Source organism: Mya arenaria, chromosome 10, assembly GCF_026914265.1.
Source record: "Mya arenaria isolate MELC-2E11 chromosome 10, ASM2691426v1".
NCBI classification, from domain to species: Eukaryota; Metazoa; Mollusca; class Bivalvia; order Myida; family Myidae; genus Mya; species Mya arenaria.
Window position 1 is genome coordinate 53,334,804 of NC_069131.1, and position 72,089 is coordinate 53,406,892.

General features: G+C 35.2%; 4 protein-coding genes across 4 annotated transcripts in view; 3 read left to right on the plus strand and 1 right to left on the minus strand.

The window, feature by feature from the left end:
• Positions 1-3,177: 3,177 nt before the first annotated feature.
• On the plus strand, positions 3,178-28,625 carry LOC128205097 (sodium- and chloride-dependent betaine transporter-like). Its single transcript, XM_052906523.1, has 14 exons — positions 3,178-3,541; positions 10,551-10,696; positions 11,868-12,020; positions 12,165-12,291; positions 13,408-13,540; positions 20,033-20,167; positions 22,590-22,693; positions 24,377-24,504; positions 24,705-24,817; positions 25,306-25,437; positions 26,015-26,114; positions 26,361-26,461; positions 27,195-27,365; positions 27,731-28,625. Exons 1-14 carry the CDS (start codon positions 3,267-3,269, stop codon positions 27,875-27,877), a joined length of 1,965 nt encoding a protein of 654 aa, XP_052762483.1. The 5' UTR covers positions 3,178-3,266; the 3' UTR covers positions 27,878-28,625.
• A 4,265-nt stretch (positions 28,626-32,890) lies between these two features.
• Positions 32,891-37,754, plus strand: LOC128204810 (uncharacterized protein DDB_G0271670-like). Its single transcript, XM_052906219.1, has 5 exons — positions 32,891-33,114; positions 34,068-34,213; positions 35,379-35,422; positions 36,813-37,472; positions 37,722-37,754. Exons 1-5 carry the CDS (start codon positions 32,936-32,938, stop codon positions 37,752-37,754), a joined length of 1,062 nt encoding a protein of 353 aa, XP_052762179.1. The 5' UTR covers positions 32,891-32,935.
• Positions 37,755-37,788: 34 nt separating this feature from the next.
• Positions 37,789-48,945, plus strand: LOC128205098 (sodium- and chloride-dependent betaine transporter-like). Its single transcript, XM_052906524.1, has 9 exons — positions 37,789-37,854; positions 43,064-43,194; positions 44,688-44,791; positions 45,396-45,523; positions 45,706-45,818; positions 46,144-46,275; positions 46,998-47,069; positions 47,369-47,469; positions 48,871-48,945. The coding sequence occupies exons 3-7, from the start codon at positions 44,754-44,756 to the stop codon at positions 47,025-47,027; spliced, it is 441 nt and encodes a 146-aa protein (XP_052762484.1). The 5' UTR covers positions 37,789-37,854; positions 43,064-43,194; positions 44,688-44,753; the 3' UTR covers positions 47,028-47,069; positions 47,369-47,469; positions 48,871-48,945.
• Positions 48,946-69,077: 20,132 nt separating this feature from the next.
• Positions 69,078-72,089, minus strand: part of LOC128204811 (sodium- and chloride-dependent betaine transporter-like) — a 12,190-nt gene continuing 9,178 nt past the window's right edge. Inside the window, exons 6-8 of the mRNA XM_052906220.1 lie at positions 71,417-71,551; positions 69,436-69,539; positions 69,078-69,102 (exon numbers count right to left, since the gene is read on the minus strand). Coding sequence (XP_052762180.1) covers positions 69,078-69,102; positions 69,436-69,539; positions 71,417-71,551 — 264 coding nt within the window. The remainder of the gene's footprint in view (positions 69,103-69,435; positions 69,540-71,416; positions 71,552-72,089) is intronic.

The following is a 72,089-nucleotide window of genomic DNA, read 5'->3' on the forward strand; positions in this document are numbered from 1 at the left end:
AACCAGTCAATCACGTGAATCTTCGAGATCGAGAGACCCTGGCCAATGCCAACAAACCATTACACAATTCGTACGTATGGGTAATGTAGATACCGCTTCGTGTACACCCAACAAAGGGAAACAGCCATGTGCACCGGAACGTTCTCCGCCAACTTCTGTCGAAGTTATCCACGAACAAGCTACGACGTCGAAGAAAAAGAAAAAATAGAAATCATAGCATCATATACATGCCATGACTGACATCCCGGACTCGAATTTTTTGAAAACATTGATGGACCATGAGATTGAAAAACGAGTGAAATACTTACGTAAAACTAATTCAAAATATATCAGAACATGACGTTCAATATAGTATCGTTTTGTATGACAGTTTACTTTTTAAACTGTTTATAGAATACTCTTAAATGTAAAAAGTGTATATGAAATAGAACGCATGTGTACGAAAACCATTGTATATGTTTTATTGGCCTTAATAATAACATTAGATGTTACGTCGTGCGTGGAATTTAATCACATAAATACTAGACTGTCATTCAATAAATATTTGTCTAGAAAACATGACGGATAAACAGATATATCAGATATATATCAAACAATTCTATGAAAAGCCATACATTCATGGTTATTGGGAAAGACGATTACAAGAACATATTTGCTGGAACTCTTGGTATTACATAGTTCATAAATCCATTGTTGACAATAAAGTCAAACAGTTTAAAATAAAGTTATTACATAATATTATAGCAACAAATTTAAATTTATATACCTGGAAAGTGAAAGATTGTCCTTTATGCATATTCTGCAATGAAGTAGAAGATTATGAGCACTTCTTTGTTACATGTAAGGCATTGTCAACCTTTGGAGCGATATTCAGACAGTCTTTAAAAGATGTGGAATACAGAAACATATTAAGAATATTAAGCACATTGTGCTGGGGTTGGGGTATAAAATTACCCAAAAATAATACAATATTGTTAACATTGTATTAAGTCAGGTTTCTTATTGTATTTACAAAACTTACTATATGTGTGAAAGAAGAACGAAACCGATTAATATTATGCACCATTTATATAATGATTTAATAACGCTTCAAACTCATTTTACAAATAAATGCATTTCCCTGCGCTTTCTAAATGAATTTATCAAATATACTGCTATATATTGAATATTCACCTCAAATACTATACCATTTACCACATTGCTTGTTGATGTTATATGTACCCTTTGTATGTTTTATGATAAAATAAACGGATTGTTATAGATTGACAATTCCAAAAAGAAAAAAAAGTTTCAGGGGCCATATTCAATAAACATCTAAGATTGATCTTAAAGATAAGAGTGAAATCTACCTGTTTTGACAGTGTCAGAAATCTATGAATCAGTTATGTACGCGTTTAAAATTTAAATTAGGTGAGACGTACTGTCTCACCTAATTTAAATTTTAATATCGAGGTCATTCTGACAATGTCAGTAAACCATGTAATCGCTAAGAATATATCATAAATGTTGGATTGGTTCTCCTATGTGTTTGCGAAATATTTGATTTACGTTTTAACAAAGCGGGAATCAATGAAATAGGATTACCAATTCTACTTTCATTTTTTTATGAATGCTTATTTTTAGAAGTTTTCTGCTGTAATCGTTTATATTCTACAGGTATAGTGAACGTTCTTTTGTGGATTTAGTATTATTAATACGACATATCGTGAGTTTCATGTGACGCCTCTCAGACTCGCAAAATAAATGGGTCTAATGCGCGAAAACAGATGACAAACATGAAAACCGCCCGGCCCCATGTATACTATGTCTGGGTATTGGTGAAAATAAATTGAAAATATAATCCCTGTATACCTTTGAATATTGTGCCTATTTCTGGGGCAATCTTCTCGCCCCATCCCACAATGTTCTCGATAGAAAAATTCGATAGGTCATCCATCATGCATGCGCTGTCTGCTACTAGAAAAACACGAATGAAAATATCGCCGTCGCCTTTCGACTTTTCGCGGTTACTCCCCTTTTTTATTTTGTGGCGTCGAAATTCCCGATTCCCGGGATGTAAAAACCGGCCAAAGTCTATTTCCCGGGACCCGGATTCAATAAGTTTGTCAAATTCCCGCCTTTCAGGAATGGTGTTCTGTCTAAAGCCCCGTGTATGCCCGCCCCCCCCCCCCCCCCCCAGGCGGGCAAAATATTGACAGGTGCATAAATTCAATGTGTTTTTCCGGTTTGGTTCGCAGTTTTCTCTTCATAGTCTTATTGGTTTGCGAATAAAACGGGAACCAATCAATTTAAAGTGTTTGTGTCCGGCTTGGTTCCTATTGTTTTCATCACCCTTGTTTGTTGCCGAATTAAAATGGCTTTTTGATTAGAAGACAACTATAAATGGTATATTTTGTTACTTGTTTGATAATTTCTGGCCTCGATCCTTGGGCGTTCAAATATTGATCTTCGTTAAATTTAAGGCCACTAATTGGCAAATATGAAAGGTTCATCAAAGTCAATGCCTCTGGCACAAGATTGAGCGGTATGTTATTGTCAAAAAACAACAACACCAAGACGTATTCAAAGACCCCTTAAGGACCAGCCGCGGGTATTTATAGTATCTCCCCACACACATCAAACACCTAAATACTCCCAGAAGAACCAATGGCAGTTTTTTTGTTGTTTTTTTTGTCAAAAAACATAAAGACATCTCCAAAGACCCAAAAGTATCATTGGGATTTTATTATCAAAAACCACCAAGTTATATTCAAAGCCTTTAAAGGACCAGAACATTTAATACACTGTAGACGATGTCCAGACAAGAACCCCCGTACCCTCCACCACATATCAAATCAATGCAAAAATGATCCAATTACAGATAGCGGTAATAGTTTGGTGGCATAACATGTAGTTATTGCATAATATCAAGAATTGAGGCAATTCCTCAGAAGGGAATACATCTGTGCTGTGTTTACATTGTGCAATATGTAATTTCACATCACTTAATTGCTCATTTGGTTGGTACTACATAAAACTCAAAGAAAGGGAAAATGAGATTTCATACTTTGAATGCCAACTTTTGCAGCGTTTCTTTTCAATATTTTAAAAGCAAGATCCTAGTAGTTACGTTTAAATAGAGTAACGCCTTAGTTTAGTTTACAAGCTTAATATCACTCCTCGTATAAAAACTATAAGCTATGCAATTTACTTCTTAATTCAGGACAAAGCTTTGTAGAGCGGACATGTTATAAACGAAGATAGATTGCTGTGCATTATACGTGAAAATGGAAGGGGAAAGTGAAGAACTAGCATTCTTGAATAACACCAAAGCGGATAAATGCTGTAAAGGAAGCAAGGACCAAACAACGCTTCTTCAACGGGACTCCAAAGCATCGTCGTCGGCGTCGACATCGGATACGGGTTCCCAAGAAGCTGATGTAAAGATAGAAGTTGGAAACATTGAGAGGGGGCTATGGGCGAACAAACTGGAGTTCTTTCTCGCTATTTGTGGTTACACTGTCGGAATAGGAAGTGTTTGGAGGTTCCCGATAATATGCAGGTATTTATGCATGTAGAATATAGAGATTATTTGTTCGTTTCAGTGTAAGATCGAAATATATTTCACCGATTAGGCACCAAAAGCGTTACTTTACGAGTAGCGTAGCCATGAGTTACTTTGAGGGTGAATTATTTTCCGATCTTACATTAAAAAAAATAAACAAGTTTCTTTTTTATTATATTTGAGGGTGAATTATTTTCCGATCTTACATTAAAAAAAATAAACAAGTTTCTTTTTTATTATATGTCTTAAAGGGATATAAAATGAAGTGAGAGCGGGCTTAATTGTCAAAACAGTGAAATATATCAAACTGATATTTTCACAGGTTGAAACAGTGAGATTGATAATACGCTACGAACCACCAGAAAACAACTTATCAACATTTTATACAATTGGCTTCTACATCACCTATTAACTTACAAAATGTAAACATAATTGTGAAACAAGGGTGAAACAAAGAGAATACAGCGAATCATTTGGAACACCTCGGCCATTTTCCAAATAAAAAACAAACCTCGGATGTATGCCGGTACATAAAAGAAGTAGAAATAGTTCGTACAAATCTGAATAAAATATGTCAATTAATTGCACTGTTTAAACCTGTATTTTGTAGTACTAAATTAGAATTGATTGACATTGAAGAATAGTATTGCATAACTTATTAAAATTCCTACGAGTAAAGTAATTCAGTTTAACTACTAATTTGAAATTACTACGCGATCTTCTTGCAGCATAGTTAATTTATGCAAATATTTTGACATTGTAAACAGTCTTATGTATACATCCGAGGTTGTTTTCGATGGAAAATGACCGAGGTGTTTCGAATGTCAGCGAATTCTTGCCTGGGTTTTTTCCAATGTGCACTTCCAACTTCAAGGTACGTGAGCACTCTTGTCATTTTTGATGAAACGGCTAGCCGAAATAAACGACACAACACTTAAGGCCATTAATATCAATATGTCATAATTAAAGGTGAAAGGCCGCAAAAGTAATAACGCTAATATATGTGACTAGTTACTCTAGGTGATATGTTAAAGCTGCACTCTCACAGACTGAACGTTTTGACAACTTTTTTTTATTTTATGACTTGGGACGAGCCAATTTTTGCGAAAATCCATGGAAACAAGTTAAATTAGACTGCTGACAAAAACTTAGATCGAAGATTTTTATATTCAAGTTCAAAAATTGATGTTTTATTTGACATTTGCTCTTTTTAAGTAAAAAAAAGTTGTAAAAATGATTCATTTGTGAGAGTGCAGCTTTAAGGACTTTCCTCAGTGCCAAAAGTTGGTGGGCAAGGCTGAAAAGTGAAATGTTTCGATATTCCTGTTTATTTAGTTTTTTGGAATGGTATTTTAAAAGAATAAACATACATCTTTTGCAAATGGATTTGGTATCAATAGAAGTTTAGCAAATGTATATACTTATGTGTGAATTCTTTTAAAAATCATATCGTATTTATTTTCATAACTCCTTATTACACCAAGACATGTTGCTAATGATGTACAGTCAAACTCCGTTTGCTTGAACATTAAGTTTGAAGCTATAGTTTCATTGTGGTGATATTGAACACTAAGATTGTATCTATAGTTTCACTGTGGTGATATTGAACACTAAGTTTGAAGCTATAGTTTCATTCTGGTGATATTGAACACTAATATTGTATCTATAGTTTCATTCTGGTGATATTGAACACTAAGATTGCATCTATAGTTTCATTCTGGTGATATTGAACACTAAGATTGCATCTATAGTTTCATTCTGGTGATATTGAACACCAAGATTGTATCTGTAGTTTCATTCTGGTGATATTGAACACTAAGATTGTATCTATAGTTTCATTCTGGTGATATTGAACACTAAGATGAAGCTATAGTTTCATTCTGGTGATATTGAACACTAAGATTGTATCGATGGTTTCATTCTGGTGATATTGAACACTAAGATTGTATCGATAGTTTCATTCTGATGATATTGTACACTAAGATTGAAGCTATAGTTTCATTTGGGTGATATTGATCACTTAGTTTGAAGCTATAGTTTCATTTGGGTGATATTGATCACTTAGATTGAAGCTATAGTTTCATTGTGGTGATAGTGAACACTTAGATTGAAGCTATAGTTTCATTGTGGTGATAGTGAACACTTAAGATTGAAGCTATAGTTTCATTGTGGTGATAGTGAACACTAAGATTGATGCTAGAGTTTCATTTGGGTGATAGTGAACACTTAGATTGAAGCTAGAGTTTCATTTGGGTGATATTGAACACTTAGATTGAAGCTAGAGTTTCATTTTGGTGATATTGAACACTTAGATTGAAGCTAGAGTTTCATTTTGGTGATATTGAACACTTAGATTGAAGCTATAGTTTCATTTTGGTGATAATGAACACTTAGATTGAAGCTATAGTTTCATTTTGGTGATAATGAACACTTAGATTGAAGCTATAGTTTAATTTTGGTGATAATGAACACTTAGATTGAAGCTATAGTTTCATTTGGGTGATAGTGAACACTTAGATTGAAGCTATAGGTTCATTTTGGTGATATTGAACACTTAGATTGAAGCTATAGTTTCATTTTGGTGATAGTGAAACCTATGATTTCATTGTAGTAATATTAAGCATTAAGATTGAAGCTATGTCGTCATTTAGTCTAATAATAAGTATCATAGTACAAACTAGGAGGAAAAACAAAATGAAATATGTTAAAACAATAATATTATATACTAATTGGTGCGGGCTATTATTCGAGATTCCAGAACTAAGATACTTAGGAGCACCACTTGTGGGACTTGGAGCACCACTTGTGGGACTTGAAACAAAAATGTCATAAGTGTTTATATAAATATCTGTCATATAGATATACTGTTGTTGCTTTTAAGTATGTAGAGCAAAATCGTATTTAAGAGATCTAATCATAAATACAGCATGTGTGAAGTTGCACCATACATTTAAATGTGACTGAAATTAATTGCATTGCAACCGTATTTGTATTTTATCAACAATTCGTCATATGCAATACCATGCTTCAAAAGTCGGGTAACAAAATATAATAGCAATAATTAATGCCCACTCAACACATTGAATTGAATATTTGAATTGCGGGATTGATGTCATTATCTGGGTATGAACGGGGTGGTCAAAGTGTGTTGAGTCCGGAGGACTCCACGCGTACTTTGACCAGCCAAATTGTGTTCATATCCCCGATAATGACATCAATCCCGCAATTCATTATTTATATTTACACCATTAGTGCATAATTAACTCAAAATCGATAAATTTTTTTATTTCATTTCATTTAAGAAAACCTTTTTTACCCATTCTGTAAATAGAACGACCCGACTGTAACCGGAAAGGTTTTATCAAATGACGTCACAATAACGCAGGAAAAGATCAACCACTTGAAATTACTTTTAAACGTAAAATTGGAATACTTATGGAAACAATACATTTAATATATCACAAATTAACACTTTCTAAAAAGTTTATTTATATTTTACGGGTCCTGCTGACACAAAACAAACAATAACAAGATAAAAAAATGTATATTGTTATGCGATGAATTGCGATCCGAACATATCCGAAGATGTTGCGTTCATCGGATGATAACCGCAATTGCCGAAAGGCAGCTCTTTTAAGGAATGGAAGTTGAGGTGTAAATATATAGCCATATCAAAAACGCCAAGCTTCATAGTACATGTAACATGTAGAAGGCGCTTGTCTACAGACTTTAAAGCTGCACTCTCACAGATTTACCGTTTTTACAACTTTTTTTATTTTTTGTCTTGAAAAGAGCAATTTTTTGCGTTAATATCTGCAAACAAATGATAAAAGATTGCGGACAAAAGATTAGATCGCAGATTTGCATATTTCCGTTCGAAAATTAATGTTTAACAGCTTAAACCGCTACTTTAAGAAAACTACATAAAACATTATTTTTTGAACTTCAATATAAAAATCTGCAATCAATTTGTTTCAGCAGTCTTATATCACTTGTTTCCATGGATTTTTGCAAAAATTGGCTCGTTCCAAGACAAAAAACAAAACAGTTGTTAAAACGTTCAATCAATGAGAGTGCAGCTTTAAGTTAGATGTGACTGAGTAATAGTTAGATGACATGAATTAAAATGTTTATGATAAAGAATGAGTGGAGTGAGCGCAGCGAGCGAGCCCCTCTTAAGCACTAAGATGTTACTTCAGGTCATCTTACTTACCCGGAATACAAGCTCATTAGATGACACATTGTTAACACAAAATCTGACGCAGATGAGTGGCAGTTGGCGCAAAACTTAAAATGAAAGTTGAACTTTTTGATGATTAAGCGTCGTACTAAATGATTGCAGTTTAATTGGCTGTAAATGTAGATTGTACTCTTAAATAAAGTACATCGCCACCGTATTTATGTTTTATCAACAACTGATTAATAACAGTTTCATGCATAAAATGTAGAATAATAGAACATTAGATGCAATAAAAAGATATGCTTACTAGACATATTCACTCAAACAATTTAACTATATAACATGCGCCACGTTTCTTAGTTAAATGATAAAGGTGCTTGTTTGCATATTTTTATTTTGGCAACCATTTAGTTTGTTTTGTTGAAATCGATTCTTCCCTAAAATTTGAACAAAGATCAAACTCTGTTTTGAGAAGAGTTTATTAAATCAACGCCTTAAATTGTTTAATGTTCAATAACGCGACTAAGCTTTCCGGCCAAATCTTATATCACGTGACTAAGCTTTTCGGCCAAATCTTATGTCACCTGACTAAGCTTTTCGGCCAAATCTTATGTCACCTGACTAAGCTTTTCGGCCAAATCTTATATCAAGTGACTAAGCTTTTCGGCCAAATCTTATATCACGTGACTAAGCTTTTCGGCCAAATCTTATATCACGTGACTAAGCTTTTCGGCCAAATCTTATGTTACATGACTAAGCTTTACCTAATGCCAAAGATACGATGCAGTTATTTTTTGAAAATAGGAACACCACACACCGTCCGCTGTAGTAAATAAAAGGTATAAAACTTTGTGATCATATAGTTTCATAATAAAAACATGGTTGCACTGAAACTTGGAACAAACAAAGAACACCTATTCAAAAATAAAAACACGACATATATTTGCTAAAATTTTCCGCCAAATGATTACTTAAGTAAACTTTTAAAAGAAAGAGACGTCACACGCTGGAACATTCCTAGCAAGCCAAAAACGGTTTTAAAGATAACACGAATCTGCATTTGTTTATAAAATCAAAGCACTGAAAGTTAATTTATATAAGGACGCTATATACAACCTTATATTGTCTATGAAGAATTCATCATCATAACAAGACTAATTTTATGCAAAGCACAAAAGACGCCGCGAATGTTTTTGAAACATGACTTAAAGGAAGTAGATGCAGTTCGCCAGCATACCAAGTGTGAGGAACCTGGATACACGCATTATTAAACGAATTAAGACTTTCAGCTGAAGGTCATCACGATCTTGACTCTTGTCCAACTGACGTCAGAATAATTTGGGTGCTGGTCATTTTAAAGGGACCTCTACCAAGTTCGAGGTCTCCAGGCCACGGCATAAGCGTTTTCAATTATTGACAGGAAACGTGTATTTTCAGCTTACGGTCATTCCGACCTAGACCTTTGACCCGTTGACTTCTAAAGCAATAGGGTTAATCTGCTAGTTATGACCAACTTGCCTTGGGCCATAGTGTTCTTCATATATTGAGCGGAAACCGATTAACAGTTGAAGGTTACCTTAAGGTCACCACGCGATGACCTTTGACCAAATGACCTCAAAATCAAAAGGATGTTTCTTAGCTTAGGCGTTCTTCAGATATTGGTTGGAAATCGTCGGGACGGACGAGTGGATCGGATACCTATATGTGATACTTGGGGCATAACAATCCCAGATGCTATGAACTTAAGGTTTTATGTTTTAGTTATGAGTAAAGTGTTACTTAAACTGTGGGTGAAAAAAGCGTAATTCTATACACTTCCAGTTTATAAGGGGTATGATAATAAAAACTGAGCTTGTATTCATTAAACATCTTAAACAATTTCTTAAGTTGATTTCTTAAATGTTTACTGTCAAGTTTTGAGCAAATCGACATTTTTAGCATAAAAGAATGTGTTTTACATTAAAATGAATTTAAATAAAGTAGTTCAGCTATTATCAATTATTATATCATATAATACCAGTGAAGTACTTAACCTAAGGAAATGACGTAAGATTTTAAGAATTCCAGCACAGGCGCATATAAGAGAAAATAAAATGAAAGTTATTATAACAAATTAGTTGGTAATTGTTATCAAAAATGAGCAATTATGATAAATAGAAATTAAAATAAAGTTCACATTTTATACAGTTGTATACTCGACAATAAGCAAGAATACAATGGTCTTGGTAAACAAGCTGTAATGCAGTTAGAGGAATGTTAGAAGTACAACAGGGCCCATACTACGGAAGCATCCTATGATTTCTTTTAATAGTTTCAATTAATTATAAAAAAAAATGATATGAATTCAAAATCATATTAGAACTTCAAGATGATTTGACTGCTTTAGCATAGAAATAACAGTAATATTCATCTTTATTTATCTAAATTTTAACCGCAAATATCCTGTGTATCCAAATGACATCTCTTAGCCTTTTTGATATTTTTCAAATGTTTGATAAAAATGCAATTATCGTAACAAACATGCCATTGTTCAAACAAATGAATCTGGGCAGTGCTCTCACAATGAACCCCAAGTCAGCCATCAGTCTAGGTTTCATTGCAAAATGAGGTATCGTACTGTTACTGTCGGCGAATAGAAGTGCGGGTTACAAATAAAAAGGAGCATTTTGATTTGTTCTTACAAAGTGTTTGTTGTTTAATCTTCATCATGGCGACGGATTGATTTTTTTGTTTTTAAATAAAGCATGCGCACTTTTAAGAACGATTGTTTTTTTTGCGTTTCAAGTCCATTTGCAAAATTCCATCCATTTACCAATTTCATTACAGTCGCAATGGTGGCGGGGCTTTCCTGATCCCATTTTTCTTCTTCCTGATCACAGCCGGTGGACCCCTTTACTACCTCGAAGTTTGCTTGGGACAATTCACAGGAAAGAGTGCAGGACTAGCATTCGAATGCTGTCCATTGCTTAAAGGTAAAACGAAAGCGGTATTCATAACGATTCTGGGGATTTTTTCGTAAGTTTAAATGAAGGACTGTTTTTTAGAACGTTTATTCTGCGTGAGAAGTATTCATGTTTTTTTTATATACCTTTTACTTGTTAAATTTCATAATTTGGACAGTGTGTTGTCACAGGGAATGGTTGCGGGGCCCTTTGATCGGAAAAATAGCTTCGTTTTGGCAAAAAGAGCAAATATTAGTCTGATTTTTGTTTTCAATATTTATATGATAAACTACAGAAACATGCGCAGTAGCCGTTATTTTAAACATAATTCCCGTTCAATGGCAAAGGGTAAAGGCCAAAGACATGGAACACAAAAGCAAACAACCAAAAACCAGAAACAAGACACACCTTTATTTCAACAAACCTATTGACATACATGAATTGATGATTGTGACTATTTTGCTAAATGATGAAGTTCTGCTCCTCTTTATATACATATATAAATAAATAAATTCAACTATGCCAATCATACGGGCAATTCATATGTTGCTTACTGATAAATTTGGAAACTATCAAACACAACTCCAAATGCCGGTTCCAACGTGTTTTTCGGCTTCCAATACTGATTAAGCTATCTTGCAGGGGGTCCAACGTGTTTGCCGAATCTTAAACGCAATTTTCTATTTTTACTTTGTAAACAAGCAATTGTTCAGCCTATACACTCAATGACATTTTGTTAAGGCCATTATAAACATTGGTTAAACATATGGGTAGGTGTATTTATATCGCGAGTGATATAACTTACTTACCAGGTAAAAATATCCTCCCCAAAACACCAAAATCCCTTCAAACTACGCCATTTATTCAGCATCACACATTTTCCTCACTTAAGTTTCCGCAAACACAAAACAAGTTGGACCTCCTGTATCTTGGAAATAGGTAAACTCGACAAGATTGCCCGTACTATCCTCGAAACATATGATTTGTCTTCCAGGGCAATGTGTAATGTGCAAGTAATGCTCTCATTGACGGCGTTGTTGTATGCCACTACAACCTTTTCGAAATACTTGTTTTGTCTTGAAGTGCTGCAAGCTTTGACCTTATTGACTGTGCTATGGTGTGTCATCATGAAACTAGCGTCGTTTCTAATTTGGGATATACGTATGCTAGACATATGTTAAAACACACTTTCGTTTTGCAGGGATAGGCGTATTGCAAGTAATGCTCTCCTTGACAGTTTTATGGTACGTCATTATGGTTCTAGCTTGGGTCTGCTACTTTCTCTACAGCTCTTTCTTCCCCGTGTTACCATGGACAACGTGCAATAACCAGTGGAACACTCCTCACTGCACACGTGAGTTGTAAACAGTTTAGCAATTCTTTCGAATATTGCAACATTTATTTATTAACAGAATAACAATACTCATAATAATAATATTTTTGCATTGAAACATTACTACCTGTAGCATTTTACTGATTATTATTTGCTTATTAACAGCTTTATCGGATATGTGGGTCGATGACATAGCGAATGTACATGTAAACGGAAGTGACATCACATCCAACATGACGTCAATTGCAGTATCTTCAACCATGAACAGCTCGTCGGCTTTTGAATTCTGGGAGTATGTCAATATCGTTTATATTTAAGTACATCCTCCTCAAAGCTGCACTCTCACAGATTGATCGTTTTTACAAGTTTTTATTATTATTTGTCTTTGAAAGAGCAATTGTTTGCGTAAATATCTGTAAACCAATGATAAAAGATTGCTGACAAAAGATCAGATCGCAGAATTCCGTTCGAAAATTAATGCTTTATGGCTTAAAGCGTTACAAACGGTTTAAGGAAAATGCATAAAACATCAGTTTTTAAAATTAGATAAGAAAATCTGCGATCTATTTTTTGTCCTATATAACTTAAAAATTGGCTCGTTCCAAGACTAAAAACAAAAAAAAAGTTGTCAAGACGTTCAATCTGTGACAGTGGAGCTTGATGGTTGCAAAAGTTCTAAGCAGACAGTTCTATTTTTTCGGAGTGTACTAGGCGTTCATTAGGAACACATCGAAAACAACCTCGGATGTATACCAGTATATAAGGACATGTATTGACATTTAAACAATGGAATTGTTTTATTGTGGTGTTTTAACGTGCATTTCGTGTTACTAAATAATTATTGGATGCTAGTTAAGTGTACGATTGCATAAATAATCACAATAGTTAAGTCATTTGGTTAAATTGCTTAATTTAATTTGTTACGCAATCTACTCTCAGTTTAATCAATTGCTTAGATTTAGAACCATCCATATTCATCCGAGGTTGTTTTCGTTGGAAAACGGCCGAGGTGAACCGAATGCAAAGTTTTGACACAAAAGGAGAAAAGCGACAAAAAGAAGAAAGATTAAAGTTTATCATCAAGAACGCAAAATGTCTGGCTTCATTTTCTCAAAAATCATGTAGCGTTACAAGCTTATGTCATTTAGCCATTCTGCCCCGCACTTGAACACGCTATGACGTCACAAATGGAAACATGTTTAAAGTACTATAAAATAAAATTAGCGCATATTGCATGATGAAAATGTATTCATATAGTTAAGTACGCTGTAACGTCATGAACAATTTAACTACATCTGTTGTTAAAACATTATTCAAAGCAATGCTAAGTGTTTATTCATGGATCCGCCCCTTGAACTAGTATCTGTGAAAGCACAAGTAACAGTTCTACTACACAACTTTTTTCCAGATTCAATGCCATTGGTCGGTCTTCTGGATTTGAAGAGATGGGAAGCATGCAGCCTCATTTGGTCATTTGTCTGCTGATAGCCTGGGTTTTCACTGTTCTTGCTGTGATCAAGGGTGTCAAAACGCTTGGAAAGGTATACATTTATTTTGTATGTTTTCGGTTGCCCGATCTTTCCGTAGTCTTTGCATCGGACTTATTTTTTTCTATTGCCAACAGACTTTTCCCTGACCGTTATCTATTTTCGCCTTTGAGATTAGTGTTTGGAAGTTTCTTGCACGGGAAAGACGGGTTAATTCATTCAGACAAAATGGCGACTGTTTTAAGCGGGAAAATGATATAAAAATCCTTGGAAAGGTATAAGGCGTAACACAAAAAAGTGTTTGTTTTCTTTTTCCCGACCACCCCGTTGTCTCTACACCGGCCGTATTGTTTTATTGGTCATCTCCTCCTAAGAGGCAAGAACAAAGAGAGGAAAAAAACCCATCAATGTCGAGTAGAATACAATAAATGTATCCTTTACGTATTCCAGCCATCAATAGGATGCAAATATGTGTCTGCGCATTTGGATAAGCCATCCATCATTAAGATACAAATATGTGTTTAAAGCACTTTAGATATTAACATAGCAATTATTTTTTATGTTTAATTTATATTGATTAACAATTATATTATTTTTGCATGGATCACATTTTGAATAACAACATAATGATGCTAATATTGCGCTTATATGTGCAATAGGTTGTGTCATACTAGAAGCGTCACTATAACCAATTTATGTTTATTTTCTGGATATTGTTGTTTCTGTTCCTCTTTTTTTTGCCTCGTAAGAGAACAGGACCATAAACGAAGTATCACTTCTATATGACCTTATTTAAGACGTATGTATACAAAGTATCACTTCTATTTGACCTTATTTAGACGTATGTATAATTAATTATTGTATCTTTAAATGTTAACCTCAAATGACAGAAATGATTAATATCATGTACAAAAAACATTATCCTTTTAGGAGTCCTATTTACTTAAATATGAATACGTGAAACATCCACTGTGAATAAATTAGGGATAATTCATTCATTGTATTCACTTCGCGGTATACCGAGGTTTAATATCTGACGTTCAAGGTGTATCATTTTAAACCTTCACATTTAACCTTTTGTTAGATGTTTTATTCCGTATCAAGGGCGATTCACAAGTACTGATTACCATACATTTCTTCATGACTTTAATAAAATACCGGTTCATTTATCATGTTGCTTTGAGGTCCATGTTAGACTACGCTATCTGCAACGTTGACCCTATTTGTAAGCAAACAGGTCCAGTGAGTGTATAAAGTGGTAAATTGCGTCATAAATGCTACGTCTTCTAATGAAGACTTTAAACCAAGATAACTTCATTATTTCTTCACCATTTTTAATGAATCATAGCGCAGTCTACGCCACTTACGGAGCCCCGCATTCGGTCTATAACCAGAGTTTGATTGAGAGTTTAGTTTATTAAAACACTTCGACAAACCTTTCATAATACGGCCATCTGACGGAGCACTGTCAAAACATTTTTGGCAACAGGTTTGTTGAAGTGTTTGATGAAACTAATCATCTTATCAAACTCCGGTAATAAAACGAAGGCGGGGCTTTTTAAGCGGCATAGACTGCCCTTTGTTTCATTTAAAATGGTGTAAAAAGAGAAAAGTTATCTTTGATTTAAGTCTTCATTTTAGGCAAAATGTTGCCTTCCGACGTAGCGTAAATGACGTAATTTATTACGTGGTATACACACACTGAGGTCTACGACATAGAAATGGGAAAATGCGTAAAAAGAACAGAAGTGTGTGTTAAGCGACGGAAAATTATGTCGTAGACCTTTGTCCCATTCGGAACTCCTCGGCTATTATTATCGAAAACTAACCTCGGATGTATTTGGACCGTTTACATACTCAGAAATCGGTATGTTTAAGTCCGCTGCAAGTAGATCGCGTAGTAATTTAATTTAGCAATTAAATTTAATGACTTAACTCTTGGGAATCTAAATATGTTTGCAATAAAACACTTCACTGGCAATCAATTCAAACATAGATCAATAAATACAAGCTAAAACACTTCATTTAATAAATTATATAATTACAAATTTACGAACTACTTAAACTGATGTACCGGCAAACATCCGAGGTTGTGTTCGATAAAAATGGCCGAGGAGTTACGAATGCCTTTGTCCTAAACCTTCATATATGTTCAAACAAAGTCTGGTTAATTTTCAATGTCAGACCAGTTATGTAATGCCCTTCGATGCTCCATGACTGATTTACAAAAAGCGTATGAATTTTGTATAAGTTTGGGGTCATCTGATTTTACGACTATACTGCTTTCTTACGATTTGACTGTAACAGCCTTGACATATTTACCAGCAACAGTCGTACAATACCTACCACGCAACTATGCATCTTAAGTATCCACTTGAAGTCGTTCTAATATCGCACGGCATAGAAACGTAGAGTGAGTGTGTGTATGACAGAGACTTAACTTCACTCTAATTTCAATGACATACGTACATTTGTATATCAAAAACAAAAAAGAAGATAAAAATGGTGGATTGGGCAATGGAAAATGAAACGTAGTTCACACAATAAATTTATCATAATAATAAAGTATCATAATTAATTATAAAACTTTCCCACATAATTCAAATGATGTCCTACTTCTTATAATACCAACGCATTTAATTTGAAATAATGATACAAGTAAACCCAACATGGTTTTCACTTATAGAAAGTAACAATGCATATAGTTAATTGACCTCGTTGAAGGTCCAAAGATTAGATAGATACACAACGAAACGTATTCATTTTAATGAATTAATTGACTTCAATGATCAAAACAAAATCAAAACATGGTTTGTGGACATTAAATATTGGCTTTTAAAAATGGGCCACACATATTACTCAGAAAAAACACACACCAAAATACCGCTTATATTTCTACTGTTTTAATGCATTTAAACAAATACGTTTCTTAAATGCATCTGTCTAGATGGTGTACCTTTAAGGCTTATTCCGTATTAAAACTAAGCAGTGATGTCTTAATTACACAGAGCGTCACAATTCCATCGTCGATTCTGTTTCTCATTAAAATCTCCACAATACTATCGCCTATTCTGGTTCTCATTAAAAGCGCCACATGTCATCGCCTATTCTGTTTCTGATTAAAACGGTCACAATGCCACCGCCTTTTCTGTTTCTCATTAAAATCGCTACAATACCATCGCCTATTCTGGTTCTCATTAAAAGCGCCACATGTCATCGCCTATTCTGTTTCTGATTAAAAGCGCCACAATGCCATCGCCTATTCTGTTTCTCATTAAAAGCACCACAATGCCATCGCTCGTTCTGTTTCTCATTAAAAGCGCCACAATGCAATCGCCTATTCTGTTTCCCATTAAAAGCATCACAATGACATCGCTCGTTCTGTTTCTCATTAAAAGCACCACAATGCCATCGATCGTTCTGTGTCTCATTAAAAGCACCACAATGCCATCGCTCGTTCTGTTTCTAATTAAAAGCGTCACAATGCCATCGCCTATTCTGTTTCTCATTAAAAGCACCACAATGCCATCGCTCGTTCTGTTCTCATTAAAAGCGCCACAATGCCATCGCCTATTCTGTTTCCCATTAAAAACACCACAATGCCATCGCTCGTTCTGTTTCTCATTAAAAGCACCACAATGCCATCGCTCGTTCTGTTTCTAATTAAAAGTGTCACAATGCCATCGCCTTTTCTGTTTCTCAATAAAATCGCAACAATACCATCGCCTATTCTGGTTCTCATTAAAAGCGCCACATGTCATCGCCTATTCTATTTTTGATTAAAGCACCACAATGCCATCGCTCATTCTGTTTCCCATCAAAGGCGCCACAATGCCATCGCACATTCTGTTCTCCATCAAAGTCGCCACAATGCCATCGCCCATTCTTTTTCTCATTAAAAGCATCACATTGCCATCGCTCATTCTGTTTCTCATTAAAATCACCACAATGCCATCGCTCGTTCTGTTTCCCATCAAAGGCGCCACACAGCCATCGCCTATTCTGTTTCTCAATAAAAGCGCCACAATGCCATCGCTCAATCTGTTTCTCATCAAGGGCGCCACAATGCCATCGCCCATTCTGTTTCTTAATGAAAGTGCCACAATGCCATCGCCCATTCTGTTTCTCGTTAAAGACGCAACAATACCATTGCCCATTCTGTTTCTTAATGAAAGTGCCACAATGCCATCGCCAATTCTGTTTCTCTTTAAAGACGCAACAATACCATTGCCCATTCTGTTTCTCTCTTCTAGAGCGCCACAATGTTATCACCTTTTCTGTTCCTCATTAAAGACGCAACAATGCCATCGCCTATTCTGTTTCTCATTTAAAACGCAACTTTGCAATCACCCATTATGTTTCTCATTAAAAGCGTGACAATGCAATCATTAATACTGTTTCTCATTTAAAGCGCCACAATGCAATCACCCATTCTGTTTCTCATAAAAAGCGTGACAATGCAATCATTAATTCTGTTTCTCATTTAAAGCGCCACAATGCAACGCCCATTCTGTTTCCCATCAAAGGCGCCACAATGCCATCGCCTATTCTGTTTCTCATTAAAAGCGCCACAATTCCATCGCTCGTTCTGTTTCCCATCAAAGGCGCCACAATGCCATCGCCCATTCTGTTTCTTAATGAAAGCGCCACAATGCCATCGCCCATTCTGTTTCTCTTTAAAGACGCAACAATACCATCGCCCATTCTGTTTCTCTTTTAGAGCGCCACAATGTCATCACCTTTTCTGTTTCTCATTAAAGAAGCAACAATGCCATCGCCCATTCTGTTTCTCTTTTAAAGCGCCACAATGCTATCGCCTTTTCTGTTTCTTATTAAAAGCGCCACAATGCCAACGCCTATTCTGTTTCTCATTAAAAACGCAACTATGCAATCACCCATTCTGTTTCTCATTAAAAGCGTGACAATGCAATCATTAAGTCTGTTTCTCATTTAAAGCGCCACAATGCAATCACCCATTCTGTTTCTCATAAAAAGCGTGACAATGCAATCATTAATTCTGTTTCTTATTTAAAGCGCCACAATGCAACGCCCATTCTGTTTCTCATTATAATCGCCACAATGCCATCGCTCATTCTGTTTCCCATTAAAGGCGCCACAATGCCATCGCCTATTCTGTTTCTCATTAAAAGCGCCACAATTCCATCGCTCATTCTGTTTCCCATCAAAGGCGCCACAATGCCATCGCCCATTCTGTTTTTTATGAAAGCGCCACAATGCCATCGCCCATTCTGTTTCTCTTTAAAGACGCAACAATGCCATCTCATGTAAAAAAAAAAAATTTCTCGTTAAAACTGTAGGCAATACCAATAATTCACTTGTTTTGGGAACTTAAACGGAAAACGATGTTAAGCTAATAGTAGCCTCCCTTATTTCACATAAACTTAATACTAGCCTCCACCTTTTCACGTAATCTTATAGTAGCCTCCCCTATTTCACGTAAAGCTAATAATAGCCTCTCCTTTTTCACATTAAGCAAATAGTAGCCTCCCCTATTTCATGAAAATCTTTCGCCACAAACAAGAATATGAACACTTTCTTTTCATTGTAATTATTAAATGATTTAACACTATAGTCCTATACTTATTTGATTTGAAACAATCATCAAAAGTCTGATTTGAAAAAAAAACAGCACAACTTACATTGTTATTCAATAACAATGAGAATATCCAGTCAAGCGAAATCGGCTTTTGACGTTCTTTTTTTGAATCTGTGGAATTAAACTTTGGCTTCTTGGCGTCGACAGTTTTTCATTATTAATTTACTAAATTGTCTTAATAAACCGGGAATACTATGATCATTCTTTTCATGTTTAAGTCTTGACAGATCACCAGAAGAAACGCATTAACTTTATTGCACATATGTTAAACTATTTTGACTGATAATCAAAACGAACATTTGTTTGTGTATTGATGAAAAAATAGCCATATAAATTGGGGAATTTGTGGTCACGTAGGTAATAATTGAACAACCCGTTTATAAAGGCTTATAAACATTTAATCTGTACATATATCATATACTTTTTCTGTTTTGATAATTTAAGTCAAGTGAATTAAACTAGACTTCCTACCTTCAAAATTGTCTGTGTTTCGAAGACAGAGTCGAAGTATTGTCATAGCGTTGGTATGTGTCGTCGGCCTTGTCGTCGATGTGCAAACACTTGAACATTGCCCATTACTCTTAAACCTTTCAATATATTAATTAAAAAAGGAGTACACGCATGTACAGCAGGGCCCAGAACGCTGTCTCTAATAATAGCTGAGTAATGTCACTTTACATTAAAAATAAATCACAAAGATCAGAAACTTGACTGACAAAATCTAGTTTTAATGAATATGCATGAGGCAGGGGAGACAACTCTTCTTCAAATGAAATCAAATGTTACAATTAAATACCCTTTTATAATCCATTGTAAGTTGTCTCCACGCGCCAGTGGTTTACGTCGTTTTTTTAAATGATAACGAGATATCCCTTGCCAATACACCCATGATGATCTACATTATAAAAAAAAAATGTTAATTTCTCCAGGTCGTGTATATAACAGCAACCGCCCCATACCTCTTCCTGACGATCATCTTTATCAAAGGGTTAACGATGGAAGGGGCCGCGGACGGGATTAAAACTTACGTCACTCCGGATTTTTCAAAACTTCTGACGTTTAAGGTATTTTCTGTAATATCCAAACTTTTATTGATAAGTGTTTGAGAAAAGCTACTTGGTGATTACGACACCCAAACGTTAAAGTAGTCAGTAGGAAGATTGAACTATGACTTAATATGATATTTATATTCATTTTGATCTGAGTCGAGTTCGAACTTTTTTGCACACAGGATAGGCATTTCCCTTGAATATTTTCCCATGGATGTTCTGGAAAAATCCGTAAGAAATTCCAAATACCAGACAAGTCACGCTTAACAATGCGCAACTTCTTATTTCTGCCATAATGTAGTATAGGAAAACTTAATTTTGACATTAAATTATATCAATAGAATGCAGGGTGTTTTCTTTACAAAACTATAATACACCACCAATAATATCGTACTAAAAGTGCTGTTTTACAGGTACTAACGTCAACGTAATGTATCTATATAATAACATGACACATATCGAAATATATTGAATTTGTCAACTACTCTGCCAAACTACTGCCGTACACAAAATGGACAAAATAGATTAAATACATTACATTTGCATTTTTACTTGTATACATAAATGTTTATACATACGTGTATATGTTTGTTTTAAACGTTGTATACAGCGAAAACATGTGTTTGAACATCTGAGATTTATAGTGTATGATAAAAATTAAAACAGTTTCATGTACTGTCCCAGCTGAAAAGTAGCTCAGTGGTAAAATTGATGTCCCTAGCTAGGATCTAATCAGCTCATATAAAAATATAATGACAAACACTATTTCGAAAATATTTGTACAATATTTCTTCATTTTTTTTATATAAAGAATATATTTTTTCACAGCTTACAATTATGTTTACAAAGCAATGATTACTGATCTGTCTGAAATATGAACATTGTACGGAAACATCATGTTCTACAAATACTCATTCATGTGCGTACATTCTTAGAATGTTGTTTAACTTCCAAAATCAATGGATATGTGCTGCAACAAACCTTTTAAGATGTCTTGTCGGTGAAGTCGCAGGTGCAAACGAAGGAAAGTCAAGCCAGTAAATTAGAATCGATACAAACTCACATTTAAACTGATTAATAAAGAAAACAAATATCAATGGCAAAATCAGCAAAAAGGGAAATAACTATGAACCTGATCACAGGTTATGTTACACCAATTAACTTATCAAAATAACTGGCGTTACTGTAAAGTCTCAAACCATGTTTTACAGGCACACGCTGGGAATTGAAAAAAAAAGCAACATCTAAAACTTCTCTTTAAAGATGATATTTATTGAATTATCTCCGTACTTAACTGCATATAACATAAAATACAAGAACGATGTATGAATTTTCATAAGCGAAACTTAAAGGTCGATTTTCTTAATAATTACTTTGAAGTCTTTGTATCCCTTTCCACAGGTGAGACCAAAAGTACTATTAAACAGTATTGCGTAATTTGTCGTATCAGGTTTGTAAATAGTTGGTAACGAGATATTTGTTCTTGACGTAATGGCATATCCGGCATGTCTTTTTAGATAAGTGTATCCTACAATGTTTTCATGAATTGAATTTTTCTAATTTAAAATGTGACGTTGACGTCATTTTTGTTTCATGACGTCAATTCCTGTATTGCATTCGACCTGTTTTAAGGCCAAACTGGCCGTAACCCTGTTATATTTACACCTCAATTTCCATTCCTTAAATGAACTGCCTTTTGGCAATTGCGTTTATCAGTCGATGAACGCAACATCTTCAGATATGTTTGGATCGCATTTCATCGCATAACAATATACATGAAAACTATTGATCTTGTTATTGTTTGTATTGTGTCAGCAGGTCCCGTAAAATATAAATCAACATTTTAGAAAGTGTTAATTTATTATATTTTAAATGTATTGTTGCCATAAGTGTTTAAATTTTACGTTTAAAAGTGATTTCAAGTGGTTGATCTTTTCCCGCGTTATTGTGACGTCATTTCTAAAAAATGTTTACGGTTACATTCGCGTTGTTCTATTTACAGAATGGGTAAGAAAGGATTACTGGAAAGTTTTCCTAAATGAAATGAAGTCTTTTTTTTAACAATTCTTGAATTAAATAATGAACTATTGGTGTAAATATAAGGAATGAATTGCGGGGTTGATGTCATTATCGCGGATATGAACGCAATTGAGCTGCAACCCCGCAATTCATTCCTTAAATAACAAATGATTTAATGTCGATATTGGACTTCTGTTATATATATTGATAAACTATTTTTGCAAAGATGCAATTTTATAGTACCATGATAATAGCGTATTAATAAGTAGAAGAAAGTGGCAAATGTGTCCATCATGATTTTGGCTGCTCAAACGCCACACAGTCGCAAACAAAACTTACCTTAAATACAAGGTTGTACTAATACAATCTAAGCAAACAGTTTGAAGTAAACTAGGAGGATAAATGAATCCCATTTCAGGTTTGGCTTGAGGCTGCCCTACAGGTCTTCTATTCGTTAGGACCATCATGGGGAGGTGTCATAACCATGGCTAGCTATAACCGCTTCCATCAAAAATCGTTTTGGTATGGATCGCGTTATTTTAACTTGTTTTCAAGTATTACGACTGTGCTGATTTGTTATTTCGTATATTTCTGTATTCATTTGTGTTTTGCGGATCATTTTACATCCGTTCTTGATTTTCTGAACGATTAAAATTGAGTTCTTTTTGCATGAACCGGTCGACCTTTCTTGACCTTTGTAGGCGGAGTTTCGCAACAAAGCAACGCTCTGATTGGGCGCTGGTGAATCACTGCGCGTAGTGATCTTACTATGATCTACTTTATTGCTAAATATAGCAGGGCACATGTTCTGTTGAATGCCGGCTTGTTTACATGTTTCTTTTGATGTTTTACGAAGAAATATAATTTGGAAAATGCTTTATTTTGCATTTGATAACAAAAAAACACTCATTGAACAAATAATAAAAACAAATTAAAATTGACACGTTTTTTTACTACGGTTCGTCTGCAACAACTTCTAAACAAGCATGGCTGATGATTCTAAGTTCGGCGGTTTCTTTCTAGGACAAATGTATGATACATTATCGGATTCAGACAATGATTATCTTTCTTCGTTAGAATTAGGCGATATCTTCGTCTACATTTAAATACATGAAATGAGACTGCCCAAGTGTCATGTATTTTCGTGAGTTCGAACAAACGTCTTAATATTGACAATTCGAGAAGACTAGCACGACACAACACTTAAATATCTTTGCGAAAGTTAAAAGACAACAAAAAAATGAAATTATGACGCTATAATTACCTTGAACTTGAAGTTATCCATTAAATCACCATAACCACATTTTTATGCCCTCTCACATGGGTCATGCATATGTAAAACATGAGTTAAAATGTATCGAAAGTTCTCTTGATTAAAATGAACATATTACAACAATTATAACTACCTCCACGTATTTAACAAAAACTATTAAATGATTAAAAAATCGTTGATTCTTAATTCTTTCTGCAAATTACTTATGGACTTTTTATTATGCAGAGGATACAAAGATCGCCCAGCTAAAACACCAAGGGCGACAAGTGCTCTTACTATTTACATTCGCTCTTCAAGTTTTGTTCCCCTTTGTTGTAATTAAAGGCTTATTCTCAAACATTATTAGGTCTAAAAAATTGCCAAGTAAAATGGGAAAATGTAAATATAAGTATTGATTCTTATTTTTTTGTGCGTTCATGCAGTATGGACGCTCGGCCGCGATTTTGCATATTTCCAAAAACCGCTAACGCGGTTTATGCATATGCAAAATCGCGGCCGAGCGTTCATACTGCATAAACGCACAAAAAATAGAATCAATCCTTAAATGTTTAAATAAAGCCAACATAAGAATAAAAATTTATTAAGGAATGTGTTACGTGAGTGATATCAATATGATATTGTTAAATTGTTCTTGGGTGAATTCCCAAAAGGTGAAATATTGGATGATATGCGCATACATTTAAACAAAGAACGTACAACTGGAGATGTTTTTTTCCAGTCCTGTTAAAAATACTGCAGATCACAAATTCTCTAGAGAAATAAAGAAATAAAAGATATAAACGATGGCGCTAACAACGTTGTTAATTTAACAAAGTTCAGAACAAATATGGCAAAATATTTGGGAAGAAAATATAATTTTGTCATAACCGAATCACGGCCGTACACTTTGCCGAATTTAAAACGTGTACACGATCTACCTTCTTGTGTTTTAGGTCATCGACACTTTGTGTAATAGCAGCTGGATTTACGTCTTTTTATAATGGTCTAGTTGTTTTCACCATGCTTGGGGTTATGGCTAAGCAGTCCGGAATGACAGTTCAGAAGACTGCATCGCAATCAGGTAGGAATTTAAAGATTTTGTCTCGTCCTCTTGTACGCTCTATTCCAAATTTTCGACGGTATATATGCCTAATCTGCGTGTTTCACTGTCACTTATTAATTGGCGTAAACCAAGTAGAATGCAGGACTTCATCAAGTGCGTTAGTGTATTGTTGTTTGCTAAACCATTCCGATTAGCCGTGTATTTGATTTCTGTCCTAGGTCCTGGTATAGCCTTTGTTGCCTTCCCGACCATCCTCAGCACGATGCCATTGCCCCAGTTGTGGTCTGTTCTATTCTTCCTCATGCTGGTCACAGTCGTGTTTGACAGCCTGGTAGGTCTCTGCTTGTACAAATTGTATGCAATTATAGTTTCCAAAGTGAAAGCGAAAAGGTTGTATCTGCGTCTTTATGAACATCATTTAGAACCTTTTACATTTACCTATCGATGAACTCCTTAGCAAAAAGAACATTTGACACTGTTTCTTGTGTTTTAGGTCATCGACACTGTGTAGTAGCAGTTTTATAAAAAAAATGTTGCCTGTTACAGAATAATCTTTTTTTTAATTTTACAGATGTGTCAAGTGTACCTCTTATAAAGGTTTTTGGGTTTAAGATTGCTTGATTTTTATAGGCGCTATTTGAATTTAACACAATTAACACGTGTAATAGGATTAAGTGGACTATACTTGTAAATTTAGAAAAATAGCATTTTGCCGACGTATAAGTACATTATCAATGATTAATTTGTGTGTTTGTTCCACCTGATATAAACAAGTATTATACTTACTATCCTATTAATAATGTTCCTTGTCGTTTACAGTTTGGCATGTTCGAAACGATAACCAGTTTCCTTATTGACACCTTCCCACGGCAACTGGTCAAACGACGAGTTCTAGTAAACATAGTGACTGGCTTATTGTACTTCCTGTCTGGATTGCCATTGACCATGAACGTAAGTTGAAGCAAAGATCATATTGAACGTTAAAAATGAGGAACTATTCTGAATTACAATATCCAACGCAGTGATCTCCCCTGGCAAGCAAAACAGATTTCTACCCCCATGAGCGAGACTAGCTAGATTACAACTATATACATTGTTTTTAAATGTGTCTTTTTTCTCTCTTTATTGATAATGAATAGCTTTTAATAAATTTCAATTATTTAACGTGATTTGAGATCAATACAAACAAATATTTCAAATTAAATATAACAGGAAAACTTTACCTTTATGATTTATCTTTAGTATCTATGGTCATGTGATTTGCATGGTAGCAGTAATTACAGTACTGTAAGGGAAGTAACACTGCATATGGTTTGTCTGTATTGATGCACAAGATAAGGTGCTTCGTTTAATCATGATTTTAAAAACTGTTAACAATTGAATGATACCGGTTTGAAACACGTACTTGAAAGTCCAACATATAATAGAGCTTAAAAAAGGGAAAACTAGGACAAAAACAACAACAACCACCACAACAACAACAACAGCAAAAACAACGACACTCACTTTTCTTATTCTTATTCTTTAGGGTGGAATTTACGCATTCCATCTTGCTGACTGGTATTTTGCGGCGTTTGCATTGTTTGTGGGATCAATTCTTGAAATCGTAGCTGTTTGTTGGGTATATGGTAAGTTTTCTGTTTAACTACACTGCCGTAAGGGTATTTCATTCAAAATGATATAAAGTATTTCATTTAACTTGTCATACGCTTATTATTAGTAATACCACATTTTACGCATATTAAGCATTTGTGACGCGAAACTATGTAGTCAATTTGAAAAGCAATTTGCTATTACAATGTATTAGGTCTTTTCACATATAAATACATTAGACCGAAAATCGTTTGGAATCACATTTACAAATTTCCTTTCAGGTACGGACCGGTTTGCCAACGATATAATGTTGATGACAGGTCGAGAGGTCTCTGTTGCGCTTCGTGTGATGTGGACAATCGTTATACCGTTCTTTGTAATTGTAAGTATTTTCAACAGCAAATCACGCTTGATTATAGCTTATCCAAATTCCTTATGCTACCTAAACAACAACAAAAGTAAATGCTTTATGTTAGAGTATTTGTACCGAAAACTGGCACACATGCTAGCTATGTTTCTTACATTGCTTAACGTTAAAGCTATTTTTATACCTTCCCATGACTCTAAATGATAAGAGGAATGAACCATCTGATTTATGAATGTCAACCACGTTGTTAATAAAATTGAAGTAATATATGTCATATTTCAATTCAAATAAAATTTAGATTTCCATTTACTCAAGTTCACCAGTAACAGTCGGTTCTTAGTCTACTTGTTGCACAACACATTCAATTTAATTATATTTACTGCTTGAAAACTATCAATGTAAAGTTAAACACAATATTTCGAACCAACATAATTAAATCAAACATGCAATGGGATAGTGCCACATTCGATGAATTTTCATTTGTACTTGTTTTTCAGTACGATCAATTTGCGTTCAGGCATAAACCAGTCTACTTTCGGTGGAGTTTCGCAAGAAAGCCCTAGTTAATGCATATGTGAAACACAAATTAAAATCAAATCTGCACAATTTCCTGGATAAACGCGAAAATTATTACAACCCAAAGCATGTAAATATAAGGATTGGTTGCATAATTGAACGATAAAAAAGAATGCATGTTTGTTTAGTTGTTACCGAAACAATTTGTTCACCAATGACCTTCACATTGCAGGTTGCGTTCATAATTTTGCTTGTCCAGTATTCTACTCCGACATACGGTGGCTGGTATGTGTACAGTTCGGGTTCTGTAACTGCGTTCATGTTTGTTGCGATGGTACCTATTATTGCAATGGTTTTTTCCTGTATCCATACACTCTGGAACCTAGAAGGCACCATCTTCGAGGTAGGCATACACACATTCGTAACAACTATTTAAATAATGAAAAATATGCTGTTTGTATCTACTAATTGTAAAGCTAAATGTTTAATGACAGTTTACACCAGTTCATGGGTAGTCAAAGGCACATTTGTAATAAATATCTTACAATGAAATAAAAGTAATGTTGTTTAAAATTAAATTGTTATGCTTAATATCATGACAGTTTATATTGTAATTGTGTGTCATTTATGTCTTTTGGGTATTCAATTTTAATGACAGGAGACCAATACTCTTACTCGTTTTGCTTGTTTGGTCGGCCCTATTCTTTCTATGGTGATAGATAGTTTTTATCCATTTAAACATGTTTATGATTAATACATCAATTTCAGCGATTACGGAAAAGTCTCCAACCGAGTGAGTATTGGGGCCCGAATGACGTCAGAGAGAGCGAGATGTATCACAAAGCCTACACACTCCCCTCCTCACTGAGAAGTGCGACGTGGCTAAATATCAGGGGAAATAAACAAAACTTATAACATTGAATCTTCAATAGATGTTTTCCATGTATGTTAATTGTGTGAAATGTTTTTTTTACTATGTGTTTTACAATACGGAGGCTTTTAAAGCCAAAAATATCTTCTTATTTTTAGCTTCAAATATTATTCAAATGTCATATCATATCATACTTTTCAGTACTTTCATAATTGTCCTTTTTAAATAAAGGTCTGGCGTAAAGGGCATATTGTCCTGTATATTACACGTTTAAGTGTTATTAGATCAATTGTAATTATGTAGAAACCAATTTAATCACATTGGTATCATTATCATTATATGTTAATTAGAAAAAAAACAAACGTTATTTATCAATAGTTCAAACATATAACGTATGTTCTATAATCTGTTCCATATTAATGTCATGTGTTTATGCAAAAATCATATATCTCATTTCAACACTTACGTTGGTTACAATCCGCGATATTTTATATATGTTAAATGCACTTTAAGCTGAAATATTGTAAACTTTTTTAAATGGTAACCTCTAGGCCCATAAGGACGTTAGTTATCTGTCCGCTTATTTGTATTTTTTATCTTTGTATACACATTTTACAATAAAAAAACAATTACTTGTTTACTTATATTCTCATTTATGAATATTTACGATAGGAAATTGACGCCTGTATCAAGCCTGTACATGTACATGTATAAGTATTCTTGGCCGGTACTACAGAAGCATTTTAGTTTTTTTTATGTATTTTAACATAAAAGTAAAATTAGGAATTGTTATTTTTCTTGATTTTTTTTAAAATAGTATTTTCCTTTTTTAAGACCGACCGATGTTCCCATATTGAAGAATATATACTGAACAAAACACTTTCTACTCTTGAATTAAAAAATATAAGAAAATTTGAGTAAACGGTACAATTTAAACGTATATGTAAAAAGCCTATGTAATACGGTCGTGAACTATGGAAGGGAAAATCCGCCGGTTAATGCATGCTGCTTTTTGACATATCTCTATTGAAATTGCTAGTGCATTCGTTTAAGTCGTAAGTGCCTTCATGCACTTGCTTCGTTCGTGTTTGTAATGGACTACCGCATGTGTCTATGTGTACAACTTTCAGTTTACTTCACTTTGTTGTTTAGTGTCTACGTGTAAACGATAAATTACAGATATTAGTTTTTACTTTCATTTTATTGTGTACTATAATAATTATATTAAAATACAAGAGTACAATTACACTTCAAATGTTATTACTAATAATAGTTATAAAATGTAATAAGACCATTCAAAGCTAACTTAATTATACATCAACAAACAGCAGTGTGCATTTACCAATAAGCATATAGACAATGCATCTTGACGATCGCAACTAAACGAATGGGTTTAAAATGGAAACAGCAAATATTGGTATCCTGCGACAGCAATATTAAACGGGAATGGAAACCAAACGCTGGTACTCTTCTTATCCACGGGAGAGCACTCTCGCGACTTTTGCTACAGAAGCAGTCAACAGTTTTCTTGCAGGAGCAGCCAAAATTTAATACTGCTAGAATCTAGATGCTATTTTCTGCTGATTATTTTTTTCCTAGATGTTTTTATTCGGTACTGAGTTAGACACATATCCAATTCTAATCTGCGTCTCGGCTTGAATTTGAAATGTGTTGTCTGCTAGGCGGTAAGATTTTGGCTAATTTTCGATGGATAACATGCATGTTTTGAAATTTCTAAGGCCATCAAACAAAATCCAAGTATGAGCATAGTGCTATCATTCGTAAGAAAATATGTACGCCTGGCTGTCATGTATAGAAATCTATGCATGTGGGAGGTTCCCCCACCCCACCCCGCCAACACCTTAAACCAGACAGAAATTGGTTCTGAGGGAGTCAGAAGTCACACTTTAAATTTTCACCGGGCTGATGAATCAGGCAATATCATCGGGGGTGGATCCAGATTCTGTCTTTAGAGGGGGCATAACTTATGGGCGCAACTTTTTTGACATGTGCCCCTCCCTCAGAACCAATTTGTTTTTGGTTTAAGGTGTTGAAAGGGGTGTTTGGGGGTACTCCCCAAGATAATTTTAACAATTTCTAGTCCGAAATGGTGCATTTTTGGCGCATTTTGTTACTTTTTGTCTCCGATATTGAAATAAAAAGTTAACTTGGACGAGTTATAGGATCTTAGAACCCCTTACGTCGTTAAGCATTTCACATACCTATGAACGAATAAGAAGCAATTACAAGAATACATTCGCCACACATTACAATTGTACAATGGCGAATTGAGTACAATGGCGAATATGAAACATGGACAAGCTCAGTTGTCAAAATTCTGAAGTTTATTATGAGGCACAATGCGAGGGTCCAGGCGACTCTGGACAAGAGATACAAGCTACAAACCCGCAAACAAACACCAAAACTCAAGTTCACTGTAGCACGGGTCTACTGGGAGCTTAACCTAATTTTAAGGGTCATAACCACATCCTTGTCTAAAACGTAAGACACTACACATAGGTAAAGAGCATATATACACAAACATATGCACGGATAAAATATATACACGCGCACACACACGCACACGCACACGCACACGCACACGCACACACACACACACACGCACACACACACACACGCACACACACACAAACACACATCTTTAGACACACACGCACACATACACATACGCACACGTATACAGACACACACGCACACGTACACATACACACGCACATGTACACGCACGCACGCACGCACGCACGCACGCACGCATACACGCACAAGCACACGTACACATACACACGCACACAGACAAACACACACACGTACACATACACACACACACACACATACACACACACACACACGTACACATACACACACGCACATGTACGCATACACACGCACACAGACAAACACGCACACAGACATACACATACACGTACCTTACACACGCACACAGACACACACGTACACGTACACAGCCTAACAAAGCCAACAAAACAGTTAAAAATCATTGTCCTCAATAATATTTAGTATTATAATTTTGACGTAGGTTTGTTCAGTTGCGTTGTTCATATAGACAAGTTAGCCATTGTTTTGGTTACAGTAACTCTGAAATGGCACAAACATAGTGGCTTTTTTATGATTGCCTCCCCAAAAATACACTTCTTGTATGTGTGTGTGTGTTAGTTTTTGAATTCAAACTTCTTATACAGATATATCTCACAGAGTAGAAGTGCAGTGCAGAGGAGCCATAACTCTTGGTGCAGTATCTTTTTTTAGTTATGCCCATTGTTAATCTTCATACTTTTTTTCGTCTGGAGCATAACTTGAATTAGTATTGAATTCAAACTTCATATACCGAAAGATCCCAATCAGGAGAGGTGCAGTACACAAGAGCCATAACTATTGGTGCAGTATTTTGTAATTATTTCCTTTTATAAAACCTAAGACTTATCTTTTGACTTAAGTATTACTTGAAGAGTTTTTTAGGTATTTACTTCAAACTTCATGTACAGGTATATATCATTGAGGAGAAGTGCAGTACACAGGGACCATATCTCTAAGTGAAATATCTATTTAAGTATCACCCTTTGTTAGTATTCAAACTTATTCGTTGTCCTCAGCATAACTTGAAAAGTCTTTTAGGTATTGATATCAAACTTCATATACATATAGATATATCATTTAGGAGAAATGCAGTGCACAGGACCATAACTCTGGATGCAGTATTTGTTTAGTTATTGCCCTGTGTTAATTTTCTATGTTATCCTTTGTCGTAAGGCGACGTTGATACTTTTCTTATTTCTGTGGGGAATTTAACAGAATGTGACTGCTCTTGTTCACTTTGTAACGCTATATATTCGTACCTTAATAGCTGTTTAATAGTGAAACTGAATACCTGAATTAGCGTCATTAGCTCTGTCGGATGCATGATTTTAAATGGAGTGGTATACAAAAATAACTGTCATTTGCATTTGCAAAGCATTCATAGACGAGATGATATAATAGGACATTCAAGTTTATTAGGTAATCCGTCCATAAATAATTTGGATGCAAAGTCTTTACCCATTTCATTAAGTTTATTTAAAATATGCAGGTTTAATCTTGGCCCACTGCACCCATGATTGATAATAATGATGATGAAGATGATGATGATAATGATCCTGCTGATGAAGATACTGCTGCTGCTGATTACGATGATGTCCATGATGATGATGACCTTATATTGCTGCTGTCGCTGCTGCTGATAATAAAATTTTAATATTGTGGTAGTGGTGGCGTTGGTTGTAGAAGAACCAAATAACAACTTTGACGTGGATTACAGGATACAAACACGGCAGTTGGAACGTTCTGGTACATTTCCTCAAAATATCCAACTATCACAATAGAACACCTCTGACGTTCATAAAAGGCTGTTTTGAAATACTGATATAAAATTTCTTAGACACACGACTCTTTTTCTTATTTGAATGAATTTAAACATATTTTCACGCCCATATCATAATAAATCAAATAAAAAAAGCATTTGTTGAGAAGCTTGGTTTGTAATTTGAGATTGCGCTGTTAAATTTCTCTATTCATTGTACAGGGACATTCTGGTAGTGGGTAATTATAAAATGTTGATATTCATTTCGTTTTCATCAGTTGAATACCCGCAAGAAATGCATTTAAAACCATGTTTTACAAGAGCCAATATAAAATTGCAAAAGTATTAAGGCCCAAAGCTGCAGTATTGAGGAAATGAATGATAAGACACACGTGTTAACTTTCAAACAATATATCTTTCATACTTTTAATGCAAACGTTTGTAACGTTTTTTTCATTAGTTTAAAAGCAAGATTTTAGAAATTACATTTAACTTGTTTTATATTAGTTACGGCTTAGTTGACGAGGTTAATATCACTCCTCCAATACTAACTACAACATATTCAATTCACGTCTAAGTTCAGGACATAGCAATATAGAGCGGGCATGTTTGAACCGAGATAGTTTGCTGTGCACTATACGTGAAAATGGAAGGGGATACTGAAGAGCTTGCGTTTTTGAATAACACCAAAGCAGACAAATGTTTTGAAGCAAACAGGGACTAAACAATGATTCTACATCGAGACTCCAAATGCTCGTCGCCGGCGTTGACACCGGAAGCTGATGTTGATATAGAAGTTGGAAACCTTGAGAGGGGCCTATGGGCGAACAAACTGCAGTTCTTTCTCGCAATTTGTGGCTACAGTATCGGAATTGGAAGTGTTTGGAGGTTTCCGATTACATGCAGGTATTTTTGCATTCGTATAATATAGTTGATAAGGTTTTTTTTAAAGTAAGACCGGAATATATTTCACCGAGTTAGCACAAAAAAGCTACGAGTATTTTACGAGTAGCAAAGCAACAGGAAGTGTTTACCTTTGGTGTTCAAAATGTCACTTAACAACCACAGACTCTCAACTGTTCAACTCAACCCAACTGAACTAGAACAAACGACACTGTTTTAGCATTCCGATAGTTTATTCAGTTACTACTCCATACATAGTTCGAACAAGACTCTCTCAAAACTCGACTTCCTTACACAGAGAAACTTTTCAAATATGTACTTTAATTGGGGGTCAAATCGTGACAATAAAGATTGAACAACACATAATTTTGACAAGACATTGTAGCTTGTATAGCAAAATCAAGCATTTAATAATGTATTTTATGAATAACTATACTATCATCATAGCTGGTCATCATACCATGTTTAACATTCTCACGAAGTGTTTGGAATGGCCATGTACTTGTTAAACATATATCATTTTGAAAGTTAAATGTCAACTATGTGTATTTCAACCAATTATTCCCGGTTAACATCTCCCCCTTCACATGACCATTTCAGTTATACATTATTATACGTATGGCATAAACCAGCTAATTTTTAAATATTTGCTATTTTAGTGTATGTATCAATAAAATAAAACTTGACCCAGATTCTGTTGTTTTATTTATAGTATTATAATGCGGATGACCAAATTTTATATAAATATCACTACGACTATAATATCAGACGGCAAGGACTATGTTAAGACAAACTGATCTGGACTGTGCTCTTACAATAAACACCAAAGCAGCCATCGGTCTATCTGTCATAGTTAACGAGGTATGGCAATAATACTATCGGCGAAAATCACTGACAGTTGACATTATAAAATTAAAAAGCAGCATTTTACCAAACATTTCACTATTATATTACAGTCGCAATGGTGGCGGGGCTTTCCTGATCCCATTTTTCTTCTTCCTGATCACAGCCGGTGGACCCCTTTACTACCTCGAAGTTTGCTTGGGGCAATTCACAGGAAAGAGTGCAGGACTAGCATTCGAATGTTGTCCATTGCTAAAAGGTAACATTGAACTGCAAAAACACTGGAGTTCCTCTGTTTACTGTGAAAATGAAGTGTAATACCATAAATATTTTGTGGAATTTGACAAAGAATCATTTCAGATTTGTTTTGATAATACGATTAAATCATGCTGAAATAAATTGATAGGACGTGCAAAGTCATATGCTTCATACTGATGAAATTTGATATTATCAAGTACAATTCAAAAAGTGAGTAGCAACATATTTCTTCTTACAGGACTGGGCGTGCTACTTGGACAATAGTATTATTCGTCAAAAGTATACTTACAATCGTTAAAACACATGTTTTTGTCTTACAGGGTGAGGTGTATTGCAAGTAATGGCGTCATTGATGGCGTTGTGGTAAATCATCATGAAACTAGCATGGGTCTTAGAAACACATTTTTTTGTTTTGAAGGGTGAGGTGTGTTGCAAATAATGGCCTCATTGATTGCGTTGTGGTATATCATCATGAAACTAGCATGGGTCTTAGAAACAAATGTTTTGTATTGCAAGTGAGGTGTGTTGCAAGTAATGGCCTTATTAATGGCGTTGTGGTATGTCGTCATGAAACTAGCATTGGTCTTAGAAACACATTTTTTTGTTTTGAAGGGTGAGGTGTGTTGCAAATAATGGCCTCATTGATTGCGTTGTGGTATATCATCATGAAACTAGCATGGGTCTTAGAAACAAATGTTTTGTATTGCGAGTGAGGTGTGTTGCAAGTAATGGCCTTATTAATGGCGTTGTGGTATGTCGTCATGAAACTAGCATGGGTCTTAGAAACACATTTTTTTGTTTTGAAGGGTGAGGTGTGTTGCAAATAATGGCCTCATTGATTGAGTTGTGGTATATCATCATGAAACTAGCATGGGTCTGAGAAACAAATGTTTTGTATTGCAGGGTGAGGTGTGTTGCAAGTAATGGCGTCATTGATGACGTTGTGGTATGTCTTCATGAAACTAGCATGGTTCTGAGAAACCCATGTAACAGGGATAGGAGTGATGCAAGTAATGCTCTTTTTGACAGTGTTTTGGTATGCCATCATGAACCTAGTGTGGGTCTGATTTATACATGTTTTGTCTTGCAGCGTTGGACGTGTTGCGAGTTCTGCCCGAATTGACGGTGTTATTGTATGTCATAAAGTAACTTTTTTCTTTTTGCAGATCTGGGAGTGTTGCAAGTAATGCCCCTCGTTGACGGTGTGGTGGTATGTCATCATGAAAATAAAGCGGGTCTAACAGACACATATTTGTCTGGGAATACGTCATTAAGATTCTAAACTAGGAATGCTAAAAGTATTCTATGAACCCATCTCTGCTTTGCAGTTCATGGTGTGTTGTTGAAAGTAATGCTCTAACAGACGGTATTATGGTACTTCATCATGATACTAACCTAAGTATACTAAACATATCTTAGAAACATGTTTTGTCTTACAGGGTTGATCGTGTTGGAAGTAATAGTCTCATTGACAGTGCTATAGTACATGACCATGCTTCTAAGCTGGGTTTGCTAAACACACCTAGGAAAACCCATGTTATGTCTTGCATGGCTGGGTGTTGTTGTGTTGCAAGGAATAATTCCATTGACGCTGTTATGGTACCTCATCATAAAATTATCATGGGTCTTTGAAACTTTTGTTTGTCTTGATTTGCTGGGAACGTTGCACGTTTTTCCCTTATTGACGGTGCTATTATATGTCAACATCAAAACAAGCGTTGCTTTTAACCTGGGATATGTGCTAGATGTATCTTAGAAACACACTTTCGTTTTGCAGGGATAGGCGTGTTGCAAGTAATGCTCTCCTTGACGGTTTTATGGTACGTCATTATGGTTCTAGCTTGGGTCTGCTACTTTCTCTACAGCTCTTTCTTCCCCGTGTTACCATGGACAACGTGCAATAACCATTGGAACACTCCTCACTGCACACGTGAGTTCTTAACAGTTTAGCAGTTTTGTCAATTATTACCATATTTATTTATTAACATAATAATAACAATACTCATAATCATCATTTCTCATTCAAACGTAATTACCTGTTCCATTAAACTGTTTATGATTCGCTTATATATAGCTTTATCGGATATGTGGGTTGATGACATTGTACATGAAAACGGAAGTGACATCACATCCAATATAACGTCAAATGCAGTGCCTTCTAGCATAAACAGCTCGTCGGCATTTGAGTTCTGGGAGTGAGTCAACATAATATGTTTGTATATAAGTACATTTTCTTTATGGTATGATTTTTTTTGTTGCGTAAGTTATAATCAGACAGTTCCCTTATCTCGGAGTGTACTAGGCTTTTATTCGGAATATCTCGGCCAGTATCCATCGTAAAAAATTGAAATGTCATTAAACTGAACGAAGCTCATATTGGATAATGAAAATGTATTGGTATAATAAAGTATGCTGTTAAGTGATGAATACTTTAAGTGAATCAATTGTAAGTACGCTATTCAAAGCAAAGCTTAGTGTTACACTGAATAATTACATTAATTAAGGAATAACACATTCCCTTTTACATGAATTGAGAATAGTTACTGACTCTTCATGTTTCAACTTGTCTATACTCTGTTTTGGTTAATGTTGTCATTAAGATAGTAAACCAAACCAAAAGTAGAAGTTGTAATGGTAGTGGTAGTAGTAGTAGTAGTAGTAGTAGAAGTAGTAGTAGTAGTAGTAGTAGTAGTAGTAGTAGTAGTAGTAGTAGTAGTAGTAGTAGTAGTAGTAGTAGTAGTAGTAGTAGTAGTAGTGGTAGTGGTAGTGGTAGAAATAGTTGTAGTAGTAGTGCTAGTGGTAGTGGTGGTGGTAGTAGTAGTAGTAGTAGAAGTAGTAGTAGTAGTAGTATTAGTAGTAGTAGTAGTAGTAGTAGTAGTAGTAGTAGTAGTAGTAGTAGTAGTAGTAGTAGTAGTAGTAGTGGTAGTGGTAGTGGTAGTGGTAGAAATAGTTGTAGTAGTAGTGCTAGTGGTAGTGGTGGTGGTAGTAGTAGTAGTAGTAGTAGTAGTGGTAGTGGTGGTGGTAGTGGTAGTAGTAGTAGTATTTGTAGTGGTAGTGGTAGTGGTAGTGGTTGTAGTAGTAGTAGTAGTAGTAGTAGTAGTAGTAGTAGTAGTAGTAGTAGTAGTATTTGTAGTGGTAGTGGTAGTGGTAGTGGTTGTAGTAGTAGTAGTAGTAGTAGTAGTAGTAGTAGTAGTAGTAGTAGTAGTAGTAGTAGTAGTAGAAGTAGTAGTGGTATTAGTAGAGCTAGTGGTAGTGGTAGTGTTAGTAGTAGTTGTAGTGGTAGTGGTAGTGGTAGAAGTAGTAGCGTCAGAAGCACCCGCAGCAGCAATAGAAGCAGAAGCACAAGCAGCAGTAGCAGCTGAGACAGCAGTTGCAGTAGTAATGTAGTAATACCTGTAGTAGAACTAGTAGAATTGTGTTTTTAAGTAAGTATAAGTACGAGTACGACTATCTTTAAAAGCACAAATAGTAGGTTCTACTACATATTTACTATACAACCTTCTTTCCAGATTCAATGCAATTGGTCGGTCATCTGGATTTGAAGAGATGGGAAGCATGCAGCCACATTTGGTCATTTGTCTGCTGATAGCCTGGGTATTCACCGTTCTGGCTGTGATCAAGGGTGTCAAAACGCTTGGAAAGGTATAAGGCGTAACAAAGATATGTGTGAGTGCCCGCTTTCCCGGCCTTACCTTAGTCTTTGCGCCGGCCTTTTATTGTCAACAAACATCTGACCGTTATCTTAACGCACTTACACATACTTGCATCCTATAGATAGATGGTGTATCTTAACGCACTAACACATACTTGCATCCTATAGAAGATGGCTTATCTTAACCCACTAACACATATTTGCATCCTATTGATTGATGGCTTAACTTAACGCACTAACATATACTTGCATCCTATTGATGGATGGCTTACCTTAACGCAATAACACATACTTGCATCCTATAGATAGATGGTTAATTTAAACGCACTAACACATACTTGCATCCTATAGATAGATGGCTTACCTTAATGCACTTACACATACTTGCATCCTATAGATAGATGGTTTATCTTAATGCACTAACACATACTTGCATCCTATAGATAGATGGTTTATCTTAACGCACTAACACATACTTGCATCCTATAGATAGAAAGTTTATCTTAACACACTAACACATAATTTTATCTTATAGATATATGGCTTATCTTAACGCACTAACACATACTTGCATCCCATAGATAGATGGTTAATTTTAACGCACTTACACATACTTGCATCCTTTTGATAGATGTTTTATCTTAACGCACTAACACAAACTTGCATCCTATTGATGGATGGTTTATCTTAACGCACTAACACATACTTGCATCCTATTGATGGATGGTTTATCTTAACACACTAACACATACTGGCATCCTATAGATAGATGGCTTATCTTAACGCACTGACACATACTTGCATCCTATTGATAGATGGTTTATCTTAAAGCACTTACACATACTTGCATCCTATTGATAGATGTTTTATCTTAACACACTAACACATACTGGCATCCTATAGATAGATGGCTTATCTTAACGCACTAACACATACTTACATACTATAGATAGATGGTTTATTTTAACGCACTAACATATACTTGCATCCTATTGATGGATTCTTTATCTCAACGCACTAACACATACTTGCATCCTATAGATAGATGGTTATCTTAACGCACTTACACATACTTGCATCCTATTGATAGATGGTTTATCTTAACGCATTAACACATACTTGCATCCTATAGATAGATGGCTTATCTTAACTCACTAACACATACTTGCATCCAATTGATGGATGGCTTTACTCAATGCACATTATTGAATACTATTAATGGAATGCTTACCTAAATGCACTAACACATACTTGCATCCTATTGATTGATGCCTTACCTCAATGAACAAACACATAATTGCACCCTGATGATGGATGGCTTACTTAAATGCACTAACACATACTTGCACCCTAATGATGGATGGCTTACATACCTTAACCCAATAACACATACTTGCATCCTAATGATGGATGGCTTACCTAAACGCACGAACACATACTTGCATCCTATGGATAGATGGTTTATCTTAACGCACTAACACATACTTGTATCCTATAGATAGATGTTTATCTTAACGCACTAACACATACTTGCATCCTATAGATTGAAAGTTTATCTTAACACACTAACACATACTTGCATCCTATAGAAATATGGCTTATCTAAACGCACTAACACATACTTGCATCCTATAGATAGATGGTTAATTTTAACGCACTTACACATACTTGCATCCTTTTGATAAATGTTTTATCTTAACGCACTAACACAAAATTGCATCCTATTGATAAATTGTTAATCTCAACGCACTAACACATACTTGCATCCTATAGATAGATGGTTTATCTTAACGCACTTACACATACTTGCATCCTATTGATAAATGTTTTATCTTAACGCACTAACACATTATTGCATCCTATTTATGGATGGTTTATCTTAACGCTCTAACACATACTTGAATCCTATAGATAGATGGTTTATATTAACGCACTAACACATACTTGCATCCTATTGATGGATGGCTTAATTCAATGCACAAACACATTGTTGGATACTATTAATGGATCACTTACCTAAATGCACTAACACATACTTGCATATTATTGATGGATGGTTGATCTAAATACACTTACGCATACTTGCATCCTATTGATGGATGCTCTACCTCAATGCACAAACACATAATTGCACCCTGATGATGGATGGCTTACGTAAATGCACTAACACATACTTGCATCCTATTGATGGATGGTTGATCTAAATACACTTACGCATACTTGCATCCTATTGATGGATGCTCTACCTCAATGCACAAACACATAATTGCACCCTGATGATGGATGGCTTACGTAAATGCACTAACACATACTTGCACCCTAATGATGGATGGCTTACCTACCTTAACGCAATAACACATACTTACATCCTAATGATGGATGGCTTACCTACCTTAACGCAATAACACATACTTGCACCCTAATGATGGATGGCTTACCTACCTTAACGCAATAACACATACTTACACCCTAATGATGGATGGCTTACCTACCTTAACGCAATAACACATACTTACACCCTAATGATGGATGGCTTACCTACCTTAACGCAATAACACATACTTACATCCTAATGATGGATGGCTTACCTACCTTAACGCAATAAAACATACTTACATCCTAATGATGGATGGCTTACCTACCTTAACGCAATAAAACATACTTACATCCTAATGATGGATGGCTTACCTACCTTAACGCAATAACACATACTTGCACCCTAATAATGGATGGCTTACCTACCTTAACGCAATAACACATACTTACATCCTAATGATGGATGGCTTACCTACCTTAACGCAATAACACATACTTGCATCCTAATGATGGATGGCTTACCTTAACGCACGTTTGAGGGCCAATGGTGCAGGCATTGTCGAGTTTTCCAACAGACAAGCTTTTTGCGGTCAAGGTCATTGTGACCTTGACTTTTAACCCCATTACCCCTATAATAAAAAGGGGTCATCTACTGGTCAGGCCCAACTCCCAGATCAAATTCGAGGGCCATGGGTGAAGACATTGTCGAGTTATCACTTGGACAACCTTTTTAATTTCAAGGTAACTGTGACGTTGACCTTTGACGTGATGACCCCTAAAATTCATCAAGAGTCATCAACTAGTCAGGCCCTGTCTCCTTGTCAAGTTTGATGACCATAGGTCTAGATAGGGTTGCGTTATCACTCGGACAATCTTTGACAACCTTTCCATTAAAGGCACTGTGGCCTTGACCTTTGACCTGATGACCCCTAAAATCAATAAGGGTCATCTACTGGTCAGGTCCAATCTTCATGTCAACTTTGATGACCATAGGTCTAGGTATTGTCAAGTTTGTGTTCAAGGTCACTGTGACCTTGATCTTTGACCCGATTTTAGCCCTAAAATCTTTAGTGGTCATTTACTGGTCTGGTCAGGCCCAATCTCCAAGTCAAGTTTGAGGGTCATCGTTGCAGGCATTGTTGAGTTATCACTCGGACAACCTTTTATCATTCAAGGTCACTGTGATCTTTGCCCTTAATCCCGATTACCCCTAAATACAACAGGTGTCATCTACTGGTCAGGCCTAGACTCTATGTCCAGTTTGATGACCATATATCCAGGCATTGTTGAGTTATCACTCGGACAAGCTTTGACAACCATTTCCAGTGAAAGGTCACTGAGACCTTGACCTTTGACCCGATGACCCCTAAAATCAATAGGGTTCATCTACATGTCCTGTCTAACATTCATGTATAGTTTGATAACCAAACGCCCAGGACTTGTCGAGTTATCACGCGGACAATCTATGATTTACCGATGGACCGACAAGTGCAAAGCAGTATACCCCCTCTACTTAAAGGGGGGGGGGGGCATAATAACTTATGATATGGCGTCTGTAAATAGGGTTTTCAATAAAAAATGCTAACATGTCCATACGTTTCTCAGTTTAAAGGCACAAAGATATCGCTAATATTTGTATCGCATCAATGCATTTAAACACATACGTTTCTTTTGCATTTAAACAGACATCTAAGACTAATTCGGTGTTGAGTAAGCAGTAATGTATGTATTTAACAGAACGTCACGACGACATCGCCTTTTCTATTTCTCATTAAAATCTCAAGAATGCCATCGCCCCTATCGTGTCTCATTAAAAACGCCACAATGCATCTGCTATATTCTTTTTTTCAATAATTTAAAGGGCGCCAATGCCATCGACTATTCTGGTTCTCATTTTAAGTGCATAATGCCATCGCCCAATATGGTTCCAATTAAATGCGCCAAAATAACATCGCACATTCTGTTTCTTATTTAAAGAAAATATATCATATGTTCTTAGTGTTTGTCAAAACTGTAGGTATTACCACTTATTGCACTTATTCAAGGAACGAAATGGAATATAACGTAATAGTAGCCTCCCTTTTTCATGTAAAGCTTATCGTAGCCTCCCCTTTTATACGTAAAGCTTATAGTAGCCACTCCTTATGTTCACGTAAAGCTTATAGTAGCCTCCCCTTTTAACATAGAGCTCATAGAGGCCTCCCCTATTCCACGTCAGGCTTATAGTAGCCTCCCCTAGTTTACATGCAACAAAAAGTAATCTCCCCTTTTTACGTGAAGCTCATGATAGCCTCCTCTATTTTACGTAAAGCTATTAGTAGCCTCCCCTATTTCACGTAAAGCTAATAGTAACCTCCCCTGGTTCACGTAAGGCTAATATTAGCCGCCATTATTTCACGTTAAGCTTTTTTCATAAGATATAACAACCTTATGAACGCTGTCTTTTCATTTAAAATATATTTTTATACAATTTGTGGTTTGAATATAGTGCCCTATACTGACTGGGAAAGGAAACAATCAGAGAAAGTCTGATATGAAAGAGCAACTTACATTGTTATTCAATTGCAATGAGGATATCAAGTCAAGCGATATCTAGCCAACGGGTTTTGACTGTCTTTTTGACTCACGTAAATCTTTATGTGTCTTTGGTGTGGTTTTCATCGGCTTTGTCGTCGTTGTACAAACATTTTAACTTGTCCATAACTCTTAAATCGGTCAACCTATCTATTAAAAAGAAACTTGGTACAGATGATCCAAGAGACAAAACACGCATGCGTGGCCAAGAACTATGACTCTAATGCTATCTGAGTTATGTCTCTTTTAAAATGAAAATATATCGGGGCTATCCGACGATGATCTAAAAAATGTTGTTCATTTCTCCAGGTCGTGTATGTAACAGCAACCGCCCCATATATCTTCCTGGCGATCATCTTCATCAAAGTATTAACGATGGGGCCGCGGACGGGATTAAAACTTACGTTACTCCGGATTTCTCGAAACTTCTCACGTTTCAGGTATTTTCTGTATTTAATATCCAAACGTTATCGATAACTGTTTGAGAAATGCAACTTGCTGTTTCAATCGTAAAAGTAGCAACCAGTAAGTTTGTACTATGACATAATATGTTAATGATATTCAATTTAATCTGAGTCAAGTTACAATCTCACAAGACAGGCATTTTCAATGAATATTTTCCGATGGCTCTTTTGAAAGAAAGTCTGAAATTCTCCATACCAGATGAATCACGCTTAACAATGTGCCACTTATTATTTCTTTTAGTGTGAAGAATAGAAAAACTAAATTTTGACATTAAAACAAGTCAATAGAGTGCTGTTTTACTGGAACTATTTGACGTCATCATATAAGTAAAATTACTACTCATAATGACGTACGTAAACACAAATAACAGATCAGATCGCAGCTTTACATATTTCCGTCCAAACTTGATATTTTATGCATTTTTCTTAAACCGTTAGTAACGGTTTGAGTCATAAAACATTTAATTTTGAATGGAAATATGAAGATCTGCTATCTGATCTTTTGTCAGCAGTCTTTTATCATTGGTCAGCAGATATTTACGCAAAACTTTTCTAATTCCAAGACAAAAAATAAAAAAGTTGGAAAAACGGTAAATCTGTGAGAGTGCAGCTTTAAAGTTGCATTTGTTTACTTGTATTTTTTTATGTAATCGATACTTTGTATAAAACATTGTATATAGCGAAAGCATGTTTTAATATGCGAGCTTTAAAGTGCATTACAAAACTATAACAGGTTCATGTCCGGCCCCTACTGTAAAGTAGCTGAGTGGTGAAATTGATGACCATATAGCTAGCTATTATCAAATCATGTAATATTAAAATAAAGTGATAACATCCCTCCGAAAATACCTGTACAATATTTCTTTATGTTTTACGTATACATGTATAACAATTAGTTCTTTGTAAATCTGGTATGTCTGAGACATGAAAATTGTACAGAAATTACATGTCCTATAAACACTCGTTCATGTCGGTGCTTCTTAGAATGATGCTAAACTAAACATGTGGTGAAACATAACTTTTAAGTTGTATTGCCATTGGAACAAAAACGCGTTATCAATGTCAAAATGCACAGGTGTAAACAAAAGGAAGTTACGCAAATAATCAGAATCGATCAAGATTAAGTTCTATGAAGAAAACTAACAACAATGGCAAAATTAACAAGAATGGAGAGAACTATGAACCTGGTGTTAAAATGCTTAGGTTATGTTAAACCAATACACTGATCACAGTGTTGAAATATGACTTTTGTATTAAATATTGATACAATATTATTGCAAAGATACAATTTTACAGTAACATGACAATAGCATAATAAATTCAAGAAAGTGGCAAGGGTGGCAATCATGGCTTGAGTACTCAAACGCAACCCATCTCAAACAAAAATTACCTTAAATACAAGGATGTTCTAATACAAACTTAGTGATTTTTTTGTAATAAATAAGGATGACAAATGACTTTTATTTCAGGTATGGATAGAGGCTGCTCTTCAGGTCTTCTATTCGTTAGGGCCATCATGGGGAGGTGTCATAACCATGGCTAGCTATAACCGTTTCCATCAAAAATTGTTTTGGTATGGATCGTGTTATTTCAATTTGTTAAAGCATTATGACTATGACTTTTTGATATTTGTATATTTCTAAAATCAAAAGCGTTTTTTTGCGGATCATTTTAAAAATGTTTAAATAAGGTCACTAGCATATAAGAAAATAGTTTGATTAAGGAGTTATTGCTTGAATGATGTCAATATCGTGGTATGAGCGCACTTGCAAAGGACGCGTAGTTTAGGCAGCCCAACTACATTCATATCCCCGATAATGACATCAATCACGCAATGCATTACTTGTATTCACACCAAACTTTAACTTCTTTGAAGAGAAAATATACCACTTGTGGATTTACAACAAGCGGTACCACCACCTTTAGTACAAGCTTTCTTTGAATGTCAGAATCGGACACAAACAAAGTAATAACAAAACGCTCCAAATGTACAAAACATATTATATAGTTAAAACAGATGGCGCTTACAACTTTGTTGATTTTATCCGAGTTCAGAACAATTGGCAAAATATTTGGGAAGAAAATGTATTATTTGGCATAACCGAATCTCGGCTGTACATTTTGCCGAAAGTAAAACGTATAAGCGAGATACTTTTTAACAGTAACTTGTGTTTTAGGTCATCGACACTTTGTGTTATAGCAGCTGGATTTACGTCTTTTTTTAATGGTCTTGTTGTGTTTGCCTTGCTTGGGGTTATGGCCAAGCAGTCCGGAATGACAGTCCATGAGTCTGCATCTCAATCAGGTTCGAAATTATGTCTATATCCATTGTTTCCAAATTTGCGCCGGTACATTCGCCTTATCTGAGTTTTTTTACCGTCTCCAATAAATTGACGTGAACCAATTAGATTGCAGGAATTCATTAAGTGCTTTAGCGTAGTTTAATTAAACTATTCCGATACGCCGTGTACATGATTGCTATCCTAGGTCCTGGTATAGCCTTTGTGGCCTTCCCGACCATCCTCAGCACCATGCCATTGCCCCAGTTGTGGTCTGTTCTATTCTTCATCATGCTGATCACAGTTGTGTTTGACAGCCTGGTAGGTCTTTATGCAAAATAGTATTTTGATGACGTCAATTATCGATTAATGTTAAGCCCTTAAATGAAGATAAATTTGTGGACGGAAATAAATTCGAATTAATTCTGAGTTTTGATTCACTTGAACTCCTGATTTGGTGTTTGTCCTCCCACTCTCCCCCTGAAATAAACTAGTTTAATGATAAGTATCCAGTAAATACTGATTATGGTATTTCTCCACATGGGACATGGCCTTCAGGGTTTTACCCAATTATAACTTTGAAAACTCTGAAACTTTTAAACTTTATTAACTAGTGTTATAATATAATGTTCCTTGTCGTTGACAGTTTGGAATGTTCGAAACGATTACCAGTTTTCTTATTGAGACGTTTCCACGGCAACTGGTCAAACGACGAGTTCTGGTAAACATAGTGACTGGCCTTTTGTTCTTCCTGTCTGGATTGCCATTGACTATGAACGTAAGTTTGAAGTAAAGTGCATACTGAACGTTGATAATGGGGGTACATTCTGAAATACAATCTCCTACGCAGTGATCTCCCCTTACAAGCATTTCTACCACCATGAGCGAGTACAGCTAGATTTATATTTAGAGTTATATAAACTTGTTTCTAAATGGGGTTTTTCTCTGTGTTTTTTTAACTTTTATTTATTCAAGGTGATTTGAAATTTGGATACAAAAAATAATCTTTACCTATATGATTAATATATATATAATTATGCGTATCTATAGCCATGTGATTTGCATGGTGGCAGTAATCACTGTACTTTAAGGGAAGTAACACTGCGTGGAGTTTGTCTGTATGAAAGCTAGGACTAGGTGCTATATATGGTTTTATTTCTCAACACGATATTCAACTGTAAACAATTGAATGCAAACGGACTCGCAGTAACCGGTTTGAAACTCATACTGTAGTAAGGTAAACATATAATACCGTTAAACAAGAATAATACGAACAAAAAGAACAACAAAAACAAAAACAACAACAACAACAACAATACATTTTCTTTTTCTTTAGGGTGGAATATACTTGTAACAAAACAACAAGGGCAGGAACAAAAAAACAACAACAATAACAACAACAACATATTAATGTATACATAAAAATATAAACAACTCATACAACAACAACAGCAATATTTATTATTCTTTAGGGTGGAATCTACGTGTTTCATCTTGCAGACTGGTATTTCCCTGCGTTTGCATTGTTAATGGGATCATTTCTTGAAATCGTAGCTGTTTGTTGGGTATATGGTAAGTTTTCGCTTCTGTTAAACTACACTGTCGTAAGGGCAAATCATTCATTTCTTGAAATCGTTGCTGTTTGTTGGTATATAATAAGTTTTCTCTACTGTTAAACTTGACTGCCGTAGGGGCATGTCAATTAAAATAGCATAAACTATTTCTTTTACGCATATTAGGCATTGGTGAAGCGAAATAATTAAGTCAATTTTAGAAGCAATTTGCAATTATTGCTAGTATTAGGTGTTTTCACAGTCTGTTACATTTAACCGAATATCGTATGGAATCACGTATGCAAATTTTTTTTTCAGGTACGGACCGGTTTGCAAACGATATAAAGTTGATGACAGGTCGAGAGGTCTCTGTGGCCCTCCGTGTGATGTGGACACTCGTTATACCGTTCTTTGTAATTGTAAGTATTTTCAACAGCAAATCAAACTTGATTAGAGCTTATCCCAATTCATTATGATACCTTAACAACAACGAGAGTAAATGCTTTATGTCAGAGTATGTGTATCGAAAACTGGTACATATGCTGATTATGCTTTTTGTATCGCTTTCCGTTTAAGCTATTTGTAAACTCAAAATGGTAATACAATGTTCACATGCATAAACCAATCGATTAATAAATATCGAACACGCTGTAAATATCATAGATGGCATTGAAATAGTACATATCCTATTGTAATATAAATATAATTTGAGTTTCCATAATCTCAAGTTCACCGGTAACAGTTGGTTCTTAGTCTACGTGTTGAACAACACATTACATATAATAACAAATATTACAATGATATTATCAATGCAAAGTTTAACAAGGTATTTCAAGCCAATATTATTAAATCAAACATGAATAGGGATTGGGTCACATTCGATGTATTAACAGTTGCACTTGATTTTCTGTGCGATGAAATTTGCATTCATTTTGTATAAACCGGTCGACTGTCGGCGGAGTTACGCAAACAAACCCTGGTTCATGCATATGTAAAACATAAATTAAAAAATCTGGATAATTGTCTTTACACTTATTACAGTTATAATAACCAAATCATTTTTACGTCACAAAAAAGAAAATGAAAAGATTGTGACGTAACCGCCACAACCACTTAACTTAAACACAACGAAACCGTTTCCCAGGTCCAGGTTTTATTCAATTACTACAACATACATGATTTATTCAGTTACTACAACATAAATAGTTTGATCAAGACTGTCAGACGCGATCTGGCTGAACTCCAGTCCGTCCCAAATCTTCAAACTTGTCCAGCTCAAACCATCTCCAAAAATCAACTTACTACTACTCCATCGCCCAAACCCGACTTACTAATACACAAAATGAATGAGTATGTATATTGTAAATGTTGGCAAAATCGTGACATCTTTACAACCCACAGTCACTTGTAATTAGCATGACAGCTTATCAATATATGTGAGTTTGTACACAATCCGCTCTCAACCACATACTCTTAAGCATGAACTTACTTCAAAATATAGACTGGTTATGTGACCAAACATTAACGAAATATGCATAGGTGGACAATAAGATATTAATCAAATATGCCATTTAATCGAGTGCTGAGTCGGAGACAAATGATACAATCTTTGATCATTCATGTATGAGGAAATAGAAACAAACTAAGTTTAAAATGATGTTTGGGTATTGTTTTTAATAAATGCAATTTAATACAAAGCTAACTATTTATAAAGGTAACGACAACGTTGCCGTTACTTCACAAAGAGGAAATGTAAATACATGTATAAGGATTGGTTGCAGAAATATAAGAATCAATCCTTAAATGAATGCGTATTGCAGGTTGCGTTCATATTTATGCTTGTCCAGTATTCTACTCCGACTTACGGTGGCTGGTATGTGTACAGTTCGGGTGCTCATTACGAATATTTTAATAATGAAACAATAAGCTGTTTGGATCTACTAACTTGGTAGTTTAATATTAGATGACACTTTACACAATTTTAGAAGTATGCACAGACACATTCGTATCAAATATCTTCATAATGGAACAAAACAGTAATTTGAAGCTAAATTGGTATGCTTAATGTTATTGTTTAATGACAGTTTATTTTGTCTTTTGGGTTTTTAATTTTGATGACATGGACCAATGCGATTACAGGGTTTCATGTACATGATTTCAAAATCAATTTTAGCGACTTCGGAAAAGTCTCCAGCCGAGTGAGAATTGGGGCCCGAATGACGTCAGACAGAGAGAGATGTATCACAAAGCCTACACACTCCCCTCCTCATTGAGAGGTGCGATGTGGCTGGATATCAGGGGAAATAGATGAAATATTGTAATGTTGAAACATCAATAGACGTTTTCCATGTATGCTTATTTGACAAAGTTTCTTTTATATTCCTATGTGCTCCACGGTACCAAGGGGTTTTACAGCCAATAGTATTATATTCATCTTTATTTGATTAGCTATATATTCAAAACATATCAACTTTAAGCTTTATTATTGTAAACTTTCCTAATTGATGTTATGGTTTATCCGTTTGATTCTTTATATTTTTAGATTGTATGTTCTGTATATACTTACTTTCTTGAACAATTTATGAATATTACAATGGATACTGACGCCTGTATTGAACTTCGTTCGGTGTAAAGACATAGATCCGTGAAGTTTTAACACAGAAAATGACGGCATACAGGTTGTTTAGAAACTTTTTAACATTACATCCTATTATAAATAAAACCTAAATGTACATGTATAAGTATTCTGGGCCGCTATTACAGAAGCATCTTCAAGATAATTTTACATATTCAAACTGTAAATTGGAATTGCTTATTTCTTGGGAAAATATAATTCTATAAAATAGTGCTTCTTTATTTAGGATTGTTGGGATAAGAGTAAGGTTTGTGCACTTAAACTGGTTTAAACCCCCAGTAAATTTATATTTAACTGACCGTTCCAAGGCGGTACCTAACAATCATTGATAAACATATCTAGTTTTTTATATATAGTATGTATGCACTGTGCTGTTTGTGGAGTTTTGTGCTGTTCTTTCATGTTTCTAGTTTGTGAATTTTTGTTTTTGTGTTCTATGTCTTTGACGTTTACCCAGTGTTACTACACCGGGTTTATGTTTAAACCTTTTGCTACTGAGCTTGTTTCTGTAGTTTTTCACAAAAGTATTAAGTTGCAATTTTGTATTTTAAGAATACATTGACGTTTACCCAGTGTCATTACACCGGGTTTATGTTTAAACCCTTTGCTACTGAGCTTGTTTCTGTAGTTTTTCACAAAAGTATTAAGTTGCAATTTTGTATTTTAAGAATATACAATAAATGTAACGCGTTCTATCCGTTGAATAAAACGGTTAATAACATTTAGGCGAAAGTAAAATTTTAACTTAAAATGCTTCTGTAATATGGCCTCATAATGGTTTTTGTTTGATTGTTTATTGCGATTACATTTATTTCGGATTGGGAGTATTCATATTCTTTCTAAGTATACAAGCTTCTTACACATGGGTTTAAAGCTGCACTCTCACTGACTCATCGTTTTGACATAAACTACTTTTCAGTGTTTGTCTTTGAATGGGTCAATTTTAAAAAGGTGCAATTTTGACGGAGTAAGTGTTGATTTTAGAAATTCCACCAATTTCCTCGTGCAATTTTGATTTTTGATGCAAACGTCATGACGCGCAGTAGTTTGAAGCAAACATCAAATATTTCCCAATTGACATGGCTGTTTTGAGGTTTTCATTCAATTTCGTATTGATAGTTTGATTTATATACATTATTATGACTCTGCTCTTCATTTTCTTCCATTTTTAATTTAGCATCATTATCCAATAAATTCTAAACTGGCGCGTAGTTGCACGTGATTCGTCTTACCCTTAGACAGAAAGGTAATACAGAAACTACCAGGGCCGGTAAAAACTCAGAAACGCATGTCCGTTATGCAAGAAATTCATACATATACAAATAATGAAGCCTGGTACATACCAAGCGGACAAGGAAAGAGCTTAATTGAAATGAAAACTTGCGTGAACTTGTGACACTTGAACAACTGTCTCCGTCCCAGGCCTGCAACATAATTTGAAAATGGTTGAAATTACCGATATCTCTCTGAAGTCGTGTCGCAGCGAGAGCCAAAGACTTAGTGCAATAGTGAGTGTTGAGCCCATGTCCCGAGGTCCTCATGCTTGGTCTGTATACATATTGTGATGGGATGTAACGTCTTTGAAAAAATAAATCATATAGCTATTGAGGACAAAATCTTAACCCCAGAGAATGATGCTGTGACATTTCAATAAAGCAAAATGATAGTTACCATTTATTTGAACATTCGCTAAAATTGTTCTTGAATCATTGCATCTACACAGTGTTTATTTTTGTATCATCGTCTACTGGACTTGTTCGAAGTTTTATGAAATCATCAGATATAACACTACTAGTTACATATTTCAGCTCGAAATTAATCTGCAGTAGTGTAAACCATTGGACAGGAGCTTTTCAATGATTATTAGGGTTAGGGTTAGGGTTAACGTTGGCAGTAAGGTGGGAGTCAGACCTGAGTTTAGTTAACGCTGCCAGTCGCTCACGATAGCTGTTGTGTGCGACTTGGTTCCCCGCTTTTAGTATACGATAGAACAGGGATGTAAATCAGTTTGCTAACGTTAACGACTGTTCGGCTTAACTAACCGTAGGACGGTGCAAAAACTTAAGTTAGGAATCATACGTAACTTATGACCCAGTCATAGTGTAAGGATTTGGCTGCTACGTTTAGCTACGTTGGGAAAGTGGCAACAGCGTAAGCAATCGTAGAAAACGTGGCTAAAATGTGATAAAATGTGACACATCTTTTCACTGCCGAAGTGAAGCAGAATCCTTCAACACCAGGTAACAGTTTACACATGATGTCGACGAACTGGAAGGGAAGCACGTGGCCATAGAAAACTCAACGAAAGGCAAATTCATGTACTACAGGGAATACAACTCCATCGTCCTCATGGCTGTTGTAGACGCTAACTATATGTTCCAGTGGGTCAACGTTTTCTTGCATACCGGACGTGTGTTTCCGGTCATGTTACCAGTGCTGGAAAAACCCATCTTACACCCCATGTTAGATGAGTAACGCGCAACAACGCGCCACTTCCTATTTCTCTTATTTCATGGTTTATGAAAATAATATTATGCTATTTCAATAAAGCGCAATAAAATATATGTATATGCCAGACTTTTTATTAAAATTGAAATAAATAATCGTAAAAAACGCGATTTCTAGTTATTCAAAATTACTGCGCTTTATGACGTCAGTAAACAACGTCGCACGCGCTTTTTGGTGAAATGTACAAAGGTTCGTTTTGGACGTCATTTTTTCCACAAATTGATTATTTTATATATGCAAGAAAAAATATCAATCATGTGTTTCCGGTACGGATCGAAAAATCCTACCCTCGGGCACGCTGCGTTGCCGGTAACTCGGCAAGCCTCGTTACCGGTCGTGCGTGCCCTCGTGTCGGATTTTTCTATCCGTACCGGAAACACATGATAGATACTTATAAGCTCCCCTGACTAATGTTTAGATGCCTTGACTGACTGTGACCTCAGATTCCACATTGTCACCGACCGCAAGAAACAACAGGGCGGCCAAGTTGCGACGACTCTACCTGAAGCACTATAACTCCTCACCTGCAGGCAGTGTGGCATGGCATGACCCTGTGCTCTGACCCTTACTTAGTTAAACCTTTGTTAAAATGCATACGACTGAAAAGCTATATGTTTTATTCAAGCCATTCCAAACTGTTATCTTGGTCATCCAATATTTGTTTTGTTATTATTGAGGATTTCGGAACGAGCAAAGAAGCGATGACAATCAAAATGACTATTTATCATTGAAATACCATAATTCTATATTCAAATTTTCTCTTACGAAGAAATGTAAAACGTTTTAACGGCTTATGCAAGTATATGCTTTAAAAGATCGGTATTAAAAAACATTTAGAACGGTACTGGAGCTCTGAACTTGATTTACTGCATAAAGCAAAGCGGGCTTAATGGGGTGTATAGCTGGTAGACAGCGCTTATCTTTAAACGTGACTGTCTATGAATATAAACAGGAAGTAATGATTTTATTAAACCGCACAGACATATTGTTTTCTGATATATGCCGGATATGGACCTCGTAATTGACAATACTGAGGAGGTAGTAACAGACGGGCTTTTGAAGAAAATTAAAACACGTCGCAGTAAATATTGTAATCAGGTTTCTTCTAGCATACACTTCAACGGCTTTATGTACAGGAACTACTCGCAAATTACTGAACAGTGGGGAGAATACTTTGGAAGTCTTTATACACTGGCTGATAATATTGACTATGACAGGTTTTGTATCGTGAAGTGACTGAAAAGGTGAGCAGCTAACGAGAGATATCGCTCCCGAACCATCAGTGTTTGTTCTTGCAGATTAGGTTCATGAATTAATCATAAGGTGTTCTAGTGGTAAATTCCCGGGTGTAGATGGGCTGTGTTATGAACAATTAAAACCGACATAATTTCTCCTATGCTCGCATGGTTTTATACTAGTACTATGTTACGACGAAGATATGTACCGGGACCTATGAAGTGCGGGATGATCATCACTCTTTACAAAGGCGGCCGGAAACAGAAGGATAATCAATCGAGTTATAGAGCCATTACTCTTACATCCGTTATTTTGAAAACTTTTGAAATGGTTATCCTTGCATGATGCAATACCGATATATTGGACGAAAATAAGTTTCCAACAATGTGGCTTTAAGGACAATTTAAGTTGGCTTATGTCGTCTTTTATTGTACGTGAGAGTTGTTTCTTTGGAAGAGAGCAACAGTCAAAAATGTATGTGTGTTGTTTGGACGGATGCCAGGCGTTTGACCGAGTCTGGCGCTATGGCCTATTCTTTAAAATGGCAGAGAAATTTGACTCTTCGTTAAAAACCTTTGTTTCAATGTAAAGTAATGTGACCAGTAACGTCAAAAACCTTGGAGTTACATCAACAGGGTTTCCAATTCTCCAGGGCACAAGGTAGGGACGGAAGTCGTCCCCACACTTGTATATTTTTTCATAAACGGGCTTATCAGAGAACTAGAAGAAAATGGTCTTGGTCTGTGTATCAATGGGTTGAACATAAGTTGTTCAACAGTGGCGGATGATATGATACTCATTTTATTTTTGAAGCATGCTCTTGTCCAAATAATGAATATACATGTATATCACTTGTATGCCTAGCAAATGCCCAGTCATTGTGTTTAATGATATTTAGCTGAAAGTCAGCGAGTAGTTCGGCAATTGAAACAAGGATATAAGTTATCGAAGAGGTTGATACTTGCACCAATCTAGGTATTGTACATGATAGTTTTATGTCTACATAAATACTACTTAAAGAAGGCGCAATCAAACGTCGTGGTTCAGTGCATGCTGTGGCGCAAAGCGGACTACATCCTCATAGTTTTAACCCAATGACAATCAAAACAATTCATGACAGTTGGGTCATTCCACGAACTCTATACGGATGCCTGCTATGGAACAATTATTTTTAGACTTTTCTATAATGATTGAATGGAAAAAGCTTTTGCAATTGGCTGTTAGAAATAAAAAAACAGCGTTCAGACACTGCTTAGTCGTATCCGATACATTATCAAAGGCGACAAATTTTCCTTTTTGTGGTCTATAGCTAGAAGGAATCCGCCGTTGTCTTCCAAGTTTCTAAATGTTTTGCGCGCAATAGGGTATATGGTTTTAAGGTCTTATGCCCAAAATGAAGCTTGTTTACTGATTATATAATTTGTCATAAACTTTGGTTTTGTCAGAGAAATATCGTATATATTTACACATCAACTTCCATTCCTTAAATGAACTGCCTTTCGGCAATTGAGATTATCATCCGATGAACGCACCATCTTCGGATATGTTCGGATCGCAATTCATCGCATGACAAAAAACATGAAATTTTTGCTCTTGTTATTGCTTGTATTGTGTCAGCAGGTCCCGTAAAATATAAATCAACATTTTAGAAAGTGTTAATTTATGATATCTTAAAGCTGCACTTTCACAGATTGACTATTTTAACAACTTTTTATTTTTCGTCTTGGAAAGTGCAAATTTTTGCGTAAATATCTGCAAACCAATGATATAAGATTGCTGACAAAAAATCAGAGCGTAGATTTTAATATTTCCGTTCGAAAATTAATGTTTATGGCTTAAACCGTTACTAACGGTTTAAGAAAAATGCATAAAACATTATTTATTGTACTTACATATAACAATCTGTGATCTGAATTATGGTCAACAGTCTTATATAACTGGTTTCTATGGATTTTTGCCAAGAATGATTCGTTCCAAGACAAAAAAAAGTTGTCAAAACATTCAATCTGTGAAAGTGCAGCTTTAAATGAATTGTTGCAATAAGTGTTTCAATCTGACGTTTAAACGTGATTTCAAGTGGTAGACATTTTCCCGCGTTATTGTGACGTCATTTGATAGAATGTGTCCTGTTACAGTCGGGTCGTTCTGTTTACAGAATTGGTAAGAAAGGGTTACTGAAAGGTTTTCTTAAATGAATTGAAGTATTTTTTAACGATTCTTGAATTAAATAATGAACTATTGGTGTAAATATAAGTAATGATTTGCGGGATTTATGTCATTATCGGGGATATGAACGCTATTGGGCTGGTCAAAGTACGCGTGGAGTCATTCGGACTCCACACACTTTAATAAGCCCAATTGCGTTCATACCCCGATAACGACATCAATCCCGCATTTCATTCCTTAATTGAATCAGGCTAGTCAATGTTGTATTTGATATTATAGGAATAGACAGTTTTCTCACTTTACAGTGCTTTCACGCTGTAGAACAAACATGTGTGGTTTTACTGCTGTCGGTTCATGTGTTTGTGCAACATATCTCTATGCAAGATATGTGTAAGATGATATAATACTATTAATGTATTCACGTTTAAGAAAAACGATTGGTAAAAGAGTCGGTCTGTTGAGATCGTGTGTGGACTTGCTTGTTTTCACTATAAAATATCTTGTTTTCGCTTTAGACGAACTCATAGTTAGTATGCGGCTTGTTGGTGTTTATACATTATTTTCAACATTTCACTATAAAATGTTTTAGTTCGACTCAGACCACTTTAGTGACCTGATTTAAAAAAAACAACAACAAAAAACAACAAACAAATAATTTCCAATTAATCATATCGTCAAACTAGATGTTATTATTCTTAAGCAAGTCTTACAAACTGTACTAGTATACTAAGTTTAGGATCTATTATTGTGAATGCCTGTATTTATTATATTATAATTATTGGTAATATTTTATGCTCTCGTATTAAGGAGGTAATAAAAGATCCATCCAATGAAGTAGTACGACTTAAAATTTCGTAAGTGCAAAAATAATAGTCTATAGATTCACATTAACATAAGTATGTCAGCACGAGTTTTGCTTCCACTGAGGTATGGTCCTTGATGTATGTTCCTTCTGTGGTGTCTGGGAAGAGCCTTCCTGGACATTTATGAGGCCATCGGCTTTCCTCTTTGACCATTTTAATTGCAGACATGCCTCGCTTGTAAGTCATATTAGGCCAGCCAGTGTGTGCCTAGTATTAACAGATCGTGGTTGCAGTGTGGCAGCTATGGAAAACGAAGCGAAGCGTGGAACAACGTGGCGACACCGAGACGACAACGTGGCAGCAACGAGGCATATCTCGACTTTGATATTCATTGTCACCTGTCAGTCGTGTCTCAATGGGACTACAACGAGGCGACAGGGTGGCTAGCATGTAGCAACAACGTGGCACATCGTGTCCCCCCTAGCTGAAATTTCCATGTCAAGGGTGTCAGAAAGAGGGCACAACGGTGCAACAAAAACGTGAATCTATGACTGGAGCTTTAATAAATAGCTAGCTGATGGATACACAATTTCGAAACTAGAGGGTTCAGATTGGAAGGTCGGTTAATTATTTATTTTGTTCAATGATATTTGAGTACAAGTTAAGTGCTGGGAAAAATTCAATGAAAATTAATTGACATAAATTGTAAATTTCGGACTTTGATATGCGAACACTTAACAACTCAACGAGATATAGACGTAATTAGCAGTGATGGTAATTACACTGCGTGAATGGTATCTAAATAAAGATATAATTTCAAGTGGATTACTCTAAGTACATATGCATTTGTTTGACCTGTGTATTTGTTCATATGTACGAAGAAAGATATTAGTCATTATTTTCATTGGGCATCTTGATTATTTTTATTAACGTATTTGCTTAAATGAAACAAGTCGACAAATAGGCGACCTTTTAACTTAAACATGATTATTTATATATAAAAAGTATTTTGCTTCAATATTATCAAATGCTATCAAAATTACAAAGTGTGTTAATTTGTTTCATAAAATCGTAAGCAGTCATTTGTTACTGTGGTGTAGTGGCAATGGTCATTTCCGGCAGACCGAAAGGACTTATGACCGGTTTCTGCCGCCGGAACCACATGTATTTTTATTTTTCATTTTGCAATTTCCTTTTCTTCCTCAATTTTTTTTAAATTGATTTTCATGTTACAACATATCACATTTATATTTATTCACAAAATTTCAGATAAAACTTATATTGTATTCATTTAAATTGTCGCTAATGGGCCTTTAAAACCTATAAACTGAGTAAGATTACGTTGCAGCACTATTGTTAACTGATACATCGTTATTGATATAAACATGGGCCTGAATGAAGTCAGAAAAAGCGCCTACACTCCACTTGAAGAAGTGTTATGTAGCTCAATATCAGGGAAATAAATAACTTCCTTACTTTCAGGTATATATTTAGGACTATACTTGTGATTATGACATTTGATGAGGAAATGAATCCCAATTAATGTATATTTATTTACAAGTAAGAGCTTTTTTCACCAGCTTATTTAGCATAATTGACCTATGTGCTTCTAAATTAGTGATTGTGTATGTGGGTTTGTGTGTGTGGGGGGTGTGAGTATTATTTAAGACGGCATGATCAACGTATTCTAACTTATTTATTTTATTATCAATTTTGACCTATGAAACCGTAAGAGTATTTTTTCCAAGTAGCCAATATGGCGAACACTAGCATGATAAATTATGATACATAATTTTCTATTTCTGACAAAAGCCACATCAAACTGATGTTTTGGCCATCCGATAGTTTTTTTCATTTTTGAGGATTAAGGAGCGATCCAAGAAGCGATGAAAATATCATTATATTGTACCTAAATTCGATCTAGATGTATAAATAAACTGTAATTTACTGTTAAACAGTTGAACATACTTTTACGGGTTATTAAAGCCAGACAATAGTATCAGTTTGCAATCTTTGTTTTGTGTGAATTTCCATGTTCCAGTTCAATCGTTGAACATATAAAGAATGGTTATATATGATATGCCCCTTCACATAAACTTATCTAGGAGAGCAACATTTCTCAAATCCAACCGACTAGCCTAAGTAAACATGTCCCGGCGTTCTAATTATTTGTAGTAAGCAGATTGTGAAACTGCATAGTGACACCAATGATATTCGCAAATGCTATGACCTTTACACACTGCAATGAACACTGCAAAGTCATGCCATACTGGTCATGTTGATCTAGTTTTTGTCACAGATTCACACAATCACACTAATTACCTCATACTTAAATAACGGAACAGAACATAACAAATAGTTTATTTAAGTTATTCAGTTGCACATCGTCTTAAAGTTAAACATATATTTAAGTCACGTGACCAAAAATAATTAACTAAACAAAAATTATATACAGACGTAATAACACAAAAGGCAAAGGATAAAACCTAAAAATCAATATTATTACTATTGCTTCTTAACATTGTTAGTAAGGACGATCATCATATTTTTTTTTCTTTTAAAGGCCTAGTTTAATCCTTTCGTAAGTGACCCTCCCCCCCCTAAAAAAAACAAAAAACAACAACAACAAAAAACACCGTGTGTTTGTACACAACCTCTGTTAATTGATCTTAATCTTATCGCCTTATTGTCTTATCAGATCTCCTATCTGAATATCCTGATGTGCAGTTGTTGTTTTTGTGTTATATAAATGGACTCTAAATGGCCATGAGCCAATAAACGAATACACAGGAAATTGACCCGTACTGTGACACCAGTGCAATTAGCAGGAGATGCACAGCAGGGGATTATCATGCCAAACATTCCTTAAACTAGGCCTATAAGTTTTGTTATTTAGAATTGTGTTTTATATTATACATTTCTGGCTCTCACACTACATCTCTCACATCGATGTAATGGTCTGTAAGTTAATCATTGCATACACGAAGCTGTGAGTCAAAGTATCTTCCAATTCAACCATCTCAAGAAGATATGTTATATACTTGGAAATGTCCAAAACACAATTTCAGAATAAACCACACAATGGTTTGTATATGTGATGATAGAAACTCATAAGTGAAGACATACAACATAAAAATGATCCAAGATCCGTATTAAAAAGGTTTAAAACAAACATGTCTTCCACAATGATCTGTTCTGGACAAAGGCTCGCACTAAACTGGTTCTTTAAACATAGAAGTGTCCAGCCAACTCTGGATATAGAGCAAGTGGTCAATTTATAACAATGGAGATAATTGGTCAATGGTTAGTGCTAGGTTGTAAAATCTCACTGGGCTACAATAACATCCACATGTATATCACAATGTTTACTATTTGTCATAGCACTTAAAAGTCACAATTTAAACACACTTTGATTCCCTTTTTAACCACGATATCATAGACCACAGTTTAAGTGAATTTCACAATGCTTATTAATTGCATAAGCTGATAATGTAGATATCATTTGTGTTGAATATCGTACGTTTTGTTCCCATTTCCGTTCACAAAATACGAACTATGCAAGAAATCATCTCAATTGTAACAGCTACTTTGATCTTTAGTTTATATAAATGAATACTTATGTTTGGGTTACAATCGGAATTTTAAACATATTTTGACTTACTAGCAATATGGTGTGATAAAATAGAATTCAACGACTCTGTTAATTGGCACTTGGTACTTGTTATTTTAATTTTGTTCTGGTTTTCCATGACTATCTAAATGCGTTGTTTGGTGCATGGAATTTATTAGCTGGAAATCCAGACAACGTCATAGTATATATATAAAAGCATCGTTATCTAATTACACGTTACAAATTTATTTACGCTCAGCACGTATACATGTGAGTTCAGACATATGCTACATATAACATTAAAAATAATTATTCGAACTTCAACCGTGTGCAACTTAAGTCGATATCTTTCGAAAGCAGGATAGGTATGGAATTTTATACCAACATTACAAAGGTGACTATTGTTACAATATTACAAATTATATTAATAGTTGCAGGCAAACAATTGCTTTTAAACGTATTTTCATTAATAACAATAAAATGACATGAAAATATAAATAAATAAACTTTACATTTTTTTATCTAAGTGAAGATGGTAAACACAATTACTAGTTTCGTTCGTGATTTCTTGATAACTTAGCTATCTCTTGTAATTAAATTTGACACTTCACTTCAGGTCAAGGTACCCTCTCCTTTCACAGATGTCACGGAACCAGGTCAATTTGACAACAAAGGTAAAGTTGCATGATCTCACGTTTCGTTGTATGAAATTCCTAAAATAGAATGATACATATCTTATTCAGAGCAACGCTGTTACTAATTTGTAATGTTTATAAAAAACGTCATGTATTTTGTACTTACAAAATACTTGATCATAAATTTGGACTTACAAATGCTTATATCGTAGTCACTCATTATCAACTAAAAGGTTTTGTATACGGACATTAGAACAACTTTGGTATAAGCGTAACACCCATGAAACCAAAAAGTAAAATCTATATTTGTTTTTAATATACTATGTATCCTTATCTTTAAACAGGCCTGATTGGTTATATATCCAATACAAATGTATTTTATTCCTTGAAATAAAACAACATTAAACTTGCATACCATTAACAGTGTGTGTATACCACGTGATAAAATACGTCATCTCTGCTACGCCGGAAGGTAGCATGTTGCTTAAAATATTGCATTCCGACGTAGTATTTATGACGTCATTTATCACGTGGTATACACACACTGATTTACCAATCATTTGCATTTCAGGCGATGACAACACTTCAGATGAAGTATATATCCCTTTGCTAATCGTTCTTGGCCTTATACTGTTTACCATAATGGCGGTCGTGTTGACATGGGTCATTTCAATCCGAATACGTAGACCAGACAATGTAACGGGCGACATAGCGTATGACCATTCGTGTGCTAATGAGTTACCATGCCAGAAACGTGATTGTAACGTTGCATTGGATGAACCGTAGAAGGAATGAAATCGGATCCAAAATTCCTTTGTTTACTGAAGCGAAATTGGATTGAAAGTATTCAGTGCTACCAGAGTGTCGGCATTCGGAACTCATCGGCCATTTTTATTAAAAACAACCTCGGATGTATTCGGACGGTTTACATACTCAAAAAGCGGTACCTTTAAGACCGCTACAAGTAGATCGCGTAGTAATTTTATTTAGCAGTTAAACTTTATGACTTAACTCTTGGGAATCTTAATTATGTTTGCAATAATACATTTCACTGGCAATCAATTAAACTTAGATCGATAAATACAACTCTAAAACACTACATTGATAATGATGTAATTCAAAAATTTACGAAATTCTTCAACTGATATACCGGAATACATCCGAGGTTGTTTTCGATAAAAATGGCCGAGGAGCTCCTAATGGAGTGTCGGTTCTACAATGTTGAACTTGTATTCTTGTTTGATTGTAACATTGCGCCACGTATATTCCATCGGCTCAACACTATCCGCGTACTGTTTATATTGTTGCACTACCATGATCTCTGCTTATTTAGCTTTTACGTTAAATTGACTTTGTTTTTGGACTAGGGCACTTGTGGCCTAGTTCATAGCCATAAACGCGCTATATGCATTTTCAATCCGCATCTGGGGGTTCACTTACATAATGTATTCATACGCTGTATTTTGATTGGATTGCCGTTAGCAAATTTGAATAATCAAAGTAGTACCAGAACTGGTTACAATGTTAACATCCAATAAAAATAGTTCTCCTAACAATTGAAGCTAACTGTATGTTCTTTTAATTGAAATATATGTGCGTCGTCTGTGCCAAACTCACATGAATCCTATCTGTAACAACGTCAATATCAGGTGGTATGTGCTGCATGGTATGTTAAATACTGTACACATGTATTTTAGATACTGTACCCATGTTAGTAATATTTTGTTTAACTTCATAGTTCTTTGTGTAAGGCATCGCATAAATTATTAACACTTTTTAAACTAGGAAACTTGTGGCCACGTAGCTAATATTTGACAAATCCCATTTATAAAGACTAATATGTTTTTATCTGTACATAAATCATATTTATTTTCATCATTTAAGTCAAATTAGTAAATTATATATATTTTGTCAATTAAAACTACATTTGACTATTTATATATATCTATATGTGCATGGATGATGTTGTTTTGGGTTACTCGAAATGTTTATTATTCGTAATATCCATCGATATAATAACATAATGTTTTATTTAAGTTCGTGTATATCATATCATCGATGTGTGTATATATTTTTGTATGCATCTGTATTTATGTTGTTCTCCTCACTTGTGGAGGAATAACACTTATATATCTATCTTGGTGTTATATGACTCAAATCCTAAAGTTGGAAACCCAGAAATGAGACAAGCATCATACTATGCACCGTATATAACATTTTTACCACCGCTAACACTTGAACAATCTGTTAGAACAATAACAACATGCGACGCTGATCTCACTTAAAAGCGGAAGAAATATGGAGCAATATACCATTTTCGCAGAGGTGAATTTTGTTCAATAATGCAAACTATTTAAACGATTAAAGGAATTTTGTTCTGTTTTAAATTAGACTTTTAGCCATAAATATGACAGGCTTGACTTAATTGTTAATGCAAACATCATTGTATATTCGTGAAGGTCAAATATGGTATATAACAATCTACGCAGTGATCTCCCCTGACCAGCAAAATCGATCTATGCCAGCATGAGCGAGTATAGATAGATTTCAGCTATATATATATACTATATCAACCTCTTTTAATTTATGTTTATTCCCTCTCTTTTTGGATAGTTTTATCAACTTTCAATTATTCTATGTGAATCCTTGTTCAATATTTTATTGTTCGATAAATTGGTTATCCTAAAACAGAAGAATATTTTGAGTTGATTTTAAAAATACATTTCGTCAGCCTTGTTAGTTACCGCCTGTTCTTCAGAAGATTAATACGGCAGTGTATGCGTTCTTAAATAACTGTGGTTCCGTTTCAATAAATGAACTTAGTCGTACCATAAATAATCTTATATTTGCATAAACGTCGCAAAAGTTGATTAAAGGATTGATCTCATTTGTCTTGTGTTAAGCTGTACGAACGCAGTACATTGTACGGCACTCAAGCATATTTCATGAAGCGCGCTAGTGCTTCTGCGTCATTGGCTCGCTTGCCCTTCTGCGTTCATAAAGCAAGAAAATATGAGATCAATACTTAAATGTACATTCTAAAAGAAATATTCACTGTGATTAACCATTAGCAGTATCTTTTGCAAATGAGTATTTGTTTTTAAAGTAGTGTAACAGACAAAATACGATTGTTTGAAGGAATAGCTGATTTTGTAACGTCGTATATCATCTTGTAAATTACGTCGCGCTTATCCAATTGGAGCACAATATTAAAGTAAAAAATGGCGTCATATTACGTTTAATGCGTGTTATACAATAGTTTTGTCTACACAAACGAATAGGGGAATGTAAAGACTTATTTACTTCTTAGCTAAGGCACATATTTGAAGCAAATAACTAACTTTTGACTGTTATTTCAATTCATAACTTAGATTTTTATTGACACGGACACAAGAAAATTACAGAAATTTTGGTTAAAGCCTATTCAATTAAAGGATGTGGCAAAAAAGTTATTCGAACAATATGTTAATCATTCTCGTTGTTATGATATCACGCGTTAGTGTTGTCTTGTGTTTTTGGGGGTAAACTGGAGAACCCGGAGGTTGACTACAAACTAATGATGGACAAAGTTTGATCGTGAACCCTCGATGGAAAATGAGTCATGCACAAACAAACGTTCCAATTAAAAACAGTAATTTTATATTTTTCAATTAAATACTCGTTATTATTCAATATTTCCTTTTATGTTACATAACTTACATGAATGCTAATGTGAGAGACATGAAATATATTTTTGTTTCTTTTTCCTATATCATTTATGACTAATGAAAAATATCTCTTATTTATAATATAAAGAGTAAAGGTGTCTAGACTGGTAGAGTAAAGATCCCTTCTCTGGTACGGTAAAGGTCCCTGCTCCATGTTAAATGGGGTTAAGTAAAGCTCGTTGCTTCATGTTTACTGAAGTAGAGTAAAAATCCCTGCTCTATGTTAACTGGGGTAGAATAAATCTCCTTGCTCCATGTTTCCTGGAGTAGAGTAAAAATCCCTGCTCCATGTTAACTGGGGTGGAGTAGAATCCCTGCTCCATGTTGACTGGGAAAGAGTAAAGATCCCTGTTCTATGTTAAAGAGGGTAGAGTAAAAATCCCTGCTGTATGGTAACTGATGAGGAGTAAATATCCCTGCTCTATGTTAACTGGGGTACAGAAAAAATTCCCTGCTCTATTATCCCTGCTCCATTTTAACTGGGGTCAAGTAAAACTCCCTGCCCCATGTTAACTGGATTAGCGTAAAAATCCCTGCACCATCTGGGGTAAAGTAAAAATCCCTGCTCTATGTTAACTGTAGTGGAGTAAAAATCAAGCTCCATGTTAATTGGGGTAGAGTAATAATTCCTACTCTATGCTCCCTGCTCAATGTTAACTGGTGTAGAGTAAAAATCCCTGCTCCATGTTAACTGGTGAAGAGTAAAAATCCCTGCTATATGTTTACTGCGGGAGAGCAAAACTCCATGCTCCATTTTAACTGGAGTAGAGTAAAATCCTTGTTCATGTTATCGTGGGTAGATCCCTGCTGTATGTTAACTGGGATAGAATATAAGTTCCTGCTCCATATTTACTGGTGTAGAGTATCAGCTCCCTGAACCATGTTAACTGTGGTAGAGTAACAAATCCCTGCTGAATGTAACTGGGTAAGAGTTAAACTCTCTGCTCCATGTTAACTTGGGCAGAGTAAAACATCTCTGTTCTATGTTAACTGGGGCTAAGTAAAGATCCCTGCTCTATGTTTACTGTGGTTGAGTAAATATCTCTGCTCTATGTTAACTGGGGCTGAGTAAATATCCCTGTTCTATGTTAACTGGAGTACAGTCAATAGCCCTGCTCTACGTTAACTGGATTACAGTCAATAGCCCTGCTTTATTTTAACTGGGGTACAGTCAATATCCCTGCTTCATGTTAACTAGGGTTGAGTAAAGATCCCTGCTCTATGTTAATTGGTGTACACTCAATATCCCTGTTTTATGTTAACCGTGGGTGGAGTAAAGATCACTGCTCTATGTTAACTGGTGTACACTCAATATCCCTGCTTTATGTTAACTGGGGTAGAATAAAGGACCGTGCTTTATGTTAACTGGGGCACACTCAATATCCCTGCTCCTTGTTAACTGGGTTAGAGTAAATATCCCTGCTTTATGTTAACTGGGGTAGAGTTAAGGACCCTGCTCTGGTAAAGTTAGGATCCCTGCTATGTACGAACTGAGATAAAGGGACGACCCCGGCTCTTTGTGAACTTAGGTATACTACAGACTCCTGCAATAAGTGAAGTTAAATCCGTTTCCCCGATTTATGTCAAATGAGATATTGTAAAGATTCATACTCTGGTAAAACTCCCTGCTTTATAAGAACGGAGGTTAGGGGAAATTTTCTGCTTTTTCTAAGGTTACGATTCTTGCTATACATGCACTAAGGAAAATTAAAGATCCCTCATGTTCCTGAAAAAAGTAAAAACAACAACTTTGCTTTACACAATCTGAGGTAAAGTTAAAGTAAGGTAAACATAGGTACCGAAGTGTTTAAAGAGCTTAATTATCAGACATCTTTTATAAAGCCAGGACTCGATCAGGACACACTTAAGAATTACAGGCCTGTTTTAAAGATTCCTTTTATCTCTAAGGTTCTTGAAAAAAAGTGGTTGGCGACTTAATACTTGATGTATTACATTGCTTTATACAAAGCTTCCTTACCATCACACCAACTGAAATAATGAAGTTAGATAACTCTTGCATTTAATGCAAATTATGGCCCTTTATTTTTATTCTGAGGAGCAAATATTCCTTCCGTCCGTCCATCCGTAACATTCTTCTCTGGAGAATAACTTAAAAACTACTGATGGAATTCAAATGGAACTTTGTATATAGATAGATGGCGCTGAGAGGAACTGAGTGCACAAGAACCATAATCCTGTAGAACAGTATTTGGCACTTCACAACCTACACGAGGAGCATCAGTCTTCCTACAAAAATATCCATTCCACTGAGACAACTGAACTGAAAGTCCAGAATGCTATTCTCCAATCTCTTGACCAAAACAAAGCCACACTTCTTGTGCAAATCGACCTGTCTGCAGCTTTTGACATCATTAAACACAGCATTCTTTTAAATTGCTTAATGCATCATTTTGGAATTGCAGAAAAACCGCTTGCATGGATGTCATTATATCTTAGTGATCGCTACTTTACCGTGTATATTGGCGGATAACTGTAAAAACCAGTACTGATGAAATACAGCTTATCCCATCGATAGGTTTTAGGACCCAGAAACTATATCACGTACACCAAGCAAGTTGGTGACATTTGTAGAAATACTATATGGAAATATGTTGAAGCTAAACTCTGACCAGACAGAAGTAATTTTTCTGGCAACTTAAGTTTTCAAAAATGAAAACACTATTTTATAGAATTGTTGTTGTTGTTGTATTTTTTCAAGAAATACAGCAATTCCAATTACACTAAAGTTAAAATATGTTAACTTCTCTTAGGATGCTTCTGTAATACACGCCCAGAATACTTATGCTTGTACATTTATAATAGGACATAATGTTAGAACATTTTTACTCAACCTGTATGCCGTCAGTGTCCGTGTTTCAACTTCATGATCACAACGGATGCATGTCTTTACACCGAACTAGGTGTGATACAGGCAGTATCATATTGTAATATTCATAAATTGTTAAAGCAAGTAAGTACCTTATTGTTAGGTACCGTAATATATTTACATACAAAACATAAAATCTAAAAAGAATCAAACAGATAAAAACTGGCCCCATGGGCCTATAAGACCTCAATCAAGATCATTACACGAACATACATTAAAAAATGCGGATATTAACATGAGTAAGCGTTGAAACGAGATATTACTTAACCGCATGACATTAATATGGAACAGGTTATAGAACCAAATTATCATCTCTACATTTGGATACATACTACTTTTCTATTTAACAAATACTATAATAACAATCCTAATGTTTTTAAATGTGTTTTCTGAATAATATTTAATGATTTAATTACACTTGAACGTGTTATAGACAGGAAAATATACTCTTTTATTAAGGACAAATATGAAATAACTGTATAAATTCTAAAATTGAATTAAACTTCAACTGTTCCATAACTTGATATGATTTGAATATAAGATTAAACAATCATAGAGATGAATGAACAAATATTGGTTGTTAAAAACCTAACTACCGTGGAACACATGTCAATATAAACAAAAAAGTCAAATAAACACACATGGAAAACGTCTATTGATATTTCAATAAGACAACATTTCATCTATTTCCCCTGATATTCAGCCACATCGCACCTCTCAGTGAGGAGGGGAGTGTGTAGGCTTTGTGATACATCTCGCGCTCTCTGACGTCATTCGGGCCCCAATTCTCACTCGGTTGGAGACTTTTCAGAAGTCGCTGAAATTGATTTTGAAATCATATACATGTTTAAATTGTTAAATATTTAATACACTGTCATTACATTAAGTTAAGAGACAAGCAAAGGGCAAACCCTGTAATCGCATTGGTCAATGCCATTAAAATTGAATACCCACAAGACATATATGACACACATTTACAAAGTAAACTGTCATTAAACAATCACATTAAGCATACCAATTTAGCTTCAAAGAACATTTTTCCATTATGGAGGTATTTGATACGAATATGTCTGTGCATACCTCTGAAATTGTGTAAATTGTCATCTAATGTTAACTACCAAATTAGTAGATTCAAACAGCATATTGTTTCATTATTAAAACATTCGTAATGGATGTTTGTATGCCTACCTCGAAGATGGTGCCATCTAAGTTCCAGAGTGTATGGATACAAGAAATAACCATTGCAATCATAGGTACCATCGCAACAAACATGGACGCGGCTACAGCACCCGAACTGTACACATACCAGCCACCGTAAGTCGGAGTAGAATACTGGACAAGCATAATTATGAACGCAACCTGCAATACGAAGGTCATTGGTGTACAACTTTTGGGTTTGGGTACCAGCTAGACGACTACGCATTCATTTAAGGATTGATTCTGATGTTTTGTGCGTTTCTGCAACCAATCCTTTTGTTTACATTTCCTCTTTGTAACACAATACCCCAGTCAATTGTAACCATGGGTCTCAAGGTCCGGGGGTATACCAGGGATATCCGGGGAGATGGGCCGTGTTTTACCCTTCCAGGTGGCCCCGCAGTGCCGGGTGAATGCACTTTTGTCTGAATGTGCATATGTGTGATCTGCAGTTTTTCTAACGGGATTAGAAACAACATCTTCAGCTGTATGTGTTAAATTCAAATGTTTAATCATTTCATGAACTATTTCAATTTTTGAGACTCCAAAAACACTTTAACATTTTCTTGTCCAAAAAGGTGCAGTTTGAGCGTATTTTATTGTTTTGCTTGTGTCCGATTCTGACATACGAAGAAAACTTGTATTAAGGGGGAGGGGAGAGGTTCCGGCTGTGTTAAATCCGCAAGTTAACTTTTGGTGTGGATATAAGAAATATATTGCGTGATTGATGTAATTATCGGGGATATGAATAAAGTTGGGCTGGCTAGACAACGCGCCCTTCGGACTCCACACATTTGAACTAACGCAACTGCGTTCATACCCGGATATCTACATCAATCAAGCAATTAATTCCTTAATTAAACTATTTTCGTATATGCTATTGACATTATTCAAACATTTCAAAAATATACGCAAAAACACTTGTGATTTTGAAAATATACTAAATATCAAAAAGTCATAGTCATAATGCTTTATACAAATTTAAATAACGCGATCCATACCAAAACGATTTTTGATGGAAGCGGTTATAGCTAGCCATGGTTATGACACCTCCCCATGATGGTCCTAACGAACAGAAGACCTGTATGGCAGCCTCTAGCCAAACCTGAAATGAGATTCATTTATCCTTCATATTTACTACAAAGATTCGACTCAGTTTGTATTAGAACAACCTTGTATTTAAGGTAAGTTTTGTTTGTGACTATGTGTGGCGTTTGAGTACTCAAACCATGATTGCAAGCCTTGCCACTTTCTTGTAGTTATATTGCTATTGTCATGTTGCTGTAAAACTGTATCTTTGCAAAAATAGTGTCTCCATATTTAGGTTCATGGTTCTCTCCTTTATTGTTGATTTTGCCATTGTTATTAGTTTTCTTCATAGAACGTGATCTTTGTTCGATTCTGATTATTTGTGTAACATCACTTTGTTTACACCTATGCATTTTGACATTGATAACGCTTTTTTTGTTCCAATGGTAAGGCAGCTTTAAAGGTATGTTTTCAGTTTAACATAATTCTAAGAATGCACCCACATGAACGAGTGTTTATAGGACATGGAGTTTCTGTACAATCTTCATGTCTCAGACATACCAGGAATCAGTGCTTTGTAGAAACTAATTGTTATACATGTATAATTAAAACATGAATAAATATTGTACAGGTATTTTCGGAGGGATGTTTATCTCTTTATTTTAATATTACATGGTTTGATAATAGCTAGCAGCTTTAGGGACATCAATTTTACTACTTTACAGCTGGGGAAGGACATGAATCTGTTATAGTTGAAACATAATTACACATGATACTACATGAAACACGACTGTGCATGTCTTTCCTTTAGGCGTTGTCACATAGAGTGTGATCGAAATCCCGTACCCCCCCCCCACACACACACACCAAAAATAAATAGATAAAAATATTTTTTTTTTTTTTTTAAATCAAACAATGATGTCATGTACTAGTGCTAGAAATCAGGCTTGCATGTTTATCTTTGGCGTTTTTTTCTTTATTTAGGATTGTTGGGATAAGAGTGAGGTTTGTGCACTTAAACTGATTAAACCCTCAGTAAATTTACATTTCACTGACCGTTCCAAGGCAGTACCTAACAATCCTGGATAAACATACCTAGTTTGTTTATATATAGTATGTATACAATGTGCTGTTTGTGGAATTTTGTGCTGTTCTTCCAGGTTTCTTGTTTGTGATTTTATGACCTATATCTTTGGCGTTTTCCCACTGCCATTAAAATGGGTTTATGTTTAAAAAATTTGTAACTGAGCTTGTTTCTGTAGTTTTTCGCATAAATATTGCAAAGGAAAAAGTTTAATTTTGTGTTTCCGGTCCGGGTCGAAAACCCGCAAAGGGTACATGCAAAAGCCGTTCACGAGCTTGCCGAGTTATCGACCTTGAAGCATGCCTAAGTGACGGAGTTTTGTTTGCGGATTTGAAACAAGTATTGATATTTCTTCTAGCACACCCGTTGAAAACACATGTATAAACATTTTACCAAAAAACACGTACAACGTCATTATAAGTAATACGTTTTCACATTATGATGAAGTCAAATTGTTCCAGTAAAACAGCACCTTTTAATATGATCTTTTTTGTCTTCTAATTACAGTTTTGTAAAATATTTTATCAGCTGCGCTCTATTGATATGTTATTGTGTCAAAATTGAGTGTTTCTATTCTACACACTAAAAGAAATAATAAGAGCCACATTGTTAAGCGTGATCCATCTGGTATGGAGAATTTCGGACGTTCTATTCCAGGAGAGGCATGGGAAAATATTCATCAAAAAATGCCAAAAAAATTGTGAGCAAGAAGGTTGGAACTCGACTTAAATAAAATTAAATATTAATACCATATTATCTCATAGCTCAAACTATCTGGTTGCTACTTTGACGATTGGGCGTCGTAAACATCAACTTGCATTTCTCAAACATTTATCAATAAAGGTTTGGATATTAAATGCAGAAAATACCTGAAACGTGAGAAGTTTCGAGAAATCCGGAGTGACGTAAGTTTTAATCCCGTCCGCGGCCCCTTCCATCGTTAACCCTTTAATGAAGATGATCGTCAGGAAGAGATATGGGGTGGTTGCTGTTACATACACGACCTGGATCAATGAACATTATATTTGAGACCATCGTCCAATAGCCCCGTTTGTTTTCTTTTTAAAAAGGGACATAACCCAACTATCATTAGAGTCGGAGTTCTTGGCCCTATTTAATTGTATAGTCTCTGGGATCATCTGTCCCAAAATTTTTTAATCCAAATTTTGAACGGTTAAACAGTTATGGACAAGTTGTGTATAATGATGACAAGGCCGACGAAAACCACACCAACGACACGTAAAGCTTTATGTGATTCAAAAAGACAGTCAAAACCCGTTGGCTCGATATCGCTTGGGTTGATATCCTCATTGCAATTGAATAACAATGTAAGCTTTTCTTTTATATCAGTCTTTCTCTGACCCAATCAGTATAGGACAATATTTTTAAACCAATAATTGAATAAAAAATACATTTTAAATGAAAAGACAGCGTTCATAAGCTTTGTATGTATTATGACAAAAGCTTTACGTGAAATAAGGGAGGCTTCTATTAGCTTTACGTGAAATAAGGGAGGCTACTTTTAGCTTTACGTGAAATAGG

What these genes read in the sequence shown, in the direction of transcription:
- LOC128205097 (XM_052906523.1), top strand. Translation starts at nt 3,267, where the DNA reads ATGGAAGGGGAAAGTGAAGAACTAGCATTCTTGAATAACACCAAAGCG. An exon ending in GTGTCAAAACGCTTGGAAAG is followed by an intron (nt 13,541 to 20,032) that starts GTATACATTTAT and finishes TAATTTCTCCAG; the next exon opens with GTCGTGTATATAACAGCAAC. An exon ending in GAAGACTGCATCGCAATCAG is followed by an intron (nt 24,505 to 24,704) that starts GTAGGAATTTAA and finishes TTTCTGTCCTAG; the next exon opens with GTCCTGGTATAGCCTTTGTT.
- LOC128204810 (XM_052906219.1), top strand. Translation starts at nt 32,936, where the DNA reads ATGATTCTACATCGAGACTCCAAATGCTCGTCGCCGGCGTTGACACCG. An exon ending in ATGTTGTCCATTGCTAAAAG is followed by an intron (nt 34,214 to 35,378) that starts GTAACATTGAAC and finishes TTCTTTTTGCAG; the next exon opens with ATCTGGGAGTGTTGCAAGTA. An exon ending in GAGCTAGTGGTAGTGGTAGT is followed by an intron (nt 37,473 to 37,721) that starts GTTAGTAGTAGT and finishes CCTTCTTTCCAG; the next exon opens with ATTCAATGCAATTGGTCGGT.
- LOC128205098 (XM_052906524.1), top strand. Translation starts at nt 44,754, where the DNA reads ATGGCTAGCTATAACCGTTTCCATCAAAAATTGTTTTG. An exon ending in TTCCATCAAAAATTGTTTTG is followed by an intron (nt 44,792 to 45,395) that starts GTATGGATCGTG and finishes CTTGTGTTTTAG; the next exon opens with GTCATCGACACTTTGTGTTA. An exon ending in TGAGTCTGCATCTCAATCAG is followed by an intron (nt 45,524 to 45,705) that starts GTTCGAAATTAT and finishes TTGCTATCCTAG; the next exon opens with GTCCTGGTATAGCCTTTGTG.